The 72,089-nt window shown below is 41.5% G+C and overlaps 2 protein-coding genes across 4 annotated transcripts; one reads left to right on the top strand and one right to left on the bottom strand.

Moving 5' to 3' along the window:
• Positions 1-24,029: 24,029 nt before the first annotated feature.
• LOC121613855 (indoleamine 2,3-dioxygenase 2-like) lies at positions 24,030-30,314 on the top strand. Of its 3 annotated transcripts, none has more exons than XM_041947532.1 (10): positions 24,030-24,184; positions 24,997-25,092; positions 25,244-25,363; positions 25,746-25,864; positions 26,061-26,075; positions 26,234-26,288; positions 26,465-26,582; positions 26,698-26,749; positions 26,965-27,113; positions 27,286-30,314. In XM_041947532.1, the coding sequence occupies exons 1-10, from the start codon at positions 24,095-24,097 to the stop codon at positions 27,654-27,656; spliced, it is 1,185 nt and encodes a 394-aa protein (XP_041803466.1). In that variant the 5' UTR covers positions 24,030-24,094; the 3' UTR covers positions 27,657-30,314. The 3 variants fall into 3 exon arrangements, with proteins under 3 accessions (XP_041803466.1, XP_041803464.1, XP_041803467.1); XM_041947530.1 differs by having other exon boundaries at positions 26,189-26,288; XM_041947533.1 differs by lacking the exon at positions 24,997-25,092 and having other exon boundaries at positions 26,189-26,288.
• Positions 30,315-32,423: 2,109 nt separating this feature from the next.
• On the bottom strand, positions 32,424-47,972 carry insyn2ab (inhibitory synaptic factor 2Ab). Its single transcript, XM_041948156.1, has 3 exons — positions 46,810-47,972; positions 43,001-43,072; positions 32,424-32,730 (listed from the first exon to the last, which is right to left on the bottom strand). The coding sequence occupies exons 1-3, from the start codon at positions 47,970-47,972 to the stop codon at positions 32,547-32,549; spliced, it is 1,419 nt and encodes a 472-aa protein (XP_041804090.1). The 3' UTR covers positions 32,424-32,546.
• Between the last annotated feature and the right edge of the window lie 24,117 nt (positions 47,973-72,089).

Genomic DNA, 72,089 nt, shown 5'->3' with positions numbered 1-72,089 from the left:
CACGTATTGTATGTGCGTAGAGTGTAGGTTTGTCTATATTGATGGACAAAATGTGCACATGGATAACAAATTCAAGGACAAACCTGAATAAAATGAGTGGGGAAACATCATGAATGCAGATGCTTCCGACAGGGAATGAGGACTCACTGTATTGTCTGAATATGAAAATGATGTGAATCAGCAGCTACTGTATGGCCTTCAATGTCGCCAGATCTCAATCCAGCTGAAAATGTTTGGGTGTGAAACAGCCCTCGACACCCCCATCACCATCAAAACAGAGAAGGGAGGAATATCTGTCTCTGAAAAGATTTCGGGGTCTTGAAGGGTGTATGCCAAGGAGCACTGAAGCAGTTCTGGAGCCTTTTCGTGGCCCCAACCTTAATAACAACATAAAATATATTGGTTTTTACTTGAATTTTTCAACCCTGTCTATATACAGTATTGTATGTACAGTAAACGTCCCCTTTCTTTCCTCTTTATTCCACTTTATAACCTCTGCTTAAAAAAAAACTTAATTAAGTAAGTAAGTCTAGTGATTTTCCCGTTAAGTCCCATTAAAAGGCCAAAATCAAAGACCAAAGCCTGATACATCTTTTTCCTCTGTCCAAAAATAACTAAAACACATCCCTGAGCCACACTGTTGCACTGACATGTTCCTTCATAAGGATGATTGTGGGCACTGTGGTTTGTTCAGTCCGTCTCTTTTTTCTATTTAAGGAAAATACTTTTTTTTTTTATCAGTGGTGGGAATAAATGGCCTTGGGGCTGAGAGGCACACACAGGCTAGGGAACCGGGAAAGTGTCAAGAAACAGATGAATTGTTGCTTTTGAGTCTTTTCATGGGATTTGTGACATGAAAATACAGCCGACCTTATACAAGCACACCTTATGCACCGACCGGCAGGTCTGTGAGAGCAAAATGTGTAAGAGAGGAATATAGAAGCAGAGTGTGTGTTTGTGAGAGGGATAGAGCGACAGCACACAGAGGGCGAACCGGGTTTGTACTTGGCTGATGTGCCCATATGCTTATTGTTGCATGCATGGAAACCAGTGATTGAGTAAACCTTTGTGCTCCTGACAGTGCCAGGAACAGAGAGGGAGGCGATGGGACCTACAGCTGGTTAGGAAGCAGACAGGCTGTGCAGAGCTGTGGGTATCTGAGAGATAAACCCATCAGCACAGCCAGTGTTGAAATGAGGCTCGCTGAGGGAGCCCAGGGACAAAATGCTGGTATTCAAATGTGTCATATGTGCTGGTGTTAGCTGAGGTTATTTTTGTCATGGACTAGTCTTATTATCCTGGCCTTTTACTTTGTGCTCAGACTGTCTTTCATATCTCTGCTCACTGTCCTTTGTATGCCCAATTCAAGTGTTTTTAATGGAAAGGCAGCTAACCCACAAGAGCCACCTAGAAACTTGAAATTGCACCGTGAGGAGGAATATTGACCTCAGTGCCGCTGATGGATGACGACTTCCCGAACATACGTTTACTGGTAAGTGAACTGCGGATTATAATGATGACATGAACGCTCCTTCTCATATTTTGCAGCCCTTGCGGACTGGGTTTCCGTATTGGACAAATTTGTCAGGCTGAGTCAAGCGTGCTGTAATGGCCCTGACTGCAGGTCAGTGGAATGTGGTCACATGGGCCATAATCTGTTTAAATTCACAGTAGGAAAACATACCAGCGGCCTCCAGAGTGATTTGAAGATATTCCACACCTGAGACAGCAAGAACAAACTACAAATGTTTTCCCTTTAGCAACTAGTATCTACTAGTGCTGATAAGTATGCTTGATTTAGTAAATTATGGCGGTAATGCCTGTGAACATGATATCTAAAACTAGAAGAGCACTCAGAGAGCGCAGACCTCCACTAGGGCGAATAGTCTTCTCTTCTATGATATGCAAATTTGCACGGTCAATATCATTGCTTCCACACTTCAAATGTTTTTCCTGAATATCTTTGATGGAGTTTATTGCAGATAATTCATCAAGAGGGTAACTGCATGGCATGTGTGCCTTTACTTTACATAGCCACACCTTAGTTTGAGAAAAAAGCGTTGTTAGAATTGTGGCTGTGATGTGACAGTCGAGCTCCCTGACGACTGCTGTCTGTATGAAGTCTGAGCAGCCACATGAGTGGCTGTGCATTGTGATATGGAGTCGCTTTATTTCTACAATTGGCTATATTTCGTCAAATCTAAACTTTACTACCATCTACTGGATTTTGAGATGTATGGCATTTATTCCGCCAGGGCCAAATGTCATATCTTGCAATGTATCCTCCCCGTTCCAACATTAATGTGTGTATTTTTTTTAAATGCATAAATTTAGGTTTTACATACAGTTACTGTTAAATGCGGTTGAAAAAGAAGCATAATTCTGAAATCTACTGTCCAACCCTTACTGTACATGTACTGGAGCCTCCTTACCTGATAAAGCCAAGCGTCACGGCCAAGGCGTCAACTGTTGCTCCTCTCTTTTAAGCAGATGTGTCTGCTTCCTTCAGCAGAGGTCACAGTGCGAACCCTCCTGCACACACGGCGTAAAAGACATGCAGTCTCCAAGTAGCCGTGGTCTTTTCTCAAGGCCCAGTGGAAACTCCTCTCAGCTGACTGGGGATCAAGGAGCAAAGCACAACTCATCTACTGAGTCAATATGTTTACACAAATGGCCCTTTGAGCTTATGTTAACCGCCTGAGAGTTAGCAGCTGAATTATGCTCTGCAAATAAAAAGAGAAGGCGAGCCTGCGTCGTTGGTAGAACTTTAACTGTGATGACTCAGGTGGACACATTTCAGTGGATCTTTATTTTTCTCAGTTAATCCATTCCCTAAACACGCCTCTGGTTTAGTTATGCTGGTTAAAAAACACCCACCAGGGATCTCTGGAGCTTCCAGCACTACTCTAGGCCATATCCATGTGAGTTTAGTCCTCCAGACAGGCAGCGGGGAGTGTGGCTGTCTACCGTTCTTCTCTCCCCCTCTGTCCCCAGAGCCCAGGCTCAGGTAGCAGAACAGGTGACTGGCTCTCAGGTTTCAGGACTTGCATAATAGGTCCCCACTGCACAAGTTATTAATGGAGTCAGAGGCTCCCAACAGCTCCTGCAGTTGCCTTACTGACGCAGCAAAGACAAAAAATATATATAGAGACAGATAAAATAAAAATGAGGCTGTTTGTTCCAGCGTTGACTCTTTCCAGTGCTTCCACAAACCATACGTTCCAGAGATGTTTTCCCAAAGCTTCTTTGAAAAGACACATACATCTTCTTCGAATAGGCAGACCAGGATGTGGACAAAAGAACAGGGAGAGTAAAGGCAAAACTATAAATAAATGTCTAGATATGGTACAGCACAGAAAGTGCTGAATATTCAAGTTATTGTTTCTCCCCTTTATGAAACCCAGCCAGAGCAGGGTAGCATTAAAAAAATCACAGTAAAGCACAGTTAGTTTACACTTTCTTGATGATGAATCGCCCAGTTACTCAACTAAAACAGCAAAAACACTGAGGTATATTTCACTCTTGTCACCACTCATGACCCAGTGGTTACGCTGATGTGAATACTGAATGAAGCAAGGTGATGATCAATGACTTATATCTCCAGCTATTAATCGGAGGCATGTGCTGCTACACTTCTAAATAGTTGTAAATATGGGTAGACGCGGTCATCATTTTATCTTAATACAGAGTAGATGGGATCATTTTATATCATGAACAGCAAGCTGTTTTCTTTTATGGTGCCTTTTGTCTTTATAACATAGACTGTTAAAGCTTCTCGCTCTCCATGCTGGTTGATCATCATGCGGTAGCCTCAAACGAGAATGAAGTAGGTAACGTTATCAGCACTTGTTTCCTCACCTGGCAATCACGGATACACATATTGAACAATTCATTTACTTTGATTTTGTTTAAACTTTGATTTACTTTCTGTCATTCGACTTATCGATTAGCTGATGAGGCATTGATGCGTTACATGTGAAATTACTGTTGCATTAGAGCAGCGTTGACCCATTTAGATTTGTAGGTATATTTCACTGTAATGAAAAATGACTTACTCAACAATTCTGTCATCGGGAAATTGCTTGAAAGCTTTTCTTGGTTCATCGGTTCTTTTAATCACCCAGCTTTGAAAAAGAAAACTGTGCATGACCGGTGTGGCTGTCGTATCCAGCTTCAGTGCATCAAGCTGAGCCGAGCTGAGAAGTGTTTTTAAGCCTTGTACCTCTTCCCACCTCAACCTTTTAAACCTTTCTTTTGTATTCCCATTTGAAATTTCGCTATGGGTGGACGCCCCCGACAAGATCTCTTGAAATAAACACAAAAAAGTTGCAGCTTCACACAAATATTCCAGTTTGAGAGCTCTGAGAAAGTACCTGAGAAAAAACTGTGAAATGGGGTTTTCTCACTGTGCCTCAAGATATGCGTAGGGGAGTTTATTCTGAGCTAATCCTATTAAAATTCTCATGTTGTACAGTATGTCCACCCTCTTCCAGCAATGTCACTTTTCATTTGATTGCCACTGTTTCAAGTTTCTTGGGGATTTGTGCAATCAATAGTGCTTGAAAGCCAACTTTTTTCATTAGACAAAATCTAAGCAATTTCTCTTTCCTCTTCTAAAGGATCCCTTTGCCCACATCAGAATCATCATGGGTATACTGTACTTTAGCTCTCCTCAGTGCTGCTATGTTAGTTTTTCACAATAGCATGGTTGGATTAATCATTCAAAAGTGCTTTCGCCAGTGCTTAGAAGAATTTTAATAATTCAAATCTTGATCATAAGGTCCGTACAAAAGAAACTCCAGCTTCATCCAATAGCAGAAGGTCAGCATCTAATCACTGGAATGTAACCTATTTTCTTACCTCCAGTACTTCTCTTCGATGGGGATAAAAGTTGTAGGTACCTTTGTAACCTGAGCATGCCCAATGAGCCCACATGAAAAACATTTACAGTGACCCCATGGCTTTTAAAAGATTTATCCATGCAATAAAGACTTCCTACAAGCTGCCTGCTTTGTGAGAATTCAACATTTTTAGTAAATTACATTTCAAACCAGGACCTTCCCTCAAACTTCATCATATTTCTGCACTGGTAAAATAAATATTTTATAAACATAATGAATCATAATGAATCAAGAGCAGGAGCCCAGACAAAAGTGTGAATATGCCTTGTTAGATTAGATAGAGTCCAAACCAAATAAAATGAAAACTAAGTTCAGCCATCCCACAAAAAAAAAAAAGTAAGCTGCTTACTCTTATTCTTTATTTTGACTCCCATCAGCTACAGCTAAGGTGGCAGCTACTCTTCCTGGGGTTCACACGCAACAAAACATAAAATATCAAATACATTCAGGATAACACCCCAAAAATCAAGCTGTTCCACTTAGTGCTCCCCCTAGAGGCCTGGTGCACTTCTGTTGTTCTGTCGGGAAATCCAGTGTTATTCTGTTACATTTGCATTTATTTCATTTGCAGCAAGTGTCCGTTGTATTTGTTTCATTTTCATGTGTTTTTAAATTGGCATTGTTTCTGCTAATGGAAATGTTTTGGGCTTTTGCAGCACGTTTGACCTTGTCAGCCACCGTAGGTTTCACATTTGTGGCTTAAAAACAGAGAAGAATGCAAAAGTCCAAAAGGACCATTTTGCATTTTCATTTGACTGCTAACAGGATTCTTCATTTACAAAAAGCAGTGGGTGGTCAATACTAAGCAAAAGGCTTAAATGCACCAATCAGAGGACGTTATTATATCTAAAAGGTTTCAAGTTTGTCTTGTATAACCTAATTGTGGCTTGTTTTTCTCATGAAAATAAATGTGCAGTTCTGTTGGCTTGGCTTGTTTTTTTTTTCAGTGTCATTTGGGTGTCATCACCATCATCATCATGACCCTACATAGCCTGCATTCAGGTTCTATGCAAAATGTCTCATTTGCATTTTCCTTTTTCAGGTTTAAGTAGTACATTTTCTGCTAATATGAAAATGAATGCAAAACCTAAGTTGATTTTACATTCAATTCCATCATGGTTATGGCAGAATGAGTTGTGCACTGGAGATGTTCTCCTTCAGTGGCTCTCAGAGTATTTTCCTAAGGCAGAGGGCTGAATAGTGATTAGATGTAGGTTTCTCCAATTTCTTGTATCAACTCCAAAATCTTAATTCTCTTTATTTCTAGGGGGCAGGATTGAGGCGTGAGGGGGACAAAAAGGTCCCATATACTAAAAAAGAGAACTTTCAAGTTAGTCCACTATAACAGAGGTCCACATTCTGACTTCACATTTCTATAAATTACACTTAACAAGATGTTTGAATGAAATTAAATATCATTAAATGGGTATTTGACAGTTCAACACTCTTACATTTTGGTAAACCCAAAATAATAGAAGAGGTGAGAAAGTTAACTTCTCTGTCGACACTTCTGCATTGATTTGAGGAGGAAATCTGAGGAGGAGGCAGCTGGATTTTGATGAACTTGATTTCACAATAGTTTGCCTGATTTCACAATTACGCCGGAGTAAACACAGAGGCAGCAGAGTGCCATGACTGTTTGTCATGTGGAGGGCCTCGATGTCGGTAGCACCTGCTCCAATGAAGTGTCCAACAACCAGCCGTTGAACGATAAGATCCACAACTCTCCCATTTGGTCTGATAAATGTGATTTTGGGTTATAATAAAGTGTATCTGCAGCTCACCTAAAGAAGGGTAATGTTGCTTGAATCATCAGACACAATGACTGAAGTGATGTACATGATATTGTTCTGCTTTTACCCAATTTTTATGAATAAATTTTAGTGTTATCAGGACCAGGAATTGCAAAAAAAGTGTCTGTACACCTTCACTTGTGATTTCTCAGTGAAATGCTAGTGTCACATCAAGATGCTGTCGTCGTTTGATTGTTCTTGCAAAATGTTACAGTAAGACGGCAGGATTTAACAAGCTATTGCCAAACAAGTGGAATTCGAGTGATCCTAAATGCGTGGCTGTCACACACTGCAATGAAAACCTGCAGTATCCCAGGAACATGGTAATTATGCTGTCATCTCTGAATGAGAATCCCCTCAGATGACTCCGGCTAGTGTTTGACAGAGCAGACCAGAAGTACAAACACTATCCGAACAGCACTGATCAGCGGACATAACCTAATGTTTGTGTACTTGAGTTTGCACATGCATGAGAAACAGTTTGTATATTCTGTTCATCTGATTCTCTGTGCACTGGCAAAATACTGGATGCAATTTTAAATTGGCTGTTCAAACAATCGCATTGTAACGCACATAGTACACACGTGCTCATGTTAATATATGAAGCATTTGCACATTGTTCTGCCCTCACTATATGTGTAGGTGTACAGCTATGATTAGACATTCTGGCTGCAGATCAACAATATAAACTTGCTCCTTGATCCACGGCTGTCTTTCCAAGTTTAATTGACTATGAAACAGACAAGAAGGGCTGAAAACACTGGTAACGCTCCTTGGCAATAATAAAGCTACAGACAAACAGAGCCATTGCACTGTTGACACTTGAATTAAAGAGATGACTTAGTGTAGAAACATATCTTTCTTCAATCTTCTGTTCTCTGAAAGCAGCACCACAATTTGGGTCATTTTCGAGTGAGCTCAGTAGAGAGGATTAGACAGCTACTGTGAGTTCAAATGAGGACACATTGTTTTGTACTTTTGAAGTGATCTGCTGCTGAATTAGCTGTCACAAGAACAAAAAAAGATCTTAATCACCTTCTTACACTATATAGCCTATGATCATGACAGTAGGATTTTCCTCTAAGTTTACCGATAATTTTAGAGTGACAGGACATTGCTTTTGTGGCCTTTCTGCGTGACATACTGCAGAAATCCTGGCCTACTTGAGAAGCCATCTGTGTATGGATTGATTATTTTTGCCCTAGAGATAATGAGCGTCAACAGGGAAGCCTATGGAGAAACAGTTGCTTTCCTGAAATCAACATTTTGTTTGGCTCTCTCTCTCCTTCCAGCAAAATATTGATCAGAGCAACTGTGTCTCTCCCCCGGGATGTGTGTGTGTATTTGTGCACGTATGTGCATGCGGGCGGTCAACACTCGCGGACAAAAAGATTGCTTTTCTGTCTCTTTCTTTCTACTCTGCTTACTTGACCCTGCGAGCGTATTTGACAGTATAGCAACTGCATGATTGTGGGCAGCAGCGGCTCATCTGCTGCTCGCCGCGCTGCTGTGGTAATATGGCTGATCGCATTACAACAGGATGAATCAACAAGACGAAACAATGATTTAAACTGTCAGTTCATTCATACTGTAACTGTCTTGGTGCGCATGCTACATTGTGATCTGACAGGATACAAGCAAATTTTGAATGCATTACAATTAGGCCTTCAAACCCAAGTGGGATGAAAAAGGGGGCACTTTGTAAACGGTCTCTGTGCAAGGACAGCAATTTTGATGCGTCTCAAATGTCTGTATTATGTGACTGTGAATTAAATCCTTGTGTTTTACACTGACTGACAAAACGTGGAATTTGAAGACATCATTTTTTACTATTTTCACTACGATCTCTCTGCTGCACCTGAGGATGGCTTGCAATAAAACTTCACTGACCACATTGTGCGGTGTCATGTCATTTACTGACGCCTCTAGCACATATCGGATTCACCGTAAAGATGGGACTAGTAGTGAGGTTACAGCAGGATTTTACATGTCAGACAACTGTCGATGCATTGAGAAGTTAAAAGTGCAAAATGTCAAGTAACAGCAGCTAAAAAAGTCTTTGTATTACAAACATGTAGCAAACATGAGGTTTGGTTCGACATCAAGTGCAAGTGTGACTGTGAGATACCCAGGTGGATCTTCAGGTCTACATAAATCATTCTGATGCCATGATTTTCATTCAACAAGGCGAATATTGCAGAAAAGTGCTGAGATTGCTGCAATGGAACAAGGAATCTTTAGGCAAGCTATAGATCATGCAAATCATGTAAAGCATGGAGGAACTTTTTAAATAAATGCTGGCGAAGAGAAAAGACAGAAATGATTTCTCCTGCAGTAAGTCTGTGGCGTCTGAGAATGGTTCGCAAGATAAATACCTGGATATCTGCTATCAGGAAGATTTGCTTTGCAGTTTTTATACAGACTACACTTTTCCAACTTTAATATAAAACCCGGTGCGGGGGTGCATTTGTGCAAATGTCATTCATTGTTGACAAAACAGCAGGCGCACTCGAGAGCAGAGGCATGGATAAGTTCCTTTTGTTTGACTGACAGGCAGGGAGGAGATAAGCCACGAGGCATCGCTGACCTGACGACCCTTGCAGAGACAAGCTTATGAACTTTCACAGAGAGAAACGAACATGGGGGAAAACACACAGCAATAAAAAAAAATCTACTTGTTGTATTGCGCTATTACATCGTATTGATGTGATTGCTCCCCAGCTGTGGCCCCTGAACATGAAAGCGCAGCTTTATTTTGGATAGCTCATTCATTACACAGTAAGAGTTCAGCCAAAGCAACTGACTGTACTGTCACTTTTTATACTTTTTTCATCTGTTATCTGTACAGTCCATCACAGTTCTAACTACGTTGTATTGTTTGCATAACTTTGCATTTCTTAAGCCGGGGCAGTTATTTGTATACATCAGCACTGCAGAGTCAGAGACAAAGCCCATGCTTTGCAAAAGACCTTTATGATTGTCTGCACTATATCTATTTCATTCTATTCTATTCTATTGGCTCATTAAGTAGTGCCACAGTAATTGCTTAAACTCAGCAGATTGGACACAGTACACCTCCTCATCTCTGCGGTGAGATTGAGCGGCTGTTGTTAACACAGATAAGAAGCGTGACACTGTGAGGGGCTGACAGGATTGGCTGTCATGCCAGCTCAAATCACAGGGCATATACATGTGTTTGAATTGGCTAGACGGAGGCTGCTTGTTACACTCCTCACCTGTGACAGCAATGCCTACAGCATGTGGGAGGGACAGTCTCACTGCAGACTCGCACACAGTCACAAACACCTCACTCAAGCCTGCCAGCTCTCCGGTTCGTTAAAGTGTTGCAGTAATACGGCGACGTGCCGCCAATAGTTGTTTTTAGCAAAGGTTGGTCTGCATTGTAATGCATTTGAGAACAACTTCGAGATGTACCATCTGTTCTTGTCCTTTGCCTGGTGTCATGTTCTTATGCAGCATGTACTGTATTATTTGCATCATAAAGTTTAACTGTCTCATGAAAAAGAAAAAGAAAAGTAATTGCTGTTATCATAAATAGAGAGCTCCCTGATATACATTCACGCTAACAAGCTTGGAACAGTCATGAAATGTGAAACACATGAAATGTTGGAAGCACAATATTGTTGCTGTGCTCACTGGTGATATTCTTACATTATGTTCAGCCAGGCAAGCAGCTCTTCCAAAACCATCTCAGTGCTAGAAAGCAGTGAGCAAGCAAGTGCATACCCCTGCCAAGGCTGCACAGCCCTCTAGATTTGTTGTTGTAATAATAGAAAATGTGCAGGAAGTGTAATGTAAGAAAAAAGCAGAAAATGGCCAAAAATGCCTGTGTCGTGTGTTATCTCAAAAATGATTAGAAAAAAAAAGGTCCTCTAAAAACTCCATGCAAAAACTAATCACTTGTGTTTCCATGGGCCACGGCTGAACTTTTCACCTGTTTCAGCACTTCTGAGATAGCCTGCTAACTAGCAAAATGACAAACAAACGCAACTGCAAACATAACCTCAGTGGCAGAAGTAATTACACTGAAGGTATTGTATAAGGGAGGCAGGAGAGCTCGTAATCACTTTGTCAGCCTTAATAAGACCTTGCTCCTGCTGAGAAGAAGTAATCTACTGGAAAGTGATTTGACTGATGAACCTCTAAATAAACCACCAAGCCAGTGAATCCATCACATTATACAGTACATTATCTCGGTGTTATTATGGTGATCACACAGGTTACAGTACAGAATCTGTCTGTCATAATTCTGGCGGTTTAGCCAGTGATGATATTACACTGTAAATGATTTATAATACAGGCTCTGACACCAAGCAGTGGTGAAATGAAAACGCTTGCAGTGAGCTCTGTAACACTTTAAACCTAAATCCAAAATAACTCTCAATTCTAAATTGACTGAAAAAGATTTGTATTAAATAATGTATATCACGGGGCCATTACACAGCACTTTAACATCCTTCTTGTGAAGGTTACCCAGAAGTGACAGTGTTAATATATTATTTTTCTTGCAAATTCAATGTCATAACCATTTTCTGTCTGGTGACTCAATAACATCCATATTCATGCAACACAGACTGTAAAACACTGAGCCTTGACTTCAGTGAGATAAAAGGTAGACTCGAAAAGCTGGGATTGAAATCAAGGGCCAGGTGACATTGTGATATTCAGAATAGCACCACTAACCTTTATCACTTAAACGACTAAAAAAAAGAAAAAAAAACACACACACACACATTTTATATTGCGGCTGTGATGGCAATCTGCTAATCATGATCGCTTAAACCCCATAATGTAGGGCACGCTGACAGAGGTTTCACAAATTAAAAGACAGCTGAATGTGCAGTGTGACATGATAAACATGCAGTAAAGGGACCATCTGCCCATATGGTTGGCAATTACATTAGAGCTCAAGCACTATAATGGTGATTGAGTGAGAGAGAGCAATAGATACACCGTGCATGACAGGTGGATGTCCCATGTGGTCAATGTGTTTTCACAGGGTGATCCACTGAAGGTAGAGCTTTCCTCTTCCATGAAAAAAGTGTGTTTTTTGTGACAAATGACAGATTTATGAGACATTTCCCCGCCCCCCGCCCCACCCGACTCTGATTCCTGACACGACTCTGTGCTGCTGGGAGTTGAATGTTTTCCTGTGCAGAAGTACAGAAAGGCCTGTTGTGTATGCACGCCCTCGGAAGACACTGGGATTTTACTGAATGAGAGTCATTAGACTGGAAGTGTCATGTGGCAAATCGCGACAATTGTTTTGCGCCGGGAACAGTTGCCCCTGTCCTGGCAGCGTTACACAGGACGGCCATCTGCAGCCCACATGTCAGAGAGCAGCAGCCAACATGGTGGCGCATAATTGGTGAGGGAGGAGGGCTGGAGCGAGAGCCGGGGTCTAAACCTGCTCAAATCAATTTGCAAGAGCTGGACTAACGAAAGGGTGGCAAACACGTCCGTGTGCATGTGCGCACACCCATGAATGCAGGGTATGCGAGCACATTACCATGTACACATCCTCCACGTATTCTTCAGTGTATGGGAGCACCCTTTAGATAGATTCACTGACTGCGTAGGTCTCTGAGTTATTCATGGCCTGAGGGGGGCCATCACTCTTACACATTTCACTGCACCATTTGCTTCCATTTAACATCACTCATGTGAGGTAATGACAAAAGTCAATATGTAAAAAGAAACGAGGGAGCGCTACTGTAGCAGGACTGTCGACTCAACACAAGTACTTGCATTTAAGAAAGCATTTGCATGTTTATTGTGTGAGTAAGAACAACAACCCATAAAGATAAACGATTGATCACCCACGCCGTGTTGAAATGAACCTTGTTCACGGTGATTTTTCTGGAAGCAAGTGGTCAGTTTGTCGGCTGACATCTCTCAAACACTGCTCATTTGTTCGTGAGGGAATTTTCTCGCAGCGCGCTTCCAAAATATCCAGACACAAACACACCCAGACAAACGGGCGTAAGCACGCACACGTATCACACACCGGATGACAGACAGTCTGTCAAAACTTGCGTACGTCTCATTTGTTTGGGAATTAAAACGGGAAGACAGCTGAGGAATCTCAGACAGCAATCTATTCCTCAGACAATATGCTTCCACCACTTGTATGAGCCAAATGATTATTTACAGCCTGCTGTCAGCACAGAACGCATGAATAAATTCATGTGAGTGCTTTGGATTGCGTGAGGCGCGAGAATCAACTTGCACGCTTTCCATGCATGAATTTGAGTTATTGATTCGCAGATGAGAATCGAGTTCGGCGTTCTCATCTGCCGCTGACCCAATTACAAGTGAAAACATACAACTTGCGCTGTTTAGTATTTTGGCTTGTCTTTATTGTTCATTTTATTCTATTGACTCTTGTCATTTTTTTGTCTAAACTGCTTATCACCAGTTCCTTTGAGAATTCATGTCGGCCTGGAATTACTATCATTAGCAAATCTTTGATTACACCTGCCTTGATCAGTTTCATGATGCATTAGTGTTGATTAATGTTACCTGTTTGGCTGCACTGCAAGCCTGATGTTGAAGAGACAGACTGCAGTGTCTGGTATGGTGTGTCTCTAGGAGGCTTTATGTCAGAGTTGTCAAAACTGGCTTCCAGCAGCCAATGAGAGGCAAACAGCGAAGCCAGAAGCTCTCATCATCCAACAGCTCAGGGCTGTTGTATCTCAAAAGACAAACTAAAGATCATCTTGCCAGTTAAATGCTTTCTACAGGTCAGTAAATATGACACTGATCACTGACTAAGTCACAGGAAAATGAATATTCAATTCGTCCACCATCTTTAATGTCAATTATCCTTCTCCTTTTCTTTGTGTTAGTGAATTATTGTGTTTTCTTTTGCTTCCCTATCTATTATCTCCCCTCAATTTAGTAGAAAACCAAAACCTGCTCGTAAGTCTGTGGGTTATTGTGAGACGATGTCGCTAACTTTGGAGAGATGCACCGCTGTCGTCAGATGTAATCTTTTGTTATGTTGAACACCACGGACCAGATGACACTGAGTGCATCTTAATGAGGAGATACATATGAGACTAATGATAACCATAAATGTCTTTTTATGTTGCATTTTCCCTTCAAGGTCATTCAGAGATGTTTCACTCTAATGGCTCTTTGTATGGAAACTTTTGCATTAAGTTCTGTTTATGCTGCAGCAGCTACGTGCATTTTTGAAAGTCAGCCAAAAATCGTGTTGTGTGATGTTTGCTTTATCACAGCCAGCAGCCATTAGATAGAATACTTCTGAAGCACGCAGAGAAAGAAACTTATTTTTCACACAGTGGATTACAATCAGTGCTACACTGTGGATGCACGTCTGGATGCATTAATCAAATATTGTTAGCACATCAGGGAGTTTATTCAAGGGCAACTATTGAGTCTGCATTTATCAGCTGTTACAGCATCTCTTACTGTTCGGGTTCAATTATTATATATACAAGCCCGTCCTCACCAGACAAATGGCCGAAAAGGTCATATGCGCTAGTAGGTTATGATGACCCATATTCACGTTTATTGTTAGGCTGTGACCTCTGGTGGTAATTATGATGGAAGCAAAGGATGAAGTCATAGTATAAAAAGCATGAAAATATGCATGGAGGAAGGTGGAGTGGACGGATGGGCCAAACAAACACAGGACTTTCAGGAGACCGCTGTTTGTGTCCTGTGTGAAAACAAAAGTCAGTTATGGTTTATGTCAGCTTACGTATCATACTTAAATAATGTAATTTACATAACAGTATTGTTTTTAACCCAAACTGTGATCTTATCCTAAAAAAAAAACAAGTTGAAACTATGAATGTTTCACAACGTTAATGTGACAATGACGGCCTTGTACGCCTGTCGCTGGCACTCTAAACGGTCATATATGTCATTTTACGAGTCAAAGATATTCATGTGTATTAAACTGACAGAAGTCCACAACATATGGTGTGGGATTATATTTTCTTTTATTAAGGCAGAGTAGGTTTTCCTGCTAGTGTATAAAAGCTCGGCTGGATTTATTTGGATTTGTCCAATTTGCAGTTAGGCTGGAATGTGGGACACGTAAATGACTATAAATATTAATGTTATGGAGATTAAGGATGATGCGGCGCAAGATGTTCATGCGATGCACAGCAGTGGATGATTTGAATGTGTGATGTGCATTGTTTTAATCATCTTTAGGATGGTCTATTTCAGTATGCACATATGATGCCTGACGCTTTTCATGCATGCTGCAGAAAAATACACAGATATATTATCACTCAACAGCTGCCGTCACCATAACGCAGGCGTAAAACCTAATTTCTCAGTGTGGCAACAAAGAATGCAGGCTTGCTTTCAACCTATACTATAGTTGGCGCAAATCTTCCCCTTTCAGAAACTTTGTGGTGACATTCAAGACAGAAATGAGGACATTCAGGTTAAAACTGTAACATTTAGAATTGATTTTAAGGTCCTCCTCCTTGTACACAAAGCCCTTAATGGGCTACGACCAAGCTACATTGCTAACTCCCTTGTTCATTTTGCCTTCAAGAACATTGCGATCATCTGCTGCCGGTTTATTGGAGGTTTCCAGGAACAGTCGAAAGAAAATCTGTATGAAAGGTGCCATACAAATAAAGTTTATTATTATTCTTATTTTTATTATTAAAAACCAACCCTCCTTTTACATACTTGAAGCAGTAAGTAACAATATGTAGAACATCCCACCTATCCGCCGCATCAGACTCAAGTGGTACTATGAGAAAGGTTTTACACTGATAATGCAAAGGTCAACAAATGGCTTTATGCAGCATAAACGTTCTAGAAAAAAAAAAAAATGCACAGGCACTGCTAATGGCACTGTCAAGAGGAGTATATAAACAAGCACACTTAACCTTTTCACCAGCGCTTGCCTCAGTGGCCCCCTGAGCAATGTTATGCTGATTATCCATTTAGACACGTGTGGTAGGTCGGGACATCTGGGATTAAATGGAGTAGAGTGACCCTCGTGATCTAAGACCTAACAGGAGAGTGCATAACCCTGGATTCAGCCTCTGTGCATTGGCTACCCTTGTGCTTTATTGAATCGTTCTGAGGCGGTTATGGAAGTATTGCCAACTGCATTACTGACCTCTTAACCTGAAATGAGCCTGAATGCAGCCTGAGATCGTCCAGTGGGTCCTAGAGAGCAGAGAGCAGCCCAGTTTGTTTTTTTTTTATCTCGTTTTAAATCTCTTTCTTCATTGCATTCTGCCTTTTTATTCATCTGCTTTCACATTTCACTCTGGTTTCTAATTTTCTATTTGTACATCTTTTTGTAAAACACTGTCTAGATTGTATTTGAAATGCACTTTGAAGAAAGTCAGAATTTTTTTCCCCCATATGTTGACTTTTTGTTGACGTTTCAGCTAAGTTATAGAACAGAAAAGTTAAGGAAAAACAGCAACTTAAACACACGTTTTTGAGCATATTGTTAAATGAGGCCCAGTGAGAGATACAGCAATCTACAGAACTGTGAACCTTGACCTCCCTGTTGCTTATCTGGCTTGTTTTCACCTTGTCTAGAAACTCAAATATCAATATTGATTTACAAGTGATATCATAACTGTCCACTCTTCCACTCCAAATATTGAAATTGCACCCTCTTTATTGAATGTATTCTGTGGTCACTCCTCCCTTTCTTGTTATAGAAGCAGCAGCAGTCTCAAAGTTCACTGCCTGGCTGCTTCCAGTGGTGCCCTCAGTTCTGGGCTCTCTGACAGCTCAGTTGAAATATGGTTATAGTTCAAGAAGGACAGAAGGGGGAAGCCCTCTCTGTCTGTCCCAGCATCAGTTCTGTACTAATGCAGAAGAACGTCCTCCTCCAGCGCAGAGTGGATACCACACACCGCCACCAGCCCATCCTCTAGCTTTGACTAATGACCCACCCTTGGCTGTGTCCGTTCGGACGGCTGCAGCAAGTTGGTGTTGAAAATAATGGAGTGGATAGTTTAGTGAGGGTTGTGTGTGTGTGGATGTGTACATTTTTGTGTGGTGAAATGTGGAAACTGAAATTACAAAGACAGATGACAAGAGCTACAAACGGTCGTGTTCTTTATCCAGAACGTTTAGTCTTTGCTTTCTTTCTCTGTTGACACATCCCATATGTTAGAGGCATGACCAGGAGCAGAATGGATTCTGCACTTGTCTTATGTGACATCTTCAGGAGATATACTCGGTATAGTGGATTACAAGGGAGACTGATAAATTGGCTGTCATAATTTGTCATACCTCTCATCGTTCAGCAGAGTCAAAGTTTCAACAGCTTAGACAGAGATACTGCATAAAAGCACCATTTTAAAGGTCCTGCAACAAAATTATATATGCTTGGTTATGTGGGTTGATGCCATGACGTTCTTAATGTTTGATTCTTGGCAAAGAGCTTTAAATTATTTTAAAAACTATAAATTCAACACAAATGAAAAAGTGTTTGTCTGCTCTAACGTGAGCTGACATTGTTATTCTGCTAAATAGCTTACCACCTATAAAAGCATTAGTTAGGCACAACATAAGTTCATTTACATTAGTGGGGTTCCAGGTTATGTAAAAAATTGAAAAAAAAAAAGAAAGAAACCCTATTCATGATTAGCACACCCACTTCATCGCAGCTGGTAAAGTTGTTGGCCAACTAGAAATGAAAAGCCTGCTTTTAGTCTACCTGAAATATAAAATCAAGGACCTGGTAGACGTGTTGTTCAATTTACTTTAGTGGGGATTTTGAAGTATTTTTACTTATTTTGCCTCCGAAGAAGAAGGGGAAAAAGCTGCTGTTGGAATCTTCCCGGGTATTCCTATAACACCATAAAACATGGCTGTGTCAAGGATGTGGGGTTTCTGGGGAACTAAGGGTGAACCCAAATGCAGACACAAGGGGGTGCTGGTTCAGTTCAACGAATTTATTTAACTTAAGGAAACGAAAACTCAGGGAACTATGAAAAAACACTCACTAGGGTAAATGGGCATAAGACAGGGAAACATTGAACATGGTACGTGGCATGACTTCTGGACTAAGACAACACTAGAAAAACACTAACAGGAAACGTGGCTTGACAATGACAACTCTAGAATAACACTTACATGGACTCTGACAAGGCTAAAGACATAGACAAGACTAGAAACAAACTTACATGGACTGTGGCAAGGCTAGGGAACATAGACAATACAAAAAACGCTTGACAAACACTTGCATGAACGACGCAAAGACAAGAACGAAGACAGACCAAGGAAACACTCACATGAATAATGGACATGACATGAACAAAGGTAACACAAGGACTCAGTTACACAAAATGTGGCATAGGGCAATGAAAAGACTGGGGGGAAGACACAGACTTAAATACACAAGGGAGGACAACTAATGACACACAGGTGAAACAGATTAGACAGTCACAAGGTGGGAAAACAGGAAGTAAAGCGAACAAAGAAACATAACATAAACCTTCAAAATAAAGCAGGACGTGACAAAAACAGACTATGATAACACAAGGGAAGAATCTTCAACATAAAACGGACGTGGCAAGCACGGATCATGACAGGCTGGTAGGAGCAGCAGGTATGTGTGGGCCGATGAGGTCCCTGTACCTTCCTCTTTCCTACTTCTTTGATGTTTATTGGCGATTGCGAACAGCTTAATTTGTTTCTGGTTTGCAACTCTGTTCATCACGGCCATGCTTAATGCAGCCTGTGATACCGACTTCTGATGAAACCACACGTAGTGTAGCTTAGTTTATCGCTCCAAACCAGTTGTTTGTAAATTGTAAATAATGTGCCGTGCAAGAACAAAAGTCTGACAATTGTGGCAAAGGTTAAGTTTTATAATCAGTTGACTCATCTGAACTTTACTGTGTGACATTTCACATTATTTCACACAGCTGTTCACACAGGTTGTACAAAGCTCACATTCACACCATTGATATTTATGTGAAAACTCAATTAGAAAAAAATGCAAACAATAATATAAACTACCCGGTTGTACAAAGTCACATGATTGACTTGGTTAATTATAGTTATTAGAATATACTCGATGTACAGTGAGTGCTTTGACATCCTAACTATAATACTTTGTCTGAACAAAACCCTGATTTGACCCAGTTTAACCGCAATTAAGAGTTCTTCTGCATAACGACAAGGTTGAGCTCTAAATCTCTGCTTGTGATAGTTCTCATAGGCTTTCTGAAATTACAAAGATCTTGAAAACTTCGCCAATTATTGCAACAGCTTTGGAATTTGATGGGCTACAAGAAAACTTGTTAACGTCCAAAAAGCATCAGCCAGGTTTTTGTTAATGAGCCCCAGTGCAGTAAGTATGGTGCAGCACTTTCTTAGCCACAACCCACTTTCACATAACACGGTTGAAGCCAAGTGAAGCAGTGTGTAGGAGTGAGTTGCTGTGAAATTGACTTTGTTATTAGTCCAACTGTGGGTAAATAAAAACTGGAATTAGGCAACATTTGAGAATGTTTCCCCGAGGACAGGACTGTCAGACTTAAACAGGCTTATGTTTGACACTTGGATGGCGCATCATTTGACATATTTCATGGAGAACATTTAGACAAGTCCTTAACCTTAGTTTCATTGCTCAGCTTGCCAGCAGCCAGGATGACTGTGCACGGGGAATTATTTTGAATGAATTACAAATAGGGCAATATGAGAAAAACTCACCACATGAGTTGAGAAAGTCAAAGACCTTGTAGACTTGGTTGTTAATTAAAAACGGTGGCCTGTGTTTGACTACATGACACCTTTCCAAATTGAAACACATTTTAATCGAGGGACACTGGGATTATCTTGTTGAAGACATATGTAGATTTTTGGCACAGTGCTAGATGAAATTAACTAAATACAGAAGTGTACATTAGACACCCGATTTTTCAAAAATGCATTGTGAACATATCGCATACATAGCATGGCTGGATGGATTAGATGCCCGTATATTGTACATGTAGCCTTAGACCAGTAATAGCATGCATTACTTTCTTTCTTCTAAAAATGCGAACTATAGAGGATAAGAAATGCTTTGCACTACCTGTTAATCTCATTCTTGTGCGTATTGTAACGCTACTAATGCTCAGACGAGCACAAAGAAGAAAAGCGTTTCTCTTTCCATCAGTTGATGTGCCAGTTGGACGACGTTCTTCTTCCTGCAGACAACATGAATGTGGGAGAGGAAAGAAAACAAGTCAGGGAGTAACAGACAGTGAGCGAGAAATAGAGAGAATTGAGGGATTCGTGACTAAAACAGTGTGCAAATGCAAGCTGAACCTCTGCTCTAACCACTGCTGCTCCTTTCCCACCTTGAAGTATAACACTGCACAGATGCTGTCCCGATTTCAAGTCCCTTTTCCCAATCTATCCACTTCCCCCCTTGCTGAGTAAATCTACTGTCCCTTTGCGCCCCCTGTGTCTGATAACTTGGTAAGTGGTCTTGAAATTAATTTGAGCTCTCATCCCTCCTGCTCCTCTCTCCTCTCCTGTCTGTTTCTCCCACCGCTCTGGAGGGTTAAATGGTTTGAGAGATTGCTGGCAGCGGCAGTAAAGCATGCTGACAACGGGAGGCATGAGGGCTCGCATGATACATAGGTTGGGGCAGGCGATTGCTCTGCTAATGTTGCTGTGGTGCAGCCGTTTGACAAAGCGGCTCAGATATGGGTCTCAGCCCCCAACCTGATCAAATCTCAGAGAAATAAACCAACACCCCCAGATGACAGTGGGCAAAGCAGCCTCTGTATGAAACCAGTTCAACAAATGTGAAAGAAAACTGTTGTATTTGGTTTACTTGTGCCCCCCAAGGAAACCTGTCTGGAGATTTCGATGTCTTAATGCAGGAAGGTTTAATGATGCTTGGCTGAGGAGAACAGAGAGATTATCAATACAGTGTGAATGCTGCCTGATGCCACCTCAGTTCTGAGGGATGCTTCCTGATCAGTCCTTTATCCTAGCTATGAGTGCTACATCTAGTTCATGCCCAATTATGGTCATTCTTCAGGCATTAAGGATATGTGTGATCAATTGATTGGCTCTCCATACCTAAAACAAGGAACTATGCTTGTCTATGTTCCCAGCTCATGTTGTAAGTGTCTTCAGGTGGCCATTAACATGTACCTCTAACCTATGCCCTTGGTTGCCTCCGCAAGAGAGCTTCTCTCCTTATCTAGATGGCACCCGTCTCCCTAAACAACCCATCAGCTGCATTGTACTCCAGCATAGCAAAACAGACCACTCCCTTCACCTGGATCCTGAGCTGGCCTGAAAACGACCCCTTTGCCTGACCATGTCCATGAGGCCCCCACTAGGTGTAGTCAAGTAACAGAAAATTCCATCACACCAACTACAAAAAAAATACACGATGAGTTCCAACTCATGCAAAATGCATAATGATTTATATTATAATTTTAGGTCGGGTCTGCAGTATATCCATAGATATGATCTCATACTGCAGAGGTATTAATGACGAGCTTGTAATAACACTACCATTCTTGTGGAAAGTCATCAAACTTTGGACACAAATCTAAACATTAGGAGTACAATGGATATTCCCCATAGCATCTTGATACAGTTCCGTTCTAAAAACACACACAAAAGCACTCAGCTATGCAATAGGGTATAAAAACATACACACATATTTGAAATACTATCCTGGCCCAGAACAGAATATTTTAGCAGGGAAATCTGCTCTTTTTCTGTCAAAACAAAAGCGAATGATGTACTGATGAAGCCTTTTGGGAAGTCTTTCTTTTGATGGCACGTTTCACATTGTTTGGACTCGGCTTGCACTAATGTATAATGCAAGGAAACTGGCACAACCTTCTCAGAGGCTCACATTTGGTACACAGCCTTGGTCAACATTGCAAATTTCTCTTGGCATCTCAATGAACCCCACTGGGCCTTGATTGTGGAGCTACTGCAGATGCGTGTGAGTCCATATAATACACGCATTTCAAACAGAACAAGCATGAAACGTGCCAGGGAGGAGGTGGAATGGGGCCGATGCGTTGATTATAAAATCCCAAACAAATGCTGCTGGTGATCAAAATGCTTATTTTTTAAATTTCATGCTGTAGTAAATTTGTGACAGTGCATAAAAAGTTAGTTTAGTTTTTCATACGAGCAGCAGTGCAAAGGAATAAGATGTCGTAGTGGGAAGCCAAAGTACTTGCTTCTATGTGTTCCTTTATAGCGCTAATGGGTGTTTCCAGCACCGCTCCAACATATCATAACAAGTTTATTAAGTGCTTCTCTTCATGTAAATTTGGGATCAAATCTCTGCTGATCAAAAGTAATAAAAAGCTTCTCATGCAGTTTTATTTTTATGAGGTGCTTGGTTGCTTTCTTGCCGAGAGTAGATGAGAAGATCAATACCACTCTGTCTGAATATGAGGCAAGAGCCAGCAGGTGATTAGTTAGCCTTGTTCAAAAGTTTGCAGATCTGTCTCCCAGCACCTCTAAAGCTCATTAATTAACAAGTTGTATCTTGTTTGTTTAATCTACGCACAATCGTAAAAACGTAAAAAACCCCCCAAAACAACAAGGAATAATGTGCCGCAAATTTCCGGATTGAGTGCTGTCCTTGAGTCTTTTGTGCCTTTTCTGACTAAAGTAAGGTTAAAATGTGTGTGTTCTGGGCTTTCAAAATACAATGATAATATGATACATTACAGCTCACTTCTGATTTAGAATTCAGTAAAATGCTAAAATACTTCAGTCAGGCATGCTTTTGGTACTTTCAGCATGCTTAAAACTGCACTACATTAGTGGAAAAGTCCGCCTAACACATATCAATATGCTTAAAATAACAGTTAAACACTTTAAGTTGTTTCAGTAGTATCTGAGCTCTCTAATCTAAACAACAGAATCACGTCGGAACCTAAAACAAGCAAATTTCAATGTCTTATAATTGTTCTGTCTTGACAAAATGAAACCATTGTTATATTAAATAGTGCACAGATGTTAGGTGACTTATTGGAGATTTTCATAAGGCAATGCAGTAATTTTCTACAGCAAAACAAAAAATAGATGGACAAATTTGTTTCCGAGGTATGAGAGAGAGAACTTAAGACAATTATTGGCTGGCTAAATGTGCTTTTCAAACATCAGCTGCGTACAAATGTAGGTGCAAAAACAGAAATACAGTGTTTGTCTCCACAATCAATACAGCCAATGTTGAAGCATCATCAATAATTTCACAGAATTAACAGCGAGATGGGCCAATCTGCGTGGTTGTGCAGGCCGGCGTCACCCAGGAAAATTGAAACTGGACTCTGCACCTTTCTCAAATGAACACCCTCTGTCGTGTCAGCTGTCTGAATACCTGAGGGTTTGATTTAGCCAGATAATGAACTAGAAATGCAGGTTTGACTGTCTGAGCTATCTAGGTTAAGTTTGCACAATTGTGTCTTTTTAGTTAGGTTTAGCTATAGCTCTCCTCTTTACTTTTACTTGATGCTGTTGATGCTGTTTTTTTTAATGTATATTCAAACCATGGATATGTTAAATTTGTACCTTTCAATGTTTCTACAACAGGTATGAAAATGGCATATATCAGATTTTTTCTCACCAGTAGTCGGAGTGGATGGTGGTACCATGACAGCTAAGTGAGATGACAGACCGCCGTGCCATGTCTGAGGCTACAAAAACAGGTATTTTAAGCCAAAGCATCACAGAGTTTTCCCAACCTTAAACAAGTGTTATGCCTGTTTTATGCCTAAACCTAACCAGACCAACAACATGCAAGTGTAATGACCTATGCGTGTGTTGAAGGCATGGTGGGGTGACAGAAGACTAATTCAAAACCTTCATGAACAAAGACTTTTCTTCTGATGCCACACGTTTGAGGGTCAAAACGTTTTTCAGTGGTGAGGAATCGACATACGCATCATCTCTAATGATTCAAAACTGTGCAATGGGTTCTGAAGAGACAGCAGTTGTTGTATTTGGTATTTGTCTCAATAACTGACTCAAATACAAACATATTCCAAAGGTTGTGTCAGATAAACTTGATATTTCACTGGTTCATTTAGCAGAATGTTGTGCAAGTTCAATCTTGATCTTTTTCTGTTATTTGGCAGCAGCTTTTGTTTTCAGTTTCTTTCATCAACTGCTAAAAATAGGAAGAGATCCTTTATATTGCACGCTGCACAAAATAGGGACTCTCAGCAATGCTCTGTGAACTCAGGACATTACAGTACAGGAGATCTGATTGGCTCTTTGTTGAGAGCGTGCAAAAAAAGGGATGTGACAAAGGTAGTGAAACAGGCTCACAGCAAGTTTAACAATTGATTTGTGTGTGTCAGACACACAGAGTGATTCTCTTCTCAAAGTCACACTACTGCAGCAGAGTACAGGACAGAGCATATGGAGACTAATGGCAGAGAAACACTGCAGGCAGACTTTGATACATTCGATATTTCTGAGGAGCTGGGATTTCTCCTTGAGGACCCACTGGTAAGTTTCATTTTTATCAAAACAGATCAGGATCAAGCATTCAGCATTCAGATCAGAAACAAGCATTTAAGATGTCATAACAATTCTGTTCACACCGTACAGACGAAGACTTTTTAGTTTGCCATTGAGGACTCTTTATCAGTTGCCTTTGTTTGAGCAGTTGCTCTGCAGCACATATAGTCCCCTCTGGGCAGAAACAGGTGATTATGCTTGTTTTTGAGTAAGATTATGGAGGATTATTGATCCGGTGAAAGTCTGTCTCTTCAGGTTTGTATTGAGCCATTCACGTGACTGGGCCTGCTCACTGTCCAGCACTCTGCATTACACAGCTCATTACACTTCAAATGCCAAATATGGATATTCTTGTTACTCAAAGTCTTATATGTCTAAGGAGACATTTGGTAGAAATAAAACAGAACATATGGATCAAATGTGACAGTTTATGCAATGGAAAAATCAGTCAACAACCTGTGAGAACGATAGATTTGTAAATGTTGCAAAACTCAAAATCAGCATTTTGTTTATGTGCTTATGGTTTTAAGCACAGCCTACGTGTCTGTCTATACAATGATTTTCCCATCCGGGCATCCCCTGTTTTCTGCTTGTCTAATTTCTCAGTGTTCTGCTGCCTCCTCTTTCAAATTGCTTTCTCTTTCTGATTGATAGCTCCAGTCATTCCCTGACATGCAGGTCAGGCACCGTGGCAAACATGAGCTGATGATGTTACTGATTACACTCTACATGGAAATACTGCACACAAACAAACAATCAAAAACCAATGAGCAAGTCATTTTACTCTTATTATCATCTAGACTAACCTTCCAGACTATTATCGGGTGTGGTTGGACCTGGCATATAATCTCACACATCTGATAGAATCACGTAAACTACAGGATCTTGTTCACAAGGTGAGAATGAGCAAAGCTTTCCTAATGCAAATACCAAGCGCAGTCTGGGTTGAGAACCCATGCATGTGAATGTGGACATACTGTTTTATTTGTGGAAGCCTCTGTTCCTGAAAATGGAGATATAAAAGCGTAAAATCTGATCACAATCCAGATGCCGGTCTTGAGTCCCCATCTCTTGAGCAACCATCGGGAGCTGAGGCTGGCTCACCTAGCGCTGGGATTCATCAGCATGGGATATGTATGGCAAGAAGGACAACGTGCACCTGCTCAGGTAAAACACATGCTGACACGCTAACATGCTGACGTTAAGAATGTTTACCTTTGCTATTTGAGTTTAGCTTGTTTGCATTTTCGCCTGACGGGAATGTCATTAGCCTTGCAGGTATTCGGCCATAGATAAAAGCATTGGAAATATTGGAAGTATTTAATGGTGATGTGATGATGCTGCTAGATGAAAAGTCAGGGGGATCACCAAAGTTAGAACAATTCACCCTGAAGGGGACATGAAACATTCTTATGGTTGTTGAAGAATTTGACGTAAAACTACAAATATGGGACTCATGGCGGTCAGGGGAATCATAGCCATTGCCTACCAATGTCTCAGTAAGGCGACACTACTGGATTGAACCTGTGCTGTCATGGTTGTTTGACAGATTCTTCCCAAAGCCCTCGCCTGGCCCTATTGGCTGGTGTCTCGCAGGCTCGGCCTTCCACCCATCCTGACTTATGCAGATTCAGTTTTAGCCAACTGGAAATTAAAGGATCGCACAGGGTGAGTAATGTTGTCCCCCCCCCCTTATTTAATGTATTGATAAAATGTCCGAAAGCCACAGACTGTCCTTTATTATAATAGCAACATTACAATAAAACTGCATGTCTAAACTTTAATCACTCATGTAGAAAAATAGCACAGTGTTTGTCTCTCCACTGAAAAGACCTGCTCTTCTTTTCTTTCACTGTCATTCTAGGGATATGAACATTGGGTGAGTGGAAGAAAAGCCATGCACTCTGTTTTGAACTTTCACGTGATTATCATAATGTGACACAGATGTGATTTCCAGTCAGTGAATTTTCAAAACATTGCTTTCAAAAATAGGAACATGGACTTGATATTTTCCTTTCCTGGTGGTGAGAGTTGCAGGGGGTTTTTCATAGTGTCATTGTTGGTCGAGATGGCCGCCAGTTCAGGCATAACGGTGAGTGCTGGCTGCTGTATGCTCTTCCTTTTCTTCATGTCAACTCTTTGTGAATGTCAGCCTGATTTTGTCTGTCCATCTGTCCCCCTTCCTGTTTTAACATCCCCTCCACATACTGCTTGTGTCTTTGTCGCGTGTCCCTTACTGATGGATTTCACATTTTCAACTCTCACCAGGGGGCTCTGGAGGTGATGCATGCTATGAAAATCTCGGACCTCATCGGCATACGGAAGGGTCTCGTCAAAGTAACTCAGTCTTTGAAGAAGATGAAGGAAACTTTCAAACTCATGCATAGTAAGTTTGAATTAAACCCAACCCAATCTGAATTTAATCAATTTACATGCTGAGCCTTTTATGAAGGCAGGGAAATTCGACGTAATTAGATTAACTGAATTTGTGCTCTTTCCAGGTCATGTGGATCCAACTGCGTTTCATGGAACACTGAGAATTTTTGTCTCAGGGTGAGTTTTATTTCATGATATTTATCTCATGAGATGCAGATTTATCTCACATTAAACTTCCCCTCTGCTCCTACCATTATATATTGTACCTTTATCTATTTCTGCACCGCATGTTTAACTAGATAACGTATAAAATGGTACCACGTGCTTCTGATTGCATGTGCATCTGTAAAAAAGAGGTTAATGGCACATGTATTTGTCTTGAACTGCTCCAGGTGGCGAGACAACCCCATGCTTCCAAGGGGGCTGCTGTATGAAGGCGTGAGCAACGAGCCAATTTTGTTATCAGGAGGAAGTGCAGCCCAGAGTTCAGCCATTCAGTGCTTTGATGCTTTGCTGTGCATCCAGCATGAGGATGAGACAGGTAAAGATGCACCTTCTTCAACCTTTGACCCCCCCGGATGCTTCTCGTGAATGAATCATGGTGTTTGTGCGGTCCGTTGATTGCACTGGCAGAAAATATCTCCAGGAAAGGTTGTTGTTTTCTTTCTTTCAAACTTTCTTTTCTGTTGTCTTCATTGATTCCCCCGATGTAGGAGCCTTCCTGACACGCATGAGGGATTACATGCCTCCAGCCCACCGTCAGCTGGTCGAAACACTGTCTGTCGGTCCATCTCTGCGAGACTTCATCCTGTCCCACCCCGGCTCTGATCTCGGCCAGGCCTACAACTCCTGTGTCTCGGCGCTGGTGGATTTACGGAACTATCACCTCAATACTGTGACCAAGTACGTCATTGTGCCCGGCAATCATGCCCGCGCCATGGGCTGCCCGTTCAGAGGTGTGGGCACTGCGCTGAACACCACGGGGACCGGTGGATCCAGCCTAATGGTCTTCCTCAAGAGTGTTCGTAACAACACCAAAAAAACACTGATTTCAGAGAGGGTGTCAAGAGAAACTGAAATATGATTTTTATATTTTTGTCCGACACCTTTCTATGCACTACACTCCTTACAGAAAAATAATTCCAGAATTATATTTGCCCTTATTAGAACTAGAAGGGTCAATGAACTGTTTCAGCAGTACATTTTACTGTACTGTATGGCTTGATAAATGTTTACGGTACTCGTAACCATGATTCTTAGTAAAATCCCAAAGGAAGAGCAACTCAGCACCAGCTGGAAATGTTTTTGCTGACCTCCAGTAGTTTAACTTTTCATTTTGCTGCAGGGATGTAGAGGTGTATCAAGGGTGTAGCCCAGTCTCAAGCCGGGTTGTGTAATAGACGCATCCGTCCACAAGAGGATAGTGTGTCAGTGTGACGGTTTACCTCGCCTAACAGTAAAGGCACGCATAAAGGTGCAGTACCAGCAGGGGGCGATAATGATGGGAGCGAAGGACAAATGCAGCATTAAAGTTGGCCTAGGGGAGGAGGTGGAGTGGTTGGTCACGCATGCACTGCTTTCACACGGTTGTAACCAATAATCAGCGCTGATTGTTATGAGGAAGTGGTTACTTTACGCGAATGGTCTTTTCCTGAACCGAATCAAGTAATTTTGGTGCTTCAGCCTCACCAAACTGCAACCGTCACTTGAAATGTTTCTCAGCAAGCTTTATTTCAGTGTAACCAGACTTTGAGTATTTATTGTTGTTAACTTGACCGTAGAATGAGAAGGTGTTAGTTTCACGCTGGACCGGCGGGTGTGTTACATGCTTTGGTTGCGGGGTGTGTTCAGCACACCATGGCGTCACTGTTAGGTGTGGTCAAACTTTGTGCAACGCAGCTTTACAGCTGGGTTTTATTTACAGGAACTGTACTTTACTTGACTTTCTTGACAATGACTACAGACAAACTTTGGGGGTCGGGGTAAACCAAAAGAGACACTAAATGGAAAGTATATCAAGATAAATGTTTGACTCACTATCTCAAACCAAAAATTTAAATTTTAAGGTATTCTCTTCGTATTGGCGGAAATGGGCTTCCATACCACACAGTTCTTGATATCATTAATTAAGCTGCATTTTACTTTGACATAATTCTTGATTTGATTGTAAAACGTTTACAGACATACAATAGAGGGACTGTGTTTAATGCTGCATTTTATTTGTAGTCATGAAATAATGCATATTTTGTAAAGCCCAAATGTGTCTGTACACCCTTGAATCTTATCATCATTTTTGAGAGAAATTACTTCAATTACATTTTGAAAATATTTGAAGTAATATTTATACAAATATTCTCATCAGTTGCTACAGTGCCTGACGTTGTTTTTGACCTGTTTTACTAAACTATTTGTTTTATGGAAAAATGTGGATATACATATAATGATACAATAATGCGAGAACTACTTTTGATCAATAAACTAATTTTGTCTACAGAAATTGAAAATGAGGACTCCTACGTGCCCGAGAGTACGGAGCAGATGGCAGAGGAGGGAGATAACTGTAGAGGGACCCATGAGCTGTTGAAAAAATAGAGGAAGGAAATGCTGTAGGAACCAAACGATAAAGGACACTGGTAAAATAAAAGAAAAAAGCAAATCAGCTGAGGAGAATGAAAGAGGCAGACACAGTGGGGGTTGGCGGGGCAGAGGGGTGGATGTGTGGGATCAGGTCGCTCAGTTTGATGGACTTGAACGCCCACTCGCCTCCTGGTCTTGACTTGAAAGTTGTGTCTCTTCTTGCGATTGAGGTCTAATCACATTAGAAAAGAGGAGAAGGGGCTCAGCTGCACTGCTGCTGAGCCCTGTTCAAGGTCCAACTCTTCTTCACTAAAGCACAAAAGATCAGACGCGGACTGTTCGACACCGGGTGAATGCGGCTCTAGCTGTAACTACACCCAGTAGTGTTGTAGTTGCCTGCTGTCACATAGAGCTGGGAAGTGGACGGGACAACTGGCTCTGAAAGTGTTTTAACCCATTATAGACTTTCCTGGATAATGACACAATCAGGGAGGTTTATGTTATGGCCATCAGCTTCTGCAAAATAATGTTTTGTCCATCATTTTGGCATCTGGAACGGCTCTAAATTCTACAATATCCATGAGCCCCAGCTATATTATATGCCAGGGGTGTGAGCCAGAATGGTGGAGAATTTGCTGCTGCAGCCATAGTTGCTCTATTCAACCAAAAGTGGCACAACAAATGTCACGGTAAAATAGTAAAATTCTCAACAGCATAATCTTTAGCTTTTGCCAGCTGTTAGCGAAGCACATGCAATTTTCCTTCTTGGGAGTCAGGGCTAACTTCTCTCCTGAACTTTTTATGTACACATACATGTACCATCATTTTTTTTCTTAAATCAAAGAAATTGATTTTTTCTGATGTGGTTGTTTTGTCTTTTGGACAGATGATTTAACCTGTAGAGCTTCATGCCAATTGAAGCTGTAAAAGTGCTCCAACTGTGAGTCAGGTAACATTGTCTATGGGAAAAATTAATCGAACTTTTGCTTGTGGAACCAGAAGGTCCCCATATACAAAAATGATTCCAAAAAAGTTGGGACGCTGTATAAAATGTGAATAAAAACCGGAATGCAATCATTTGCAAATTAACTGTGTTCACCGACAATGGTTTTGCAGTGTTCCTGAGCCCATGTAGTAACATCCTTTATGCAATCACAAAGTGGTGAACCTCGCTCCATCCTCGCTTGTGAACGACTGAGCCTTTCCAGGATGCTCCTTTCATGCCCAATCATGATACTATCACCTGTTAACAATCAACCTGTTTACCTGTGGAATGATCAAAACAGGTGTTTTTGGAGCGTTCCACTACTTTCCCAGTCTTTTGATGCTCCTGTCCCAACTTGTTTGAAACGTGTTGCTGCATCAAATTCAGAATAAGTAGATATTTACAAAAAATCAATGCAGGTGATGAGGTCAAACCAAACAAAGAGTCTTCAATTGAGCATCTGTCAAAAAGAATAAGAGAATTATCACATTCCGTTTCGTTTTACACGGTGTCTCCGCTGTTCTGGAATTGGCGCTGTAGCTCCTCGCTCTTAGCAGCTCTATTGCCTCTAGCATTCAGTAGACATAGCAGCACACCGAATCACCTTCAGTTGAAAATGTTTTAATTGTGATGTAGAAACAGTAGAAAAATGCATAATATTGCACATAATCACTAAATTGCACTTTCTCAAGGTACAGATCTTTGCATGGACATTGGTGACCTGAATAATGTAATCTAGTATGTAGTCTAACGGTGGGAGGCCAGTATGTGTCTTCCTGACGTGGACATTTAACAGTACCAGAATCTACACAAGAGCTCCTGTTATAAAATTACTTGAAGAACTCAGTAAATACCTGCTTTGTAACAACGTGCAAGGTCAGTATCATTGCTACATCATCAGATTTTTTTTTTTTTTTGTACTTAACCAAAGCTGGTGGCTACAAGTCTTCTCAGCCGTAAGATTGCTACCATACTCCTTTAGCACAGTATATAGCCCTTCTACTCTTACAAGTTCAGTGCACAGTTGTCTGTGTGGGTTGGGAGACAGATGGTTGGTGTTCTGCAATTGTCTTCTGCCAAAAACAAAGCTTCATTTTACAAGATGCAGTGGCAAGATAAATCAATATTTCAACATTGGAAGTGTGAGCTAACTGGACATGAAACAGATTACTTAAGAGGAGATCAGGTTCAAGACCTCGCATCAGAGCTTTGCTGTGACACAATGAGTGACTGAGAGGCAAGGCAGACTCTTAATGGACTCAAAGAGAAAGGTCAAAATAGCCTTTACTTTTTGTTGGAAATTCAAAACAAAACCAAACCAAACAAAAAAACCACTGTAAGTTATCATAGAAAATATTCTGCCTTCGAAGTAATCGAAACATTATATATGTTGTTAAAAAAATCTGACCCGACCCAGAAGACTTGTTCTGTATTTTTAACAGTAATATGCTTCAAGAGGAGGGGCCAGAACATATCTGTTCTGAATTGTCATTTCACAGTACTTTGCTAAAAATGCAGATATTTTAAAATATAGATTCTGAGCAGTATGCGTCAGTGTAGCCAACGGAAGGGGACAGGATGACTGAGGCAAAGTTGGCTGGCTAGTTGGTTGGTTGCACAGTGAGCTAAATGGAGAGACAGAGAGAAAGACAGAGGGAGATAAAGGGACAGAGTTACAGAGAGAGGGAGGAGACGGGGGTTATTAACAAAGGCAGGCAGACGTTCAGTCAGACAGACAAACGGAGCAGGACGTGAACAGATAAGAAGGAAGAGGGGAGAATAGACGGGGTTATTAGAACAGCGCTGACATACTGCCATGTACTGTACTGTGTTTCAGTCTTTTACGCATGTTCCTCTCAATAGTCAAATGTTTGTGCTTTGCCGGAGGTGGGGCTGATGTCCATTCAAAGATTATAGCTTCACTCATAAAAGGCCCTCCGCATGGCGCCTCCTCTTGTTGCCAAGCAATATGCTCTGAGGGGAAAAAGACCAAAAGTGCATTCCATTGGAGGATGCCATAAAAAGACATAAATATAAAGTGAGAAGTGCATTTACTCAATATATAAATAACATCCATTTTTGCTTAAAAGATACATGTACAAAAATTGTAATCCCAAAGCTCACCTGGTTTTTGCAGGTGTGTGCGGATCCTCTTCAGCAAACATGACAGAAAAAGGTTTGACAGGATGTAAAATGTTTTTTTTTTTTTTTTTTTTTTTTGTCTCTGCTGCCCCCCCCCCCAGCTGACTTAATGTGCAGTCTCAACTCAGAGCCCCAAATGAACCGGATTCTGTCGTTATCCATCCTCATATGTCGGTCGCTCCCTCTGAATACTCCTCCATCCATTCTGCGAGTAACAGGGGTATTAATGTGCCCAATGAAGAGGCTGTTTCCAAAGCCTTCATGTTTTATTCAAAGGAACCAGAGTTTCCAACGAGCATGCTTTTTGGACTCTGTCTTGGACTTGCGTTTCGGGGTGGATGTGAACACTTCATTGGAGTAAGGCAGAGCAGGGCATTGTTGGCTGTCCAGGGGGCAAAGTCTCTTCATCAGGGGCAGTAGCTTGTCCTCCTGCAGCTTGAAGTCCAGCTCTACACTGTAACACAAGCATAAGAGGTAGAATTTTAGAATCATTTAGCTCAATATGTAGAATACAAGGGTTTGATTGTATCTTGAGGTGCATTAATCTGAAGGTTTTAAATGCTGTCTTTTGGGTGCATGTATGACTCAGTTTTAATGTTTTTTGTAATGTTGGTAATCCACCGATGTCCAGATGGAGGCTGGGAGGGAGGCAAACAGTTCAAATGCACTGACAGGAACCCTGGCAGCACATATCTCTTGCGGCACATATCCACATTTCAGAGACTCCTCCGAGTAATAGAGTTCCTTTGCATCATCTCTGTATTTTTTTTTATGCATGCAGTCAAAGGGCTTTTCCTGCATAGATTATATTTGTATCAAAAACGAGCCAGAATGTGGGTTGCTCCTGACATCAGACTTCCACATCCGCCAGTATAATCCCAGGCTGGTCATCGTCTGATTCTGTTCCGGCACCGTAGTTGAACCCTCTCTCCGATTAAATCTCTCAGGCCTGGGAGAAATGCAGGGCTTAATCCCATCCAAATGAAACCATCGAGAGGCCAAGCAGACCCTGATTAACTGCCTGTATTCAAGCAAGGGATAAATGCATTATTATACACCATCTCCTTTCACTTTATTGCTATTGATTTGTAGTGCTCTGCTAATGTATTTATTCCTGGGGTGTGCAATAAATTTTGAAAGCATCATGGTGGAAATAAAAGAGAATGAATCATCTGCTATTTGCCTGCCAAAGTGACACTCCTTAACACACCGTGCCTGATAATGAAATGTTCCTTTGCCTTTTGGTTCGAGGCATTTTTTAAATTCATCCTCTTTTTTTTTTTTTAATCACCAACATTACTGAACACATTTAAAAAGCGCAGTGAATGCTATGACTTACAAAGCTCTTTCCTGTCATTCAAAGTCTAGAGGATTAAAGCTGGAAGGGAGAACTGACGCGGCCAAAAGAGATGACATCTGACATGTCAAGGTCAAACATGGAGCCCTTTCCTTGTCTGCAGGCACACACACAGACTTAAGGTACAAAGCTCGGCCTGATGGGGTAACCGCTTTGATGGGCAGTGTAATTAGTTCGCTGAAGGATATGCCATACTCAAAGTGACATAATGAATCCTGGGAACTGTCTTCACCCTTAAGATAAGTGTCAGTTAAGAACAGAGCTCTATTAAAGCCTTCAGGGGAGAGACCGGGAGAGGGCTGGATAGTGGTTTGTCAGGCGGGGGGCTTACAATGAATCGATATGTTAGACTAAAAGAAAAGCAAGTCAAAAATGTAGATGATTCTGGGTTTGCTGCCGCCTGAAACTCAACATCAGTGCTGATGTATCAAGACATTTTTAAGCATGTTTTTAAGCAAACACAACCTCTTTCTGCACAGAGCTTTGCTCTTTCTTCATTTTCTCACATGCATTTCTGCTTCAAACGAGAGCTAATATTTGCAAGTAAACAAAGTCATGCATTCAAATTTTTACCAACATAAAGGTACAAAATCACAAGTACAAAGTCCTCACTTCAATGTGGAAGCTGGTAAAGATGGTTGAATGAATTTATACTGTTTATCCGCTGGGTAGCTTGTGAATTTCCTCTCGGGGATCAATGAAGTTTTAACTGAATCTATAATATTACATCGTAAATTATTTGTTGATTTTTTTTTGTATTATTAGTAAGTAGTGACTGCAGTTGTCAAAAAAAATGGTGAAGTAAGAAGTAAAATGATTTAATATAACCCTGAATTGCAGTGGAGTTAAATTATAAAGTAGCAGAAAATGGAACTACTCAAGTACAAGTACCTCAGAGTTGTACTTAAATACAGTGCTTGTACTTAGTTACTTTCCACCGCTGCACTTTACTTCTCAGTCCTTGACAATGAGAAACTCAGTTTTAATGGCCGACTGAAGTCTTTTATCTTAGCAGAACTGCTGCTTTCCCGCAGCGATGAACTGGCTTTACAACATCTCTCGTTCACATCATCCTCTGTCTCATTTCCTCCCACTTTTATCTCTATTTGTATCTTTTGTTGTACGTGAAAAACGTTCTGTCTTTCGCAACTGCTGTTTGAATAATGTTGACTTGACAGAAAGTAGAGCATAATCACAGCAGCGCGGTGCAACACAGAATGGCCTCGGCGATTATTAAGCAATTAATCACTTGGCAGATCACTGCAATTACTGTATGCTGTGGACGAACGTCACAGCGGGAAGCCAGAGGCAGCACTGTACGATGCGGGTGGCACTGGGGAGCAGGTGCTTCAGCAAACAAAAGCCCTATATCTAAGATCATCTCTGTACACAAACAGATTGAAGCAGCTAGAGACACAGAGGTTTTTCTGGGGCATTCAGCAAAGCAGATTAATCATCTCTTTAGCTATGCAGCGTGAGTAGCTGTTGCTGTGATCAGTGGCGAGCCGTTTGTTTGTCTGCGGTCGTGGTGTGCTGAGCAGCGTTCAATGATTGTTGCTCCTGGGAGGGATTTCGCCGCGGTGAGATGTCTTTTTAGCACGGCGAGCTCCACAGTGTGTACCTGCTCGCTACTATTCTCTGTGCTTTCCGCTAGTGGCAGTCATTTCTCCTCCTGTGATTTCCCCTTTGGCCATTCACAGTTCAAACTCTCCACTTGACAAGACGAGTGGTCCAGGCCCAGTACAGTGTAACATCCTCAGAACAACATGACGGGGCACAGTAGATTAAATCGCCAGAGAGTGACAGTTATTTCCTCCACTGACAGGCAACACATGAAGCAGAAACTCTCCACAGGTTATGCAAATCAGATGCAGAAATTCTCCCCCTGCCATGTATATCAGGTATAAAAGCCATTGCTGTTGTCTATTACATGCTTTGTGCTTCACAGACACACAGAGAAAGACCCAATCTCATTAATGAGAACAAAATAGAAAAGGCAATCTTGACAATTGTTCACCAAAACAACCACAGCTCCGCCATCTCAGCGTGGGACACGAGTGCTAATTAGCTCCTTGCGTCTCATCATATTGCATTGCAGTCGCCTTTCCCCGAACTTAACTGTTTTTCAAAGTCATTGTTAGCTCCAGATTGGAAGCACTACATTGTATACTTTGATTCAAATGCTGGTTCTTATTCAACACAGCATGACAGGAATACAATCCTTTAATGCTTTGATCTGAGCATGTCTCTTAAACTGGGCTTCCTGCTGCACTCCAGGCTCACTCAGTGGTAGGCCACATATAATTCGCAACTGATGCTTTTGTAAATTGGGCTTGAAGCACACATGCAGGTAGGTACAGAAAGGAAATATGAAGAGCAGAGCAGAAAGTGGACACGGACTCATCATGCAGTCTCCATCTTTGAGTTGAAAGTTTGGTTCCTTAAAAGGTTTGGTTCACCTATGCAATAATAATAATGGTAATAATAATTTAGACCTTCCTCTAGTGATATCTAGCCATACAGATTATTTTTCATTCCTCCATCCCAGCACAGTGAAGGGGAATGAAATTCGTTCACCGCGCTGAAAAATAAAAAAGCAAAGTGCCTTTCCTGAAACTGTGTCTCAGTTGAGGCCCATTCCCACCAGAAAATGGCACAGAAAATGTTATGTGACTCACAGTTGGAGCACTTCTGCTGCTTGTACGGGTAGGAAACGCTCATCAGGAAACCGTACAAAAGAATCTCTTAAAATATCTGGCTTTTTGCTAAAAAAGTTGAGGTTACAAGCCTGTGTGCCTAACGTACATATATGTTGAGAAAACTCAACACAATCTGCATCTTATAGATCAAATCAGTTTTAACTGCTCGGTCAGTTATGGCTTGGTTGTCTTATTGTGTTTTTATCGGTAAACATGAAGTGGTTTTAATTCTCTACCGCTCTGACTGTGAATGGCCTCTTCAATCGCCAATGGTGGCTGAGGCTCATGGGTATTGTAGCATTGAGATAAAATTTTGGTGGCTTTAACATAAACCTACTGGATTGCTACATCTTCCATGAGAGTCCAGTTTTCATGCATTTGTTTCATTATTTCCTTGAAGGGGTCAGTGTCAGGGTGGAGTCGGGAGTAGAAGAAAGCACCGAAGGAAAAGTGAGTTCATTCATTCATTTAGTCAATAATGGAGACATGAAAGCAGATAGAAACGGTGCCAGCCGGGAATGGATCAGCAGTCAGCCTCCATTTTCCCAGGAGATCGTACCCGGTGGCAGATAAAATTGCGTAGCGAGGGCGAGGCTTATAGGGGACTAATCTAAACACAGATGGTGTCATTATTCTGTAGCCATTACACGGTCCAATCTACATTTACTTCATGACAATAGGTTAAAGCAAAAAGCTTGTCTGTTGCCAGTTTAAGTAATATTGAAGCCTTTGTTTAAAGAAAAATGTGAAATGCCAGAACAGAACAGAGAATAAATGCCGGACTCCTTCAACTTTGCAACTGTTGTGACCTCTACTTTATTCTGTTAGTGGGAGAATTCTCAGAGATGCCTCTCTCATGATATCAACAGATAAAACCAAAAATTGTTTAGACACTTTTTCATAATATGGGTGAAGCAGCCCTCTGAGGAACCCCATATCCCTTGATGTGATGGACAACATCGTTATATATATTCCTCTAATCTATTATCCATACATTCAGCCCCTCTCTCCCTCTCGCTTACTTGCCCTATTTGTTGCAGTGATGTATGAGATGCTGCAGTATAGCGAGGGTGGGTGGAGACTGTCAGGGGAGAGCTGAAATCTGGATAAGACCCATAGATTGACTACCTGAGCTCAGCAGCTGCTAGAGTCCTGAATTTATCGGACGCGCCATAAATGCCGGACTGCTCTGAAATTAAAGGCTACATCTCAGGGGCTGCTAATCTTGGCTACAGTTGCAACATGCGGTGGCTGTCTAACTTTGAGGGGTAATTGCTCCTATGGTCCCAACTTGCTTTTCTGGGCTCGATTTGATTTGCCTTGCTGTACCCAGACCTCCTCCTCACGTCACATGGAGTGGGTTGAACAGCAAGGGGATTCCTGCTGCCTGTAACTCACCGGACTGATACACTATTATAATAAAAGGGATACTGGTGGTGAGATCATACAGAAGTCTGAATTGCGAGGTAGTTTTAGCGTATGTGACAGTAAAAAGTAAATTTATTTTCCCAAATAAACATCATTCAGTCTTAGAAGGTTTGTGCAGCTGGCTTTTGCTGAAGAATATTAAACAGTGCTATTTGCAGAATTTAAGATATCTATGACAATTGCTTTGGCAGAGACAGATAGGACCGCGATATCCCGCTTGCCAAATGCTGCTCTGCTCTGTTCAAAGAGTGTTAGAAACCAGTTGGGTGAACTGAAATAAACAACTAATGATACAGATCACAGATGAAATGATAATCTTTCACTTTATTAATACTCTGCAGAGTGCATCCTCACTGTGATTTTATTATCATACCACATGCTTTCTGGTTTAGTGACAATAGACTGAAGGCACTTTTTTTGCCATTAGAAGTTGTTCTGAGTTTGTTAATTAAGCCAACTTACTTCAGCGACATACAGAGTTGGCACACTTTGTCTTCTCAAGATAAGATCAGTGAATTGAGAAAAGAGAAACTCAGATATATGCTTTAGGACTTCTCTTTGCTCCTCAATGCTGTGGGCTTTTAACTTAAGTCTTGCAAATTAATGTAGGCCTATATTGCTGTTACATCTATAGTGTTAGATGAAACTCAAATGTGCTCTGTTGTCCCATTTAAGTGCAGCAAGGCACAGTTAAACATGTGTCCAATCAAAGTCACATGACACAGATAGTACCCCTCCCAGGCTCATCCATTTCTAAATATTCTTACATACGCACTCCGCTTAAAGCCCCAGATTGAAAGCCACACTTACTTACAGTAATGACTAAAATCGATGAAAACAAATCAATGAAAAGGCCTGTTTGATCAATACGTATACAAATGGACACACACACGCACAAAGACACACACACTGCAGTACTTGTACTGTTTCACAAGGGAGCACTTACAGTACTGCATATAAAAAAAGAGACTTAGAAGAATTAACACTGGATAAAATATGATTAAAAAAGAAAAACAAAATCCACATTTTGATTAAGTCTCACCCTGTATACTTTGCTCTATTCACTATTTGTGACCCTTGCATGATTCATGGAAATTATGATCATGCAGACTTATAATTATGTACCATAAGAAATAGTATTCTGACGGTGGGAACTACTAGATTTGCCACGCTAATTTGTTTTGAATTATTGTTGGTCTATTGTGGGTCAAATGTTCTAATTTTAAGCTTCACAAAGCCGGGGGATCCTGAATTATTTACCATTTAATATTGTTGCTTGTGATACACTGCACCAGATTGGGCTTATTAAGTTCATTACCCTGTTGAAGACATTGGTTACTATGGAAATTACTTCTGGATGGATGGATGGAGGATGAGGGCATGCTCATTACGTTGTCAACAATGTACCCTAATCTTTGCTGTGCCACTTTCTAGATGGCTGTTTTCTTTAAGGGCAAGAAGGGCAAGAAATGACATTTGGATCATATTGATTAAACTAGGAACGTATAAAGGCCTGTGACACGTGCACTACCACAATCGATTCAAGTGTGAACGAAAGTTAATGTTTTTCACGGTTGCATCATGAGAGGAAAGGTGACCACTGCAATGTCCAATATACGATAAATGGTCACCATAGTGATGTTCCGAATTTGTACCTCAAAATTGATGTTTTGTCTTTATATAGATGAATACAATTTTGCTATTATATTACAAATTTATGAAATGCTATGTGCAAGATTGTCAACTCAGTTTATCTGACGAGATGAGATAGAGCAGTGTGTTGTATTTGTGGCAAACTGATGTCTATTATGGCAGCATGTACTGACAGAAAAGAATGGTGCCCAGGACTGAACCTTGAGGAACACCACAAGAAACATTTACCCTTACTGAACTTCCTAAGAGACGAAAAGTAGTATCTTGTGGATGTAATGATTTAAGAACTGTACCATGGAGATCATGTTCTCTCTGTACTGAATGCAGCAAGACCATAATGTTTTTCAGGTATCCACATTTATTCCGATGTCGTTTACAACTTTGACTTCACTACTTAAAAAGAGAGCTGTGTCACTCCTGTCCCTGTCTCTGGCTCAGTTTCAGATAAAAACTGATGCAGAGGGGACCATGACCATGGAGATAACAATTGTTTTTGATCTGGAAAGCATGATGAGATTTGGCCAAGTTAGAGCAAAAATAAAGGAAGAGGTCGACAGTTTGTCTGGGAGAACGGTGCCATTCTCCTCTCATCACCCGCCCTCGTCTTGTTTACTTCAACACCTTTAGGGGTGGTATGAACAGCTGGTTGCGGGGATATGACAGGTTAAAGGTGAACAGCTTCTTTCAATTTAAGTGAAGTCCATCTGCTTTAATAACGTCATTGAGTCCCACATGCACAACGAGAGCCTTCACAGATTGTTAGGCAGCCAAGATTAGAAGAATCCTTCGTTAGTTCAGACACCAGGTCATCAGGAAAGCAATAGCCTTGAAATTCTTACTGCTGACACCTGCCAGAGTGTCTAATAGCACAATCGGGCCTAATAGTTTGGTGTTGCTTAAATTGGGTATGTTTGTTTTCCTTACCAAGGGGTGTTGAGTCAGTCTTTCACTTCTTGCTGAGGACTGGTTTTGTCTTATTGTCGATGGTTGTTGAACCTTATTCTTTGATGGCAAGTGAGGCTCATTCTGTAGAGGCTTAAATCTGTTTTCCGGTTTTATTGACTACAGTCCACTGTTTTGCACTGGTGTGGAGGAGTGAGGGTGGCTGCCGCTCTGCAGCACTCTGTCTGCGTTAGCTTGCTTTTGGAGAGATTTCTATGGAGGAAAGCCTTTTGTTTCTATTTTGTGCTTCTACCTAGACCGACATCAGACCAAAGCTCCCATCTTTGATGCACCAGCGGTAGCATAACACGGTCTTTAGTCTTACTCCTCAGGCAAGTGGCTCATGTCTGGGTCAGCTGTGATCTTCAGTAGGTCTTGATTAGTGTGCTGCCCAGATTGAGGAATGTGTCATCAAAATCTCCAACAAGATTTGTCGACTTCCACTTAACATTTCCATGCACAGCACATGATGCAGTGAACATTAAGTCAATGGGCCTCACGCAAGAACATTTCTTATTAAACCTCTCTCTCTTTTTTTCCTGAGGCTTGCTACAAGCGTTCCAAGTTTAAGTGATGCATACCACCTGAGTAGCTGCGTGATCATCATTTGATAATTAGCACAATCAAGGAGCTTTAAGTCCTGCTGTCAGACATCAGAAGGCGAGTGAATAACAAATTTTGCCGTGTCAGTAATGGTATTAAGGGACCCAAAAAATGAGAAAATATTACCACAACCGGCATCGCTGTGTCATCTGGGCAGAGTGGCACTGACAGAAATAAAGAATCGTTTGTCATGAATTTAGATGCCAAGAAAAAGTCTTGCTAGAGCAAAGCATGCCATGATTTAGATGGGAGGCGGTCAAGGGGACGTGACAGATGGACGAGAGAAGACATTTCATTATAGGTGATGTTATACTGTCGAGTGCAGTGGAGGCAGCAACTTTCATAAGACCCTGAGGTGGCTGTTGGGAGTGTGAGAATTTTCCTTTTTTCTGTATCACATTAGGTTTTATTTTATTGTTTGTTTGATACATTTAAACTCAAAATTCATCCAAGTCAAACAAGTTGTTTTCCCCCGTGGAGAAAGGCAGACTGTCTGTGCATGACTCATACGTACGACAGGCCCGGACCGCTTTTGTTTGAATTTTGTCCGTGCCTCAGAGAAAAGTCTAGATATGTGAAAATCAGTGAAACGCGACTCCTGTGCGTGCAACTCCAGATTCTTGCGTGAGGCCCAATGATTTCTCATCCCATGTGAAATGTAGATCCTGCTTTCAGCTTCCACAGTGGTCTTACACCACAATCTGAGTCATCTTGACATAATGCACTCGTCGAGGGAGAAGAGAGAGGAGGCATCTTGAAAATGTTACATCAAGTGAAAATCCTGGAAAACATGTCCAGGACAGGGCAGTTTCCCTTTTCTCTGCAGTACAAAATATCCACAGGTATGTCACCAAAGGAATTCAGAATATTGAAACTGAAAGTCATCCAAAATAATCTGAAAGGACAGCAGAGTAAGAGGGACAGGCCCTTATTGTCTTGCTGTTAAAAAAACATTCTCTATTGTAGTGCAGCTATTGTGTAAAATGGGGAAGTATAAAGCAGAAGATGGGAAGGAGATCCCTTTACTGCAGCAAACTCATATTATTCAGAAATGATGTAAAGTTACATCTATAATTTGTGTGGTTTTGCAGTTTTTAAACTTCTTTCCCTCAGGCACACGTGGAAACCACTGAGCAGTCCAACTGTGGAACATGTATTTTCTGGGCTTCAGAGTACTTTCCAAACAGCTGTCTGTTTCCTGTTTTAGACAACAAGGTAACACGTGGTTTGAGCAGCAGAGGCTTTTGGATTGAAATGACAAATGACACAAGGTTACAGCTTGAGTGGATTTCCCACCTGCTTCTGAGCCATTTTTCAGCTCAGAGTGTATCAGAGCACTTACACCACATATAACCGTTGTGTGTTTTGACAGAAATACAGTGTCTCTAAAAATGTGAGCCAAAAAAAACAAAAGTGCAAAGCTCATTGGGATTTATAAGAAAGTACATAGTTAATCCAACCCTTGTTTCTAAAACATTTGCTATGTTTTATGAGGAAATTAAAGGTCCTCATATATTCTGTGACATCCTATCCTATCTAATTCACTCCCCACTGCTATGTATGATTACTTATTCATTACAGTGAGACCATACATTCCCCAGAAACCCTTGCAAATGGTATTGGAGGTGTTATTTATTTCATCATCCATTGTAAAAAAAACATGCTATGGTGCACAACACCAAATATAATGTAATCAGTGCTGCCAGTTGCTGCATTTTTATTTCTTTGACTTATTCTTTCCATATCCCTGCTGCTTATTTAATGATTCTTCTCTTTTGGATTCCGTTTGCAGTCACACACAAAAACATTCATGTTCAATTTATTCAACATTTCTGTTATCATTATTATTATTCAGCTGTCTTCCCTTAGTCAGATCACTGTATATGCAATACATTCCATACATTTTTACATTTCCTGCGCAGAAAAGCATCACTGCACCAAACACCTCTTGTAAGCATCCTTTTCACACCTAATCGAATTTTAATTCAGAAAGCAACATTTAATGCAGCATTAATGACAAGCTGGCACTGAAAAGGACCCACCTGTAAATGATGCATGCGCTGTTTCGACAAGTATCACAATTTGCTGTGTCTTGTCCTGTTCGGTAGGAGAGCCTGTGAACGGAGAGATGAAAAGATACATGTGATCTCCAGTGGCAGGCTTTTGCTTCATATTTCAACACCTGTGGGCATCAGCTATCAGCCAGATTTGTTCAGCTTGGTTTTCACCCCGTGTTGTTTATTCCGAACAGTTGAAAATGCAGCGAGAGTTCTCTCAGATGTGATGTGCAATAAAGTGTGTAGACTTTTACATAACAGGATTACCTTGCTTTGCCATGACGTAGTTTTAAAACGAGTTCTGTGTCTCTATTCTATAGAAAATAGGACGTAAGTAGCAACTAAATGCTGCATGAATCATGTACAAGGAAAAATCAATGCCTTTACATGCTGCACAGTACTGTACATCTTTTTTATTTCTCATCCAGCTGAGTTTGCTGCAGACACAATAAGCAAAAAAGCAATCAACAAGACAAATTGTATCTGCTCTGTTTGTGGCATAGGTACACAGCCCCAAGGGTCTGTTGTCTTTACTGTATAAGAGTTGTAATTTTTTATCTTAAAAGACCTTCGTAAAGGACCAATTTAAGTAATCTCTTCTGGGATGATGGAGGCTTATGTGTACCTATGTCAAAAAGGACACATTGAATGCATAATAGCTTTTGTTGGCTGATAGTCCCTGTCGCTCATATCACATGTTTTGCATTCATATTTCCTCATTTTGTATCCATAGGCATACAGGTATGCTTATTGTTATTTGTGCTATATGTCGCTGCATGCATTGGCACGCTGCAGGGGTATGGGGATGATGGGAGGGGCTGTGTCAGAGCTGCACATGTAATTGCTTGCTGTCATGGTAGCCGTTCGCCCTGTCGGATGACATGCGGAGGGGTTGGACCTCAACTGTTCACCACGACACGAGAGGTGACCTCGTTGGGGGAGACAGTACAGCGTCTGTGTGGATCGAAAATGCTGATGGGAGCTCAAGGTCAGCAAGTTCATCCATCCTGCCCTGCTCTCAAATGAAGTCTCTTTGAACAGCTGGGCGCAAGGACGGGAACTCACTGCACAGACGAGGTCTGCACTAGTGCTGTGCTGCTGCCTGGATTTTCATGTACATCCTTGTCATTTAAAGAGCTTCGCCGCTCTAATAATCAAAGCGTATTAACCTAAATTCATAATCACTGCATGTACTCAGCACAAAAACCTGCTTCTTTCTCCCATTCAGGGTAAAATGTTCATGACCCAATACACACACACACACACACACACAAACATGTATATATATATATATTTATAGTGGCATTGTATTAAGCACAGAATGTGACAGGGAATGATTTCATAGATGCTTCACGGGGGGGACACTGCACCTCTGAAAGCCGCTCCCTAAGCTAAGCTAAGTGTTTGTTGGAACAGATTCACTGCTGTGTTGTTTGCCCACGTCAGCTGTCCTGGGACGTGTCCTGCCCTCGTCATTCCCGTTCCAGTGTCCACACCCCCTGCCTACGTGCCTGCTGCTCTGCCTGCCTGAGCACTGCATAGTATTTTGTGTTTTATTGACAACCTGTGAACAAATGCCACAGTCAGTTCAGACCACATTACCTCTCTGTGCTCTATATGTGTGGTAAATACTGGACATCACCCTTTCTAATGTTGTGTATATAGTCCATAAACACGTACACATCTACTGCCTATATCTTGCAGTACAATGACTAGTATGGGTAGAGACAGTCATAGTTGTATATAACTGTGTATGTGCAGCAGTATTATGGCAATTTTACCAGCACAGTATAAGCTAGAGTTGACATGCATCGGACTATGAGGTCATGCAAAAGGCTCCTGTGTCCAACTGAAAAGTGTGGTCTGTCTTATCCACTTACTTACACTACAGGTATGGTATAATGCAAAAAAGCAGGCGAGGGTTTTATGATATATTCAGTTATGCCGTCAGTGAGAAACTAGAACAATTCTAATATTTGAATTCACCACAGGAATGAGTTTCATCAGGGCTGAACAAGCACATGCATTGTTTGTAGTTCCTTTTGCCAGACGTCATTGTCAGCATGAAGTGTGACTTCTGCAAAGGAGGATGTGAAACCGATGACAAACATGTGGATTATTTTGAGTTCCTGCTGGACTTTTACAGGATATATTTGTCATGTTTGTCACTGACTCATATGACATGTGAGGGACGGCGTGAAAAATAAGAAAAAATGTAGAAGTGTGGTATTTTGTAAAAATGTTATTCCAGTGTGAACAGTCACATGGAGACAATTCCTATGAATAAACTCCCTCCCTGCAAACACTGTGCCTGTAGCCTTGCTGGACCAAGAGATTACGTTATCTTTTTGTCGCTGCATGTATGCTAAAAGCAATTGCTCAAAAGTCTCTGGACATCACATTTTTATTCCCACTGAGAGCAGGCTTTTAGTTGCTTTTTGGTTCGTCTCAAGGTGTAGCTTTAAAGAAGGCTATCTGACCGTCCAGCCATGCAAGAAAAGGCAATATTTGGGAACATACTATGGAAGGCAGGCTTTGCATCCCGTAACTGCACCTCTCTAATAACGCTGATTGAACACAACACAGTGGAGGCACTACGGCAGGCGCAGTTTTGTGGAGATGAAAGGCAAAGTGTTATGAGGCTGCACTAATTGGGCCTTTAAAATCAAGTTCCACAGAGCCACACTAGGGTGCCTTGTTCTCCAATGGATATGGATAAGGCTTAAATACAATTTGCTTTGTGTTGCTATGGGTTTTAGCGATGGAGTACGTTGATTCTTACAATTGCACCGCTGGAAGAGTCAGGCTGTGGACATGGCTGGAGGACTTTATGGAGCTTGTTAATATATTTTCTCCTTTACAGGTATGTCTCTAATGAAATATGACGCATAAAGAATTACTGGAGGCACATTTGCTCTCGCATTAAAATTACACGGAAGAGTACTAACATGTACTGTGCTGTGCATCTGAAAAGCCCTGCTAGAGCTTGGTGGCTGAATATCACACGACTCTCGTGCCACAAGAAGGTTAAAATTTTTCACTGGTTTTGTACAGATATTCATGTTTCCCAGAGGATGACGCCTAATGACTTTGCTGATCCTCTGACTTCACTGGGTGGATTGCTTGTACAGACACATGGTATACAGAGGATGAATGACATGCTTGCATGTTGATGTGAGCATTTAGCTAACTAGCTCACAGAGTTGCTGGCCTGGATGTAGACTTAGCCTTGGTAGGGGGTAATTCCTGCCTTTTATAACTTGGGTCTTATTTAAGTTCATTGCTGAAATATAATACAGTGGTATCGCTAAAAAGAAATCTGATAAGGCAAGAAACTCAAGCAGTCAGACCATTGAACAGGTTGGAAACAAATCTCGAGGTTATGACCAAACTTATCTGGAGGAGAAAACAATGACATACTGTAAAATTATCACTAAAAGCTGCACATCATAAACATCCAGTTTACAGGACAACTTCTTGGTTCATTTCACAGTGGAAAGAATCTGGCTCTTGTTTACAACCAGTTCGACTGCTTTCTGCTTGTATTTCTTGGCATCAGACTCTGTTGTACTGATGTTGCTGTGCGCCCAGATCTTAGCAATTACCTTGGTGACAATATTATCATAACCAACAGAAATGATGGCCACAGCTAAGAAAATAAGAACCAAGTTATAACGACCTGGAATAACCCTTTATCATAGCTTTCATCCTGACAGCACAGTGTGAAATGTGCATGCATGCAGGGTGTATAATGTATGTTTGGTTGCATGCGTTGTAAAGCTGACTCTACTCACCCCTCTCTCTGTGCTTCACCTTTCTCCAGCTCCTGAATAACTCCAAGTAGGACCTTGATGGTCTCCTGGCTCGAGCTGATGAGGCTCTCCATGGCCTGCAGCTGTGCTTTGATATCCTTGTCTCCAGATAAGGGCATTATCTGCTGGCTGCTCCCCATGCCTGGGGCTCCTGTGTCTCGTGGAGGAAAGCCCTCGTCGCCCCCAACTGTTTGCTGGAGTTTAGAGGAGGCTGACACATGCCTTGTCCGACACTGCCCTTGTGACTGCACAGAACATTTGGCACTATGGGGAAGTGTCTGCGACTGCTGCTCGTTTAGCTGCGCGCCCTTTTTCCGTTTACAGCTCACAGACGGGCTTCCTAAGGACTCCACCTGTGTCAAAGAGTTCCACGCAACAGGGCCACTGCCCTTTGACTTGTCCTGTGAAAACTCTGAGTTAGCCAGCTGGCGCTTTGAGGAAGTGCCAGCTTCCATGTCTTCTTTGGGTAATCCTTTGTGTTTGGTCCTTGTCGCGCAAACCTGGTATTCTGGTTCTCTTTTGGAAGGAGAGATGCGCTGATGGCACTCCTCCGAGAAATGTGAAGAGTCTGCACAAGAGGGTCCATCCACGCAGTTGGCACTGGAAAGCAAATCCTCTGTATCGCTGCTGTCATCAGTGTGGTGAAGCAACGCTTTTGTCTGGCCCACAATCTTACCCTTGTACTTAGAGGACTCCCCGATCGATTGTCCATCCTCTGCTGCCTTTATATCACTCAAAAAACCGTTGTTTTGTCCTCTGTAATCTTCCACCAAAGCTGCATGTTTAAACGTATGTCCTTTTTTCCTCTCGAAAGGGAAAGTCTTGTATCGCTTAGTGAGGTCCGGCGAGGTCTGGACACCAGTGCTCTTAGTCACATTTGGAATTGAGCGTCTGGCAGGCATGGTCATGTATTTTCTGTGTGTCACTTTACAGGAAATGGATCTGGAGCGTCTTCCCCGATGCTCATTCTGAGCTTCACAGATATCCTTAAAACGCACCTGTAAGGCCTTGTTTCTCTTCTTCACCTGCTGCTTGCCTGATTCTGGTCCAGACTGTGCATCAAGGCTGTGTGACGGGCCTGTCTCTGAGTCTGATTCATCTGAATTTGAGAGAACAACGCATTTGGTGTCCTCTTTGCTCACCATATTTCCTGAAAAAGTTAAGAGAGAAAAAAAGCCTCTGCGTTACTATGTGTATGTGTATCTTGTATCTAGTCACACAAATTATTGATTGAGATATTCTGGAAGTGTTGTCCCCCTTTGCTTATACCCGTTTCCCATCAGTTCAACATGGCAGGTCACTCTAAATACTACAAAACCCGTGAACCTCGTCCTCGTCGCTGCTATGGAGAAGCAGCCAGTCAGAGTTAGAGCAGCGAATTCAAAACTCTTAAATGTTGCAGTTGTGAAAATTGACCCAGAATCAGACCCTGAATTCGTTTAACCAGCAAAATAATCTTTAAATTCTGCCCACCTGCCTTCACCCACACATACATACATACATGAACATGCATACTAACTTCTCACCTTACGTCTATATGTACACAAGCTTGTGCCTTTCGAGTTTGTATCAACGAACCAGATACCGACACAGTTTTTCTGACATTTTTTGTTGCAATGATTCTATCTGGAGTCTTTCATGTCAGTTCAAGCTTGAAATGCGCTCCAACCGTGAGTCACCTAACATTCTCGTTGGAGAGACTGAATGGAACGTCCTTACTTCCAGAGCCAGGTGAGCCTGAAATAGCTCCTCCCACGTTGCAACTCCACATCCTGCCCGCTTTTATGTCCCACTAGCACTCCTGCTGCGCAGCTCATTGCCAACGATCTGCCAAAACCTGCAATAATAAATGTGTTTGCGCTGAACTGCTTGCTGCTGCTCTCACCATTCAGAAACTCTGACTGTCCCTTATATCACTTGTCAGCCTCGAACACACACCTCAAGCTAGAGGCATAGTCTTGTTTGTAACTTAGATGCCAGATCATTGCTTTACCTCATCAAGCTAAGTAATTGCTACTGATGCTAAGGTGAATTAATGTTGTCCCTCTGTTCAGATGTTTGTGCGCTGGACAATATCATTAAACTATAGGATTGCCAAGGCTGTTATTGCTCTCCCATAGATGTGACTGTGAATAATTTTAAGTAGCAGACTTTATTTTTCTTTTGGCTTTTGTTTTACAAATGCATTATAATGCATTTATTGATTTATGTAGTGGAGAAAGAACAGTAGTCAAGTCTTTTGGGCTAAATTAGTTTTCTAGCTTATCCCCCCCCTTTGCTTATGTCATTTTTGGGGTTTCCTATTGAATCGCTGCAAACTTCCCTCTCAGAGGGTAATAGTGGGCATTAGCTTCAGTAATTTAAACACAACTGCTGCCTTGCACGCAGCCCGCTCACTTGGCTTAATGGGAAAGTCTCTTTTGACGCTCACAGGCAAGCCACATTTACATTTTGTCCACACAGATCATATTCAGCTATACATTAGGGAAACATTCCAACTCAAACAAATGGGTTTATGTGACAGCTCGGTTTACTGCTCTTCATATCATAATTACATCTGAACTGCTGAGCTCCTGTTCTCTGCTCTGAACTGAGGCACTCATTGCCGGCCTTAAGCTTGTTGTATGTCCACCCACTTGTGGCCATTCTATTATCAAAGCTACGTAACATTTCTTTGGATATATTTTTGCAAGTTCCTGCATTTAGATTTTATTTTTTGGCATTTCGGTTGTATTTGCGATTGTGCCAGCTGGAGAGGGACAGGAAAGGCAGGGAGAAGGAGAGAGAATGACATGCAGCAAACGGCCTCGGGCTGGAAACGAACCTGGACCGCTGCAGCAGGGACCCAGCCTCCACACACGGTTGGAGCTACCGGGGCGCCCCCGCGTTTACATTTCTTGACAGTATTTTCCCCACAATGGTTGGAGTTGTTTTGTTAAGGAATAGCCGTGGGGCAGTGCTTTGCCCACTAGTAGGAGATGTTTACTACATAATGTATTCCCCTCGTGGTCTGACGTCCCTAGCGAAGGAAATGACCACACAGCAGCTGTAGCTCACACATACCAGACTCTACATAATAGCCGGTGTTGGGCTCCTCCACCTGCATCCACCTTTAGGCTCTGAGTCCCTAGGGGGAAATTTATTATCATCACTCCCCATTCTCTGCTGTGCCGAGTGGAGTGACGAGGTCAGGGCCTGGACACCAAATATAAACTCTGTACGTCCCCACGTCCTAAATCTGTTCCATGTGAGTTGGCAGACTGAACTGACCTTAAACTTTAAATATTCACAGATCACTCTTTGTTTCAACTTATATAACTTATATTAAAAGCTGCTGCAAGTCAACCATAACTAATTCAACACGTTTTCGCATGACTTGAAATCACTTGAACATATTTGGAAATGAGAAACAGTTCTCACTTTTGAGGAGGAGTGTTAAAGTCTCCAAAAAAGTGTTATTTTCTGACAACTGTTTTCGCATAATGTTTATAATACATGGGCTTGTACCACAGCTTAATGATTTAATGACCATCGTTGTTTATGATCAGAAATCATTCATAGAGCCTCAATAAGCTTTTGTGCTTGTAAATGTAGCTCTATGATGAGTTATAAATGATGTGCTTCATTTATAAGATATGTCTGCTTTAAATACTGCCAGACTAATGATGCACCAATCAATAACATATATTTCTGATGTAATTATTAGCATTTCTAAGTCAATGCCATCATTATCAAATAGTTTAAAGCACTTTAAATGTCATTATTGTGAAATCTGTTTCCACAGTCCTAGCTTTATATTGATTATGTAATAAATCACAACCTGCTTTGACTACAGAAAAGAGCTAAAAACGACTTTCATGGTGCAACAAAGTGCTGTTTGTTTATTGTCACTCCCCATGCAGAGTTTCAAATTAAGGTCCATACGATCAAATGAGGAATATTGCATTTTCTGTCTCATCCGTGATGAAACACATTTCATGGCTAGAGCATGAAATATATCAAGCCGCACAAGGAAATGAAATGATGTCTGATATGGTTGAAAGGAAACATCAGAAAGAGCTGGTTAATCATTTTCATATGACAAGACACCACGCGATAAATAAACTCCAATGAATCATTTATTACCACACAAAAGCAAGCTATTCATGGTGCCGCAGCCTCTCTGAAAGTAATCATGTTTTATCATTTGGAGACATTGCAAATCCATCAATGTGATTGTTCTGCTGGGGAAATTTGTACTGAACAGACATTTCCTTTACTGTCAGGTTCACTACTCCCATGTAATCTGTGAAAGGAAATGCAGAGTAGATTAGATTAATGTTAATTTCTGATCTGTAGTTGATCTACATCTGCAGTGCAAGTAGAGCTCCAGTGACATAGTGAGTAACTCAGTGGCATGTGGAAAGAATACACACTGTTTAATGATGCCAAAACTGTCATGCAGTTGCCACTTGTATGTATGCATGTTTGAGTATGCCGGCGTGTGTACATTAGTGCGTGTGGTCCTTGTCAACTTTTCACAGAGAGGCCTGATAATCAAAAGCATGAGGCTGTATATCTTAGGAGTCCTGCCATGTCTTTCACCCTGCAGACTGTCCACTGTAACCTCACCCTCAGCTCAAACTGTTGATGAAATGGCATATATTCAGAGGCAACTTTCATCTTGTTTCCTGTTAAAGCTGGGACAAAAAACAAAAAAACAAAACTGCATGCCAACAACCCCCAGTGTCACTTCAGTCACCGCGATGCATTCAGTGCCAGATGAGAAAAAACACAAACAAAAAACAAGCAACTCAATCTCATTATACAAAAACAATATGGTGTGCTGTGTCATGAATTCACACGCGGTTGCTTTGGAATTTGGAACAGCTGAATTTTATTGGGGGGTGATATTTGTCCTGAAACAGAGCTAAGTATGCACTTTGATTTTAGCGTAAGTTGTTTGTCAGAGGCGGCTCCACAGATAAAAAGAATTTGTTCGAGGCTTATTCACACGGGATCGTACCATTTCACAGTCAGAAATACCAATCTTACACCACTGAAAAGGTAATCACATCTGCAGGAAGTCTCCTCTAAGCGCATACAGTTTCTCACGCAGTCATGTAAGGCATGTAAAGCAGCTAAATGGTAATTCACACAAAGGGAATCAAGGAAAGCTCTTCACTGACTTATTATTGTTGGAAGTCAGCTACACAGAGAGCGAGAGCGAGACGAAAGACGGGTCGACAGAGAGGCGATGTGACACATGGATGTATTCAGATGGTTGAGCGTGAATCTCCTTTGCCTCGGTGTCGTCTTTCTCCTCCTCCTCCTCTTCTCAAAGCAAGCTATATCTCTGCTAATGACCTGAGGTCCTTCCCTGATTTGGCCTCAGCTATCCAAAGGATTATGAATAATGCATTGACTCTAAAATTGCAAAAGTAATCCTCTGAAATCTCCTTATGCACCCTGGCAGACCACGTTGTCTGTTCCAATTGCCCTTCAGTTCTTCATGCTAAAATGCTCCACGCATGAGGAAAAAAAAAACACACCTTCAGCTATAGCACTGATTGATTTATTATGACCACAATGTTATAGAAACGTGGTTGTTTGTAAAGAATGTTAATGGGGTTGTTGGATCCATTTTCCATGCTATAGCAGGTCTACAACTGCTGACTCATGATTTATGCCCCATCGCGAAGCAGGGAGAAGGAGACGGCTTTGCTTAGATCGCCTTATATCCTTGCCAGCTCGCGTCAACTCAATAATTACTGAAGTGCATCTGTAGGATATTTACATAGGATAACACTGTCTAGCCACTCTCATTAATGGTTAAGTGATGTTATTATAGTGACCTCCCACTCCTCAAACATGATAACCCCCACTGCAGCATCAATACAAACTGACAGCATCATAAACATGGGAGTTCACCCTTTTAGTAATATGTGCTGAAACAAGGGGGTTTTGCAACATAAGTGCTTCACTCATTCATTCACTCTAGCATAGGCTGATGCTGCACTAATCTTCCCCATGCATTCTAATGTATGCATTGTCCTTGTGCATTGTATCCATTATATATGAGGATTTTTTGTTCTCATTATTAGCAAGTGACATTGCACCAGCTATGCCTTCATAAGCACAATGTAAAGGATGAGGTATCACTGCCTTTGTCCAATCCATAAGGTTAAGTGTGTGTGTGTGCAGCCATATGCATTCCTATAGTACAGTGCAATTGTAAAGTATAGGTTTTGGCCCCTACACATTGCACGTTGCAGTAATCTTTCCCTCAGCACACCATCAAGCTCTTCTTCCTGCAACACTGTAAGCGCCTTTGGTCCAGGATTTTTATATTGTCTTTTGCTCAGTTCTTGAAAACAATCCCAGACAGTTTTGAGAGCCTCACAGTCACGCACACACTCATACACACACCACCCTACTCCCGCTGTCGTCCAGAGCTATCTGTATCTACCCGGCCTACTGGCTACACCTGTGAAAGTTTGCTTTATGACATTGGCTTAAAAGATTTATCACTGAGCAGCACTTTCTGCTATGTGGAATAGTTGGAGGTTTTAAAAAGCTCCCATCCCTGTATCTCCTGGATGAGAGCACTGGCTGTGAAATGGATCCTTGGGAAGAGTACGTTTGGAGAGGCTGATATGCAGAAGGGCATTTTGTGCTTTTTTTTTGGTGATCGCACACTCTCCTTGTAGCTTGGGTCCCGTTTTGTATAAAATAATGGAGAAGACTGTATCAACACGTAAGAGCCTGCAACCATAGTGCATAACCCCGATGAGTTCATTGATTAATAAGGGGCTGGGCTACAGGCATACATGTGTACTCAGGTCGAACTGATGATTATCTCGGGTGTAATAGAGAAGATGATTTATAAGTGTAAAGGTGCTGAGATACACAAGCTACGGTGTGTTTGGCACCTTACAGCTGTGCCCGGTCTGTGTTTCCTGTAAATTCAGGTAGTCAAGGAATGACGTGTAAAAAATAGAGGGACAGAGACAGGGGGGGGGGGGGGCTATGGCTGAGAGCAAATATAAGTGCAGCTGTGTATGTGATGCAGTCCCCTAGAGCTTCCTAGATCACACATGCCATTAGTCATGATAAGTCTGAATCCACCTTTCATTAAATCCTGCCTTGAGGAGCACATCACTCATCGCATAGGAATTTGTTATGTAGTCTACGCCACTTATTAAGATAGGTGTTTTCCAATAAATGATGATCATTACGACCGTCTGTTACATTACAATATACAATAGTCTATTAGTGAGGGTTCATCAATATTCCTTACTATTAAGCCCAGACAATTCACAAGTACAGCAATCTCGATAATCAGCCTCTGCCTCATCAGATAAATACTGCATATCTGTCAAAGGCTGCAAAGACACGCATTACGATATAAAGTCGAATTACATCAGCATTCATCTTCATTTTCAGTTGAAGTAAAGGAAAACCTTTGACGTGTTCTCCTTATTAGTCATTAAACCTTTCAGTGCCTGGATGCAGAAATGCCCCCTCCCTAATTTATCCATAGCTAACGCATGCAGGGATCATACACATGCACGCATTGCCGGCCAAAGACTTTTAACAGTATTTTGTCACAAATCATACATGACTCTCATACTCATTCAAGTGAGGTTTTAAAGGGCACACAAGATGAATCCCACACTCTTTTTTTTTTTTTGCAATACCTGTGAATATGTGTGCAACTCCAAAAAAGGAACTCTTACCTTGAGAAACAGATCAGAGGTGCAAAGGAGGAGAAAGCACAGATTCCTTGTAGAGCCAGTGTTCATCCATGTATTCAGTGGGTGCCAGGGCACCGTCCAGCCACTGGAGCAGCTCTCGCAGGCTGCGGGAGGACAGAGAGAGAGGCAGCCGGTGCAGTGACAGCTGGAGTAGTTGTGACACATCCGGTAAAGATTCAGGTTAGCGGGATGGGAGAGGGAAAAAAGCAGAGAGACATTGCCTCAAAACCTCATCAGGTCCTCACTGATACCCCCTCCTGCCTTTTACCCTGCTCTCTCCCCCTTGTCTCCCTCATACACCTCATTCAAGCATCACTGACAGACACTCACTCGCTCTTGTCCCTGCACTCACCGGGAATAGGCACTCACACACGCAGCGGAGATCTCCATCTCGCGGTGCTGCTGCTGTTGCTGCAATCCCTGTGCATTCGTGATTGAGTGTATGTGTGTATGTGTGTGTAAGAAAGGCAGGGAGAGGGTGGGCTGGTGGGTGGATGGGTGGGTGGATATGGCAAAGGGAGGAAGGAGGAGGAGGAGGAGGAGGAGGAGTGAGGGGTAGTACGCAAGCTGCTGGGGAAAGTCCAGAGTGGCTGAGCTGCATCATCCGCGAAGACCCCCTTAACTTGTCCTCCACAGGCTGGCTCTGTTGACACTGAGCTGTTATATAATCTGAAGGGCTGTGGGAGACAGCACACAGGGGCGAGCTGTGAAATAATAATGCATTGTGCTTTTAATTGGATGTCTCCTGCCCCCCGTTACTTTCATACATCTTACACATTGTTTATGAGAGGTGGTGAAAGGGGCTGAATCGAGCAAACGCCAGGAGAAGTGGCTCAGTAGCTGCACAAAGGGGGAGACAGAGGAGACGAAGAGCCAACAGGGCAGCAGTGTTAATGAGAATCTGAGACAAGAGAGAAAATGAAATGACGAGAGGGAGTAATAGAGACAGTGAGACAGAGAGAGAGGCACAGAGAGGAATGTACTTCACTGTTGAATGGGCAATATTGATTTTGCAGATGTCTTAAATTTCTTAGATTTCTTAGAATTTCTTAGTGGTTCATGGCTTAATGATTTATAAAGTCCTGTTATTACAGGGAATGGACATAATAATATGAACATCTGTTCTGTCTAATGCAAGCCAAGCTCTGAAATAAATACGATAGGAGGGGAGAACAGCCTGCAACAAGGGAATTCACACTCTGTTACCTTGTGGGTATGAGGGTTATTTGCATAAACAAACAACCGTATTCTGGCAATGTGATCATTTGTGTTAGTTTGCAGAACTAGCACTACTGAGCTACAGCCACCATTCTTTAATTTGGTCTTTGTTCCTCTATGAATAACGTTTTTTTCCAGTCATTTGTTTAGTTTTGTGTCACTTTTCAGTCCTGCAGTTTGCATTATTTAAAGTGCCTGTGTGTAGAATTTCTCATTTTCTGTCTTTGCGCCTCCTACTGGCGGTACGCAGAAAGACACAGCAATGCATGCCCACACCACCACACAGATCCCACCCTGACAACAATGAGAATGAATAAGCCAAATGCACAAAAAACCTATGCCATCTGAAATTCTTAAATTGAGCTCAAAGCTACAGACAAACCTCCAAAGATAAAAATCAAATGTTTTCCCAAAATTGTGGAGAATGCTGCAAATAAAAGTTTTGTTAAAACTTAGTGCTGAAAAGCTGTACAAATAAAATCCAAAGACCTATAATCCTTTTGGCTGATAAAGAAAGTCAAGCATCTAGCAAACCAGTGAAACCAAAATATTCCCTGGAGTTGGCAGACTATATACAGAACTTGAACTAAAGTTGCCCTTTAGTTGCCAAACCTCTCCATATCTTTTCAACAGGTCGCATCCTTTATATGCATATACTGTATATTTATATGTGTGTCTGTTTATGTATGTATATATTTTGTTCTTACGTGTTAAAAAAAGTAAAAAGTGACTCTAAAAGGGCTGGCAGTAAATTCAGGGAACTAATACATTTAATTTCCTGGGGAATCATATCCGAGTTTCAACATTTGGCACTCTGCTTCATAAGATTGCCCCAGAGATTGAGAGACTGTTATAGACTATAATCTTGGCAATGTACCTTTCACAGTAATAGTTGATTCAAGAGCAAATCCTAGTTTAGTCATTTACTGCGGAGGGAAGATTATGGAGCTCTAAAACCTTGAGAGGTCGAATTCGTGTTTTAAAGCACAGCTTGTTATGTCTGTCTGTTTAACTTTAATTAACTCTGATTACTTTGGAGTTATAGGTTGAAGTTCAGATAGACATGTCAGGAAATAACTCCGCCACCAAAGTTGTGCCATTCTTCACTTATGTGAGCAACCTGAAGCTGCAGAGGGGAAAAGCTCTTTCGAATGAATTTTTCTCTTCCAACACAGCAGGAGGCAGGAGGCGGCACAGTGATCTGCTGACTGCTGTCTTGTTATTGATTTAATTGTCTCTTTCCCTCCCAGCCCTGCATGTTCATAGGCCTATGACGAGCTTCTGACTGCTCCCGCCGCATGCATGCCGATCCAAACCGCCACAAACCACGGCTCCCCCTCAGTCTCAACACCGGCTTAATCTCACTGTGCTTAATGAGTGGAACAACACAGAGTTGACAAGTAGGGAAAATCCCCCCCTCTCCTCCACCCCCACTTCTTTCCTCAATCCCTTCTCTACTACGCCGTGTATTGACCTGCCGAAGGCTGTGATGGGAGTGTCCAGATTTATGCAAAGAAGCCCTCACAGCGCGCTGATGACTGTCAGCTTAACCATTCGTTATGGTTGGATCCCTGAGGACAGCTTGAGCCTCTGGGCCACTGTACATGCAGGGACTTTAAAGTGGTCATACACCATAGAAATTGAGGAAATGCGTATTTGAATGAAGGCTTGGGAACGTGAAAATGTGTGAATGGGAAAACAACAGATGTTGCATAAAAGATTGAAGGAGGATGATGGTGTTCAGACACAAACACTATTCTATTTCTTCCGGTTGATTTTCCCGTCTCTACTGACTTCTCCTGGGTCTCCAAAGTGGGAGAACTGTGCACTGTCAAATGCCTCTCTCAGATCCACAGAGCATCCCCAGGTGAAACAGAAATGTTTTCATTAGCATATGAAAAAGCCAAAGCAGTAAACATACATTTTTATCTTTTATCTAAATTATTCATGAGTATTTTCCCACTGTATGCAGCAAACACTCGGGGATCGGAACAAGTACGATCACTCGATATAGCCACGAATAAACAAGGACTTTCTCACAATGAGAGTTTGCTCCACACATCCTGACTGCACCTGCGGAGAAAAGTTTTCGGCGAGAGACATCTGGAGCCTGTGAGATGAGTTGAACCGCACTGAACGCTTAAACAATGCACAATGATCTCATCTGATGACATCTGATCGAGTGATGTTGCTGTTTTACTTACAGGCTTTGATTGGGCCCAGAGAGTGCGGCACTGAGCCTGCCCAGTGGTATATATACTGTCACAGCCTATGCAACTTCCTGTAGCTTATTCAGCTCTCACTAACATGGAACTACCTAGCTAACATTAGCATTATTGAGATTTTGCAAGCCATGGAAGAGTTTTCCATCGATGTGGGGCAAAACAGGCCATTACGATGCTCTAATGTGGAGCATAGTGGAGGTTAGATCACGTATGCTTACTTTGTCACAACAGAGCTACCCCCAGATGGCCTGAGGGCCCACTCTATTAAGAGTGCAGCTACTTCCTGGGTATTGTTAAAAGGTGTCACAGTGGAGGATGCGTGTGCTGTTGCACCTTGGGCCACCCTGAAAACCTTTGTGAGGTTGTATTGCCTTTATACAGAATCCTCTGTACCTCATTCAGTTTTGAATGGTACCAGACATTAGTTTGCCAGGCTTGAATTATTAGTAGCATTGTACTGAGCAAGCCATAAAGGTATTTTTCATTTTTTCAAATCTATCTAATCCATGATGGCTGGTTCTGAGCAGAGATGCACTGCTTTTTAGCCTATAGATAACCCCAGCAGTCCTGAGGTTGGGAGTATACATATGACATTAGTACAAACATGAGCTGAAATGCTTGGGTTGTGCTACAACTTGGGTTTTGCGAATGAGAATGAGAGTGTGTACAATCAGGCCTTGCTGACACCCATTCAGGAGATGAATCCTGGGTACTAGAGGGAATTGTACAGTTTGTGGTAGGATACCCGAAGACTTCCATGAAATTTGGTTACAACCGCTGCATCAATGGTCCTCAGAGGATGAATCCTGGTGATCCCTTGACTTTTCCTCCTCCACTTACCCTGTGAAATGTCTTTACCGGATGGATCGGCACAAAACTTGCTACTGATACGCATGGTTGCCACGTGATGAATCATAATGAGCTCGGTGATCCCAGAGTGTTTCCTTAAGTGTCACCATGAGGTCGACAATTGTGCCTTTGAGCGAAACGACTGAAACTATTGAACGAATCGCAGTGGAATTTTGTACAGAAATTCACGTCCCTGTCATAATGAAGCCTCACACAACATAAGCAGCCGGTACAGGCTAAAGAAACGTGTTCGCATTGACGAACACATCCCGAACACTCAGTACAACCCAGACTAATTATATTAATTGTGAATTTTCGCCACAGACAGTCATTGACTCACATCATCCTCCTCCCATACATATGAACAAACAAACACACACACACACAGACACACACAGACACACACACACAAGAACTACATGCCTTGTTGAACACAGATGGTGGTCATTCTCCAAACTGCCATAGTGTTAAATGATATTGTCCTTGTTAAAGTAGAAAACGTGTCTTAATGCATTGACTTCCGCTCTATTTTAGGAATCTTTCACCAAACTGCCACTCCAGTTTTATCCCAACAATCAGCATTAAAAACAGAACACCATTAATCACTAGTAATGTCTCTGGAAAATTGGCTTAACTATCTGTAAAAACTCCCACAGAGAAGCCAACACTAATGCTGTCTAACTCATTTCCATTATACAACACAGGCACGTAAACATGAAACAAATAATCAATGTAATATAGAATTCTTACATAACACATTTCCCTGTTGGCTGCAAGAAATTACTGGGTAACTATTTATTGTGGTGTATAAACAAAAAGACACATCAGTCATAATGTAGTTGTGTTTTGAGATGCAGTCTCAGTGTCGCTACTCAGTCAGAATATAATCCGACTTCTAATCCAATTCAACACATTATAATCAAAACTTCTTCTTCCTCTCTCGGCGTCTCTAACCCTCAGTCGCTGTTTGACTTTTTGCTCTCTGTGCCCTCCCATTCCAGACATGGCAGGTTTCTCCTTTGTGGCCTCCTTTTGTTTGAAGAGTTTCCAGTGTAATTGGTTGTCTGTAAATCTATTTGCATATGCACTGTGTGCCCAGTCCTCCTGAGACCACAGTCAAACACAGCTAATCTGGCGTTGGGGACTCGGAGCAGCATGTTTTCGTTGGATCAACAAACGACAGACAGAGAGTGAGGAATCATGTGGTTTTTTTCCCCCAATGTTCTTTCAGTTAGGACAATTGACTTCATTGGAACACTGAGCGTCAGACAGAGTTTTAATGTTTACACACCAGTTACAGTGGATTTGATTAGATTACAAGACTACTGTTTACTTTAAGATGGTCTCGAGTGTTTTCAGGAGAAATAATGACAGGAATATGTTTTAGTAACACTTGGGGCTTGACAAACCACAAATTACAACTGTCATTTCATTCACTGTTAATAAACATAAATAAGAGCAAGAGTCTGTAGCCATGCTAGTGGCTCTATTAATGGTGCTTTGAGCTAAATGCTAATGTCAGCATGCTAACATGCTTACAGCGCTAATGTTAGGATGTTGATGTTTAGCAGGCAGCAGCAAGTTTTCCATCTGAGTTTAGCATGCTAACATTTGCTAATTAGCACTAAACAGAAAGTAGAGCTGAGGCTGATGGGAATGCCATGACTTTTGCAGGTATTTGGTCATGAACTAAAATATGAGTTGATGATGATGTTACGGGGATCAAAACTTTTCCCAATTCATCCTCTGGGGACCATGAATGCCTGCACCAAATTACACAGCAATTCATCCAGTTTTTGTTGAGGTACTTGAGCAAAAAACAAAAATGTCAACCTCATGTTGGTGCTAGAGGGAGAGTCTCTGGGAATCATGAATATCTGCACAAAATGTCATGTAAATTATGTGAGAACTGTTTAGATATTTCACTCAGGACCAAAGGTGCTGACTGACCAACAGACTGACAGACTGACATTGCCATCCTGTCATGTCAGGAGTGTGGCTAAAGGTTAGCTCAGATTTAAAATGTTTACTGCTCCTTTGAATCACATTGAAGATTTTATTTTTACCAGCATTTTGAGTTGATGAGGAATATGACAGCGTCAGTCCTTTGTCCAAATGATTTGAGTTTTTGTGATACCTTCCAGAGTATGACTATATGCTCCAAAATACTCTCAGTGAGGCAAACAATTTAAAAACACAAGCAAACAATTTAAAACCACTTGCTTCCAATCACAGCATTGGCAGCAAAAAGAGTGAAGAACAAAAACAAAGAAATGCTTTGTGTTGCAGCTCGCCCGCCCAGTCTTCATCCTTGGTTGATAGTTTTCAATCAGACTGCATAGCAGCCACGTCAATATTTGCACATTATGCACATAATGGTCTTGAATTGTCAAATTATTTTAAGTGTCTGCAGTAGTGCTGACATGCTGCCCGCAGAGTCTCCAGAGTAAGAGTTTGGGGAGGCGGCTGGGGGTGGAGTGGGGGTGGCTGTACCTCCTCTTCCATCATTAAATACATAATGGCCCAGATTTTGTTTGCTCCCAGTCTGTGTCAACACCAACTGCAGTCTCTGGTCGACAACACACTTCAAAGTGAGAAATGATCTCTGAGCCCCAGTGATGCTGGATGTGCTCGGTTCCCATTTCTCTTCACACACTCTGCTCCACACTGGAAGATGTTTGTTTCCATGGCAGCCCATATTGTTGTGATTAATCAGATATGAATTTAGCAGTGGTTTTATCTAGTCCAAAAAAATAAAAAGCAAAAATTTCCTCCTGGAATAGCTCAGAAAAAAGGAACATATTACTTGGAATTAGTAAAAAGATTCGAGCTTCGAACACGATTCAATCGGGTGGATGGAAAAAACATTATTCACACATGTGCGACTTTGATATATCTTCTTGGCTAATAAAAAAAAAACTCCAGAGTGCCACTCTCAGGGGGCCATCATTTGTGACTCACCAGAAATGGCTTTGAAGTCTACTCATGTGTGAAGATGTCATCTCTGCTCATCCAAATTAAATCACTGTTACTCATCAGATTTTCCATTTGAGCTCATATGCTATCTCAGCGGTAACTAACTCCACCGGCCATTTAGCGAAGCAGACATTCAGACTCTACTGTATGCTGCCGGAATACCAGGGGATTAACCCTTGACACAGCATCTTTCAGCCATGATTTATGATACTTTATTACCAAGGAATGCAATATTCCATGATTTCCACATAACTCTCACTGTCTTTAACCTCGTGGGCCACAGCGGCACGGGCGAGAGTTAAAATTAGATTTGGTGCGTCGCTCAAGACCGTGCAGGCATGTGGGCATTTTCCGTTGAGTGCTCTGAGCTCTGTATTGCATATGTAATATATAGGTTTCAGAAATTCAGTTTTGAAACCACGAAGTTCATGCAGCTTTCTTTCTAACGGCTTTAAAATAATGAAAAACTTTAAACTTTAAACATTATTTATTTGTATTTTTTTAAGATATTGCCTCTTCTTTCAAGTATAATCTTACAATGTGGCCAACTGCTCTTTACTTGTTTTAGGAGAAATAGCATAGCGATAGCCTTCGTGATGACTTTTTACATTTAATGTAATTACTATTGACCTCCAGGCGACTGAACCATACTGTATCATCCACAGTTGCCTGCCCATAAAATGTGATATGTGGTAAGCCCCGCAAGCTCTCGTTCCAAATCGCCATTACTGCTCTGCTACTCACCGACGTAGAGCGTCAATTATTTTGGAGCCGAATTACACTGTTAGGGAAATTTTCTTAGCTTCTCTATTGTCTCTTGTCAAATGGAAAACAGCTAAAGTCAATGGAGTGTGTGTGGGTTGGTGCCACATTCTTTGAAGCAGCTGGTGCTCAAAAATAGTAGTGCACAAATGAATCAAAACACTCTAAATGTACATTCTAATTTGTAAAACTAATTACATGACGTCTCCACAGTAATCATAATGATATTCAGCTCATCATATGGATGTCTGTTTCATCTAGACCCTTAATATAATGTGTGATGACCCTTTAACCCGCCAGCCATTAGGACATGGTGAGCATTAGGCACGCACACACATCACAGGAACAGATCCACATTCATGTCACATACAGTATGTGATATCATCTGATGTGCAGTCAGTGATTCAAATGCAGCAAACACACGTAACCTGGAACAGAAGACTTTGCTGTTAGACTGCAGGAGCAGAATAGAAATTCTAATCACGGTGATGCATGAATATATCAGCTGCTCTGGGGTTGAAACCACTTCCCCCACCACCTTTCTAACACACAACCATTTCTCTTGTTTTTTTTTTTTTTCAATCTTCCATCTTTCTGCATTTTTCACTTTCCGTGTACTCAGTCACAACACGCTGTCCCGCGCCACGTGCAGTGGAACATTGGTTATCGGCGAAAACGCTGCTCGCGCGGCTGCATTAGCTGGAATGGTTTTCAGACTTTGTCTCGCGGAACCACTGTTCGAGGCGGCGCCATCAAATAGCAGCAGATTGCATTGAGGACTTAATAATGACAGTTCTGAATCACTCCCCAAATAATCTGTCTCAATTCATACACCCATGAGATGGAGCTGCAGCTCGGCATTACTGGAGAGAAGCTGTCAGATCTGTCAAGAGCAATAGTGGAAGTGCTTACTCATCACTGGGTTTACACAGGGCACCCATTGCTGATCTCTCTACAGACCGGACATTTACTGCTTATTGAATGTTTCTGTGCAGTATCCAAAGCCCAGTGACCTCTTTCCAAAATATGCAATGTATTGTACCGTAGCTTAGGGTGTCTAACTGTATGTGGTATGTTTGCACAGAGAAAATGCAGCATGCAGCAAATGTGCATCCGACAGCAACAGACGAAATAAAATCAGTCGTTCTTTAGCTTCACTCTCTCGCAATCCAGACAGATGTACATACGCGTTCACATTTTTCTTTGAGCTGCTGTGACTCAGCAGAATGCTCACCAATTTAATTTTTTGGGGGCAGGGACCATGATTTGGATGGAAGGCACAATCCTGATGAAAAGAAATCTGAAATCAAAAGGGAATATTCCTGGCAAAGGAAATTCAAGGTACCGGCTGTAGGCTGAGCTAAAGATCTGTCTCTAATTGGATGGAGGTAATTACAGCTGTGTGACACAGGTTGCAGGCAAATTGGTTATTCCTGCAAGAGAAGCAGGAGGTTTCCAATTATGCATCTATAAAAGCAGTGTTTTTCCCAGCCTTTGCCTCTTTGTTCTGCCCCTACATACAGAGGACAGTGTACTTACAATTAGGCCTTGTATACATGACTTTAGACATTCTGTGTCATAGAATATTGGATCAAAGAAGAGGAAAGCAATACAGTAAACACTACTTACAGGTTTAGGGTTTACCTGAATAGTGAGAAATCAATTTGGAGAAGCACTAACATCATGGATCAGAGACTTGCTTAAAGGTGCTTCAGGTGGTCTAACAGAGATATAAACCTGGGAGATGTGAGCTTCAGCCTGCATACTAATGTTACCTGAGTGTTAGGGAGAGGCAGTGTGAGTTGTACTTCAGCAATGATAGCTTTTCTGCAGACACTTCTATATACAAACATCAGCAAGATCGCTGCTTTTAAAATGATGAACCAAGCAAGTTGGGGCGCTATGTAAAATGTAAATAAAAACAGAATGCAGTGATTTGCAAGTGCCCACGTGGCACTAACGCATACCCGTACCAGCACAGATGCTGGCTTTTGAACTTCGCGCTTGAACGATCTGGATGTCCTTTTCCTCTCTAGCCTGGAGGAAATGACGTCCATGATTTCAAAAAAAGAAAAAGGAGCTCAGGTCCAGGTAAGTTGGCATCGTTTCTGGATGTTATTGATGTACGGCTCACACTTTGCATGGCAGAGTCATCAGTTGCATTTGCAGACGCGGCATCAAACTGTGTGTATGCTAGCGGTTTCACGACGTGTTCCTGAGCACATGCAGTAACATCCTCCATACAATCATGTGTTCACAAAGTGGTGAACCTCGCTTATGAGCGCCTGAGCCTTCCGAGGATGCTCCTTTCAATCATGATACTGTGAACCTGTTTACCTGTGGAATGTTCCAAACAGGTGTTTTTGGAGCATTTCCACAACTTTCCCAGTCTTCTGTTGCTCCTGTCCCAACTTGTTTAAAACATAAGATGTATTGTCTGTGTACTGTTTTCAATTATGCATAAGTCAAAAAAGGATTGCAAATGATCACATTCTGTTTCATTAAAATTTTTAACAGTGTCCCAACTTTTTTGGAATCGGTGTTTCAGCATCTCTGCTGTCAAACTTTACTTTTTAGGTGCCTCTCTTTAGCCTCAGGGAGGTGAGAGTGTGTCGCATGTAGCACTGGAAAGACATAAATGTATAGTTTAGTGGAAGACTTCATTATGTACTGAAGTTTACGAAGCATACTGTGCGGATGTTCATTCAAGTGAATAACAATAAAATACTGCAAGTATAATGATTGCAATGTAAGAGTTTAAACATCACAAATTAAAAATGGATGCTTCTCTGTTGAAAACAAAATTAAACAGAACTGTTGAAACTCCTGTGTACACGACACCCGGGGGGCATTCTTTTTAAAAACTGGGGTCGTTGTCAGAAATATATTTCTAATCTGTGAGGATGATCATCATGCATGCAGATCCAGATAGTTTGCATGCGATTTGTCTTGCTCTCTTTTAGGAAAATACTGCTTTGGTTTTTGGGAACCCTGGTTGCCTCAAAACAATGAAGATGATGACACACATATTTTAGATGTACAACTCAAAGCACACGAAAAACAAAAGCCACTAATATATTATTAATAATCTGCAATAGCTCCACCAAAAACTTTGGACTACTATGTGCCATGCAGGGAAATGTTAGTTGTTCCTATTAACAACGCTTGTCTGCATCGCGGATAAGTGATATTCACGTTGTAGATACCACATACAGTAATGTTACATGCAGGACTTGGATAATCTTTCAGACAGATAAGGCATGAGAGAAATAAAGTTGCTTAATTTGTTTAATGCTGATGGATAGACAACTTTTCAGTTTGCATCATTTGTCGCCAATGAATTTAAATAAATTGCCTTACTGTATTTTACTGTATTTGTAATATGCCTAAAGACAGCATCAGTTGCCTTTCAGTTCAGTTTGTTTCTCTTGCTGTCTTTCTTTGTGAGCTTGTCCTTAAATAGACAAATTTTTGAGTATCAGTACCATTTTACACCTTTGAAATTTACACCCTTCATCCGATTGTGGGCCTCTTAAGGCTAAGATGATCGTAAAATCCATTTTACTCTTAGAAATAATCATTGTTTAATTAGTGACTCCCGCCCACTCGTAGGAGGCTAAGAGCATCTCAAGAAGCTCCAGTACCTGCAGGAAAACAACGTGTTTTATTGATGTTTTTATGGTTTTGGATGTTTATCATGAACACTGATGTTCTTTGTTGAATTATGTTCGGTATGTAAAATACCAACACACACACTTTAATTCAACAATTGGTCCGCCAGTCTCTGTCACCCTCCTCTTCCTCTTCTCGTCTAATATATTCAACACTTCTGGTTTCCCGGTGTTATTTTTTCAATTTCTACGTCTTCTCTCTGAGTGTCTGCACAAAATGCACCAGTCCATCCAGCGGATGTTGAGATATTTCACTGGAAAAGTGAAAATGTCTGCCTGCATGGTCAGAGATTTATTAGGATGCATTCTCTGGGGACCATGAATGTCAAAATTCAATGGTAATCCATCCAGTACTTGCTAATTAACTTGTTATATGTTGTTTGTTTAATCTAAACAAAAATATAATCTTAAAAAAAAGAAGTTTGGTGCATGATCTACATTTTTTAATCCACTTTCCATTTCCTGTGTTAAAGCGTATTTGCTGTTTACTAAAGGTGCTGTACAACAGAGTAGCTGAATTGCTGCCATGTTTCTTTAGAAAAGCTACATATATTGTATGTAGCTTTTATGTGGGAGACAGATTTTCAGCAGAAAACTTCATTGAGGGCGGCAGTGATCAGGATCTCAGCAGGAACATGAGCGAATGGGATGGTGCTTTTACAGGAGCAGGTGGTAATAGTCCAAAAGCCTGCAGGAGCAGGTGGGAGTGGGATTAAACAAAAACAATCCTGCTTAAACCTCTGTCTCCTCTACTTACTGTATGACACAAATGAATATGTGCACAGACTCCTGATCATCAGCGATCAGTATGCTGCTCCTCTTTACCATTCAAAAAGCAGACACACACACACTCGTGTACACACATCCGTCCCCCTCCTCTGATCAGCTGTCAACGAACATTGTGCTTTTTGGAGAGATCTCTTCATTTATACAGCAGATGTGGGGACGGGAGCTGCTGGAAGTCCCTCGCTGCTGCATTCACACGTGACCCATTAGGCCAGCCTAGAAATACTGCAGCTGCTCTAATTGCCTCTCGCTGTGCTGTCCTGTTTGTAGACTTTCATCTACCTGCAGTCACTCATATGAAAGTAAACGCTGCCAGAATATGCTGTGTAGAAAGGATGATAATGGGACACGGATACAAGATCATCTTAAACTCATAATCATCCTGTAGCTGCAGCATCCTCATATCTTATTTTTAGTCTTTTAAAGCCCGGCCTATTCATCCCATTGATTTAGACTCCACAGAAAAAGCCTTTATTCTCCCTCAATTACTGACATCTGTAGAGAGAAACAGAAAATGCAGTCCTCCACAGGGTCAAGTTATGTATCATTCCACCGGTTGTAGTGCACAGTACCGCATGGCAATGACACATTACACATTCATATAATAACGAACACGCAGCCTTTTGTAATCATAGTATGTCTTCTGTAAGTGTCGGGAGTCCATCATCAGGATGGCACACAAGGAAAAAGGAGCCTGAGCCAAAAATGCTTGACTGTGTCATGCAAAATATAAATGCAATGGGCATTGTAGCTGTTCAGAGGCTCCCTCGTCTGAAACAAAGAGTGTCTCTTTTCAGCCACACTTCCACTTGCTCCCCTCATGGCTGCATTGCTATAAATGAAAGGCATGCTTTTCATTTAGTCTGCGTTGAGTAATAGCCCACTGAGCGTGCCCTCCTAATTGTTCCTGTCAGGCTTGTAAATCATGGAAGTCTCCCCTCCTCTCCATCACACGCAGCCTCCTCTTGCATAATCCTATTAGGCGCAACGCTATCAAATAGAAGGGAGCAATATTGCTTACAGGGGGTGGAACTTCTTTTTTTCTTATTTTGCAAATATCCCTCAGTTGCAGTCATGCCAAAAACATTTCCACTGATTTGCAGAGAATGTTTTTAGAAATATCTTGCATGAAACTTTATGTTCACAATGCAGCTTCCTTAACATAAAAGTAGAGCGTTCAATCAGCTTCCATATCTGCTGAGTACAAGTGATTGGAACATAAACTTTAACCATTCGAGAGTACGATGATGGTGTGATTTGTTCCTCTGCTTCTATGCCTTCACGATGTGGTGTGACAAGTTTTCTGTGGATGAGTCAGCCAACATACAGTATATATAAGAAGTTTTTTAAATCAGAAATTTCATCAGGTCCTTAGTTATGATGAAACTTGTCAAGAAAGATAAAATAAGAACAGCAGATGATGATAGATTCAGAAATCTCTGAAAAATGTCTCTTCTACAGTTTGCTGCAGTTCAAAGAGGGGCTAAAGTTTAGCAGGACATCATCATTTCCTCTCTTACTCCCTCTGAATATCTATGTGAAAAGTCATTCTGACCACTACAGTCAGCCACTCTAAGAGCCAGACTATACCTGCATGCACCTACAGTATAGGTGGGGTCATAATAGTGTCATGACCCATCACTGGCTCCAGATGTCTATTCTCTTGACCTACATCAAGTTAAGTTGATCCAATCCCATCCTGATCAGTGGCCAGGAAATTAAGTTTGGCTGTGATCTGCCCCAGACAGTTTGTGGCAGGTCCGTTTTTTTTCCTGTTAAGAGGTCCAAACACTTAAGCTATTAACCTTTTTTTGTTTGGACGACCAGGATGGATTACCCTATCTGCCAGTCTTCTCATTCCAGCTTCCCTTTCAGTGTTGTTCAATGTCTTCTTGCTTTGATGTTGCAAAATTGAGCCCACTTTTTATCGTTACATGCCGAACGGGGAGAGAGACTTAAAAATCCCCTCAAGCCATCTTCCTGGAGCCAGGCATGTGCTTGGACAGCCAAAGGGAGCTAAATGACTTCATTTCGAGTCTATTTGGGCCAATTGTGGAGAAAGCCACTGGATGCCTGTGCTGATGTTGTTGCAGTTGGTGCAGGTGCTGGGCTAACTGCTAATTTACAGGAAAACAAGCACCAAACAAGACTAAGTCTCAACTGCAGGACATTAATGATGCATTCAAATACTGCTTATTGGAATATTTTTGGTTTTGATTTAATCTATCTTTAAATTTGATACAAGTAAAATACTGAAATATTGCATACATGTTATCTTACTAACACAACTAATCTGTAAAGTTAAAGAATGAGAACAAAGGGTTGAGTGGTGGCATTAACACTGGAGCTCTGGGGCCTTTCAAGAGCAGTGGAGGTACTATCAGACGCATTTCATAACCCACCCTGAGACATATTTACATAATTTTTTTTGTAATGGATTAACACTAATAGCATTTCTCACAGTCATAAAGGCCCTGAGATACTTTTCTTCAAAGAGTGAACAAAGACACAATTCTTTGAAATGAAAATCAAAACAGGACAAAAGCTACTCACGTAGCTGTTAAAGCTAATTATGTACATTTATCCCACATTCCAAAAGGCAATCGAGTCCATACCATGATTACATTGTATATAGTGGCAGAAATGTAATGGAATGCGGATTTGACAGATGTTCCATTTTATATTAACATGTTTAATCCTCTGATGTGACACGAGCTGCAATACAGCTAACACTGATTTTTTTTCCTCAGTTTTCATTATTCAGAGATTTATAACTTTTACACTCATTTACACTACCGTGTTGTACTCCTTGGATAATGCCATTCTGACTTGTTTATAGTTTTGACCTTTCAAGGTAACAACCAGCGTATTTGTCTATTTTTTTTTCTTGCATGAAAGATTTTGATCCAATTCATCACGTATTATGATCTCCTTCATAACATGCCCTCCACACAAACACGGGCAAGGTTGGACCGCCAACCAGACTGTATTAAACCGTCCTTTTCTGAGAGTACTTTATTCTGAAAGACATTAATCATGCAACTTAGTCTTTGATATTACAGAATAGCACAACCATTTCTCTAAAGGCCTCCCATTTGCTATTCCATTATCATATACAATAAGACAGGGGTACATTAATCTTTTATGTGTGGTGAATTCTATCGTCATGTAATCAACTCTTTAAAGTTTCCTTAAGAAGAGCAATGGGCTCAGATATTGGAGATGGAGATTGGACGCTTTGACACCATTATGACTTTTTACTTTGATAACGGCAGCTCTGCTCACTCCGCTTTTATCAACTCCCAGTTGGTTTATTAGACTCATGTTCTTTGTAATGCTATTATACTGGCCAGTGGGTGCAATGAGTCGCCTGATGCGTCTTCTATGTAAAGCAGCAGATGGTGTATACTGGTATGAATGCAGCCACTCAAATACGTTTCGTGGTATCAAAATGCCACTACAGAATGGATGATTGCCATATTGTTTTTGACTGCTCCCAAGGGTACTTACAACATATGGACAATGATGGATGTGTGTGCAAAAGAGGACTCCTTGAATATTAATTGAAAACAGCCGATGTGTGTTCTCATGCTCTTGACTGCATTAAAGAAGCACAATAGTAACGTTACACATGCAGCCTGCAACATGCAATGTCAGTGTCACAGTCGAAAAAGCCGTTTACCTGCCAATGCAACAGTGCTGCTCAATACGAAATGTGTGTGCAATGCTACACACGTCATGCTATACTCATGCAACAATAAAACTCGAATAAATCCCTCAATGAGGATTTTGTCTGCCTTAATTTGCCTTCCCCTGATGACTTTCGCTTCTAGTCTACAACTATAGAGATTAATTAAACAGTGTGTGATAAAAGCTCTCTTGGTCTGATTCTCAATTAGCAACTCTGTAATGAAGTGAACTGTATGGATAGCACAGGGTTAATTGTGTTTGTGTCTATTAAATTGTTCGCTGCATTGTTGAAGCTGCTAATGGAATTCAAGTCTATTATTCTTTGCTGCGTTCTGCTTTCCCACACTGTGTGTTTTGGTGAGTAACACTGAATCTAAAACAGAACTTGTTTGTTTACAAGAATCCTCCACGGGGCACCTTTAACTGACATCTCCCCCACTGTTGTTGCGCCTGTTGAAGTGGGATAACTTAAACCTTGATTTTTGGTTACTGGTGCGTTCAGTTTAGCAACTTCATGTAATAGAGCCTTGTCACAGAAGGCATTTTGTCAAGTTGCTGTTGGAAGCGCATGTGATTGCTCCATTGAGCTGCTTCTGTTTCTAGCTCCTGCAGCTGTGCTGGCTCACTGTCCCACTAACAATGGTTTACTGGGACACTTGAATAGAACAAAGCCATAGTTCGTGTTTTTAGTAACACCTGTGCATTTACTACTATGATAAGTCAAAGGCTCAGTTCAGACTGCAGGCAAATCAGATTTGTTTCTCAAATCAGATCTTTAAGACACACAGTCCACACAAGTGATCACAGATTTTCGTGTGTCCAGACATCACTAACGTATCTGCATGGGCTGCTGCGGTAACAACATCCATTGATATCAGTAACTACATATGCTGTCCACATGGCTTTCCAATGCAGAAGTGTTAAAAATGGAGATCCAAATTCGTCCACTGGCATCGATATTCCCGTAACAAGTGAGAACATGGCTGGTCGCACCAACAGCAGGTACGTGAAAACATGGCCAATACCAGCTGACGTGAAAGCACAATTACAGATTGCCCAAACAAAAAAACAAACTCCTGCAGACCTTTCTCCATTTTTCTCTGAGGTGTCTGAGGCGACTTGCGTTGTTTCCGGTTTTTAACATTCTTCTTCTGCTATGTATATTAAAGCCATGCGTAACATAGCTTATACACCATCTTCTGATGAAAACACGCTCTATGCAGCCTAGTTTATTTGCTCCAAACCAGTTTACGGAAATGCACCTAATTCGCATTGTATTTGCTTTTCTTTTTTGCAACATTTCAAAATGTTTCCTTAAAATTCGCTTGAGAACAAATGGAAACTTGAGA

This window comes from Chelmon rostratus, chromosome 11, assembly GCF_017976325.1.
Source record: "Chelmon rostratus isolate fCheRos1 chromosome 11, fCheRos1.pri, whole genome shotgun sequence".
In the NCBI taxonomy this organism is placed as follows: Eukaryota; Metazoa; Chordata; class Actinopteri; order Chaetodontiformes; family Chaetodontidae; genus Chelmon; species Chelmon rostratus.
This window is presented reverse-complemented; position numbering and strand designations above follow the sequence as displayed.

Bases quoted from the DNA above. Each gene is read 5' to 3' on its own strand.
- insyn2ab (XM_041948156.1), bottom strand. From the start codon at position 47,972: ATGGTGAGCAAAGAGGACACCAAATGCGTTGTTCTCTCAAATTCAGAT. The intron at 43,073-46,809 runs GTGAGTAGAGTC...CTCCGTTCACAG, and splicing joins GGTGAAGCACAGAGAGAGGG to GCTCTCCTACCGAACAGGAC. The intron at 32,731-43,000 runs GTGGGTCCTTTT...CTTGTGTTACAG, and splicing joins AGCGCATGCATCATTTACAG to TGTAGAGCTGGACTTCAAGC.
- LOC121613855 (XM_041947530.1), top strand. From the start codon at position 24,095: ATGGAGACTAATGGCAGAGAAACACTGCAGGCAGACTTTGATACATTC. The intron at 24,185-24,996 runs GTAAGTTTCATT...ATTATCATCTAG, and splicing joins TTCTCCTTGAGGACCCACTG to ACTAACCTTCCAGACTATTA. The intron at 25,364-25,745 runs GTAAAACACATG...GTTGTTTGACAG, and splicing joins GACAACGTGCACCTGCTCAG to ATTCTTCCCAAAGCCCTCGC.